General features: G+C 44.5%; 1 protein-coding gene across 1 annotated transcript; it reads right to left on the bottom strand.

Annotated features, from left to right (window-relative positions):
* Positions 1-1,520: 1,520 nt before the first annotated feature.
* Positions 1,521-32,377, bottom strand: LOC136835890 (zinc finger protein OZF-like). Its single transcript, XM_067099737.1, has 2 exons — positions 32,311-32,377; positions 1,521-6,129 (listed from the first exon to the last, which is right to left on the bottom strand). The coding sequence occupies exon 2, from the start codon at positions 5,485-5,487 to the stop codon at positions 4,126-4,128; it is 1,362 nt and encodes a 453-aa protein (XP_066955838.1). The 5' UTR covers positions 5,488-6,129; positions 32,311-32,377; the 3' UTR covers positions 1,521-4,125.
* Positions 32,378-60,948: the final 28,571 nt, after the last annotated feature.

Genomic DNA, 60,948 nt, shown 5'->3' with positions numbered 1-60,948 from the left:
AGTGTTATTGTCAATTATTAACTGTCTCTTTTATACATTTTTTCTTTCTGTTAACTTTCAGGTAAAATATTTAAACCTTTTCCGACACTGTTACATTATTCATTTTCAATTTCAAGAACAATAACATAAAAAATGCCCATATATGAATCGACCACATACTCCAGAATATGGTTTAAATAGCATATAGGGCTTTTACCCATTTTCGCTGCAGCTTCGGCTTTCATTTTCAAAGCTGAAAACGAATAATTAGTAAACCCTCGTTTCCCCTCCACCTGCCGATACCATTTTGCAATAGTTCTGGGATGTTGGGAACAAGTGTCAAAAAACTTCCTTACATAACGATACATGTTTGGCGAATGAAAGTCAAGCATTAGAGCAAAACTTCGCAGCGCTGGTGAATATTAGTTTTGTAGCGGATGTTCGATATGTTTTGCACCTTGTCTTTTCAAAACGTCTGCAACACCTGTAGCACAGTTCTCTAGAACAGCCAAACTTTCGTGCCTTACAAACGATTTCCGCTTCAGCTCACATATAACATTATTCAAATCACTTTTTCTTTATAAGATGACATTTGGTCTGTTGCAATAGTTTTACTTTCTTTCTTGAAACACACAACTTCTTTTCAGTACGTATGATTTCCTGCTCTAGAGTCTGAACTTCACTTTGCTAATTTTGTGCTGGGCATTCAGACGTGGAAACATCAGCTTCCTGGCATTGTTTTGGCGGTTTCCTTTTTTCTGTAGTTTTTGGCTGCAAATGTTCAGCAAAAGCTTCAGATACATTTGGTATGACTTCACTGTGCAAAACAAACTTTCAGTGCCGTCCAATACAAGCCCTCTTCTCTAAACGTGAAAACTTCGTTGGAGTAAAGTTTTTACGTTTTAAACCATAGACCCATTCATTTCTCATGGCCTCATCTTTCGGAAAACTGTGCTACTGCCTGATGAAATGTAATAGAGGGATTTGAAGTCTTGTTGAATTTTTGTGTACATCCATAAGCAGCTCAGGAAGGGACCAGCAATCACGAAAAGCAAAACAGTGGTGACCTTCTCTAAACAAACGTCTGATTAGAACTGACTCCCAATTCCAGTACAGTGGCGGAGATTAACCTGGGAATCGAGAACTGTCGTTTTGACTGGTAAGCGTGGGTTTTTTTCGGCTTCGCTTAATCTGGGTCAGGGCATCTCCATAAGCTATTATCCCTCCAAGGTACCGACTACTTCATCTCCATGTTGAACTTCATCTTCTCGATGAAGAAGTTCAGAGTGCTGACACTGAGGACGGGTATCCAACCCCCTGATGACTTGGGGACTACGAAAAGAAGGTTGTAAAAGCCTTTCATGGAGCAATCCTTTAACCTCCCTTATGGCTTTCTTCTGAAGGAGGGATGAAACTCCCTCTGAAAGGGTTGTATTAAGATCTCGCCCCTCGAGATCGACAGGTTCTTTACTGAAACAAGCAGTTGGGCTGAAATGACTGACGAGAGGTGACAAACAAAGACGGGAACTAATACAAAAAAGTTACCTTAAAATTTATTTATTTACAGTAAGTTATTTATAGTACATATTTACAGTGAGTCAGGTTCAGTTTAATTTAAAGTAAACAATTAAATGAACATTACTAAGAAATACAGTAACAATCAAAACCAAATAAAAATAAAATAGGAGTCAGTACATAAATGAACATGAAAAAAATTACCAACATAGGCATGGGCAGTTCAACTGCCATTAAAAATAACCAAGTAGCATAAATAATATGGTAGGGCAGCTTACAACATAATTAATAATCAAGTAACATTAACAACACTCAAGCAGTATAAATACTATAATACCAAGGCGGAATACCGAAAAGAGCAGCAAAAATAACAAGTAATAAATACAAAATCAAGCAGCACAAGGAAACGGTATTAGCAGACGAACTCAATAGAGCCGTCGAAGCAGCCCCAAGCTGCTTGACAGGAACACTGCAGGACAACTAAGACAGAGCCGACACGGCAACCGTCTCGTCCTTAAGAAACTCTCCGCTGCTCTGCTGCCAAAACCTGACTCGCAGGTACGGATACCTGCTGCTGCTGCCCCAGCTGACTCGCTGCTGCCCTCGACCATCGGTCGTTCTGCCCTCCAGAACCTGGCTCGTTGCTGCTACGAACCTGACTGACGAAGACTGACGCCATTCACCAGACGTCAGCTCGCCAGCAAGAAAAACAAACACAAAAAGGAGGCAACAACCCACTAAGGGAACAATCGGCAAACGATTGTTCCTAACAGGTTGCCTACCTCTGGAGCCTTTCAAGTAGGCCGTCAATGCGATTGGCATGGTTACTAGTGGAGGATACTCCTTGAATGGTATGGAGTATCCAAGGATCCACTCCTCTCACTCCACCTCTCCCTAAAAAGAATTCTGGCTCATACTGGTGCACGAAGGACTGATGTTTCATTTCTTAAACGAAGGTCTGGTAGAAGTCCTCTTGATTGACCTGGTTGAGAAATATACCTTGGAGTGGGGCTTGGGAGAAAGTTCTGTCTACTCCCACGAAAGGGCTGTTGCTGAAGCGGTGAAACTTGACTTGGCCCCAAACGATGAAGGGGCACCACAATTCTCTCTTCTTGAGAACCCCCAGAGAGAAAAGAGCCACAGGTTCTAGCAAGCCGTCTCTGATGGCTTTGTCCGCGTAGGACAGTACGCCAAGCCAGTCTGCATCGAAGTCTCCTGTCAATTCTGTACTGTCCTCAGTCTTCTTGGTGAGGGCTCCAACTGTCCAATCGAGAAAACTGAACACCTCAAAAACTAAAAATATTCTTAACAAGGTGATCCAATTCCGTCGACGCGTTCATCACTTTTGCCGATGAGAAGGCCGGGCGGCGTGCCAAGTCACTGAGGCCCGAGAAGCTTCCCTGGGAGGAGGCACCACCTCCCAAAGAAGGAGCTTCTCTGGTAACATACAACAGGTGTCTCCTGCATGTTGACCTCGAAGGGGAAAAGCGAAGGTGGTCTTACCCTGCTCTCTCTTTGCAGGGAGCTAATCACCAACCTCTTTAAGAGCTTTCCTCGAAGAGGAGGAGAGAACCATCTTGGGAAGCCAAGCACTGACAGCAGCTTGGTTTCTCATCAGGAAAGTCGAGGCAGGCAAGACTGGGGCAGCTGGCTCAAAGGACGAAGGAAGTCGCCAGGAAGTATCTCGGAAGAGATGTATAAGCTGAAGGGGCAGGCTCTTGAACTAAATCCTCTTCAATAGAAGAAACCAGGGAAAAGGACAAGTTCTTAGAGGACTTGGTCATAACAGGAGCTTTTTGGAGACCGAAAATGTCAGCCAACTGCTGCTTGATGGGTACAAAGGACGGGCGTCCTACCGCAGGCGCAAAACTTGAAGCTGGCAGAAAGTGGGCTGGGCGTTCGGCTGGTGTCAGGTGTTTGTCAACTGGTGCCGTATGCCTGAGAGCTGGCGGTGGGCACTCTGAAGCTGGAACAGGAGCTTGGGAGCTGAATGCAGGTGCTTTGCAACCGAACGCTTGGGCGAAAAATACTCCGGGCTGCGGCAAGCACTGCAGGACAGCCGAGGGCTGTGAGGTGGTTCCTTAAACCACTTACAATGCAGTGGCGAAGAGCTGACCATGTCGTCCGTACGTCTCTTCAAAGGTCGAGACTTGCCTAGAAAGCGCCATTGGCGCCTCTTGTCAGGACTAGAATTCTCTGAGTCAGAAGACAACTGACAAAAAACAGGTTATAAAAAACCTAAGCTAAAGCTAACAATTGAAGGCTACACAACTGCCAGAATACTTCACCAAATCCTGGAAGATTTAACCCAAAATACCAATGAAATAATAATAATAATAATAAAAAAGAGCTGCTGCAAACGTCCAATGTTAAGTCGAAGGCCAGCAGAAACGAACTGAGCTCTTCTGTTTTGTTGTTCCTATTGTTAGCCAATAGTGGGTGGGGCGAGTCACCAACACAAAAACAACTGAAGTGCCTCCGCGATTATTTTTTAAATTTAGGCTGCTGCGCGACTGGAAACTATAGCTATGTGATTACTTGGTACGTTACTTGTACGAAAGGCTACTTTCCAGTATGAATTCTCATATGAATTATAAGATGTTTCCTGGAATATGCTTTCCCACATTCTTTTCACATGAATGGCTTCTTTCCAGTATGAATTCTCATATGAACTGTAAGAGATCCTTTCTGGGAAAATGCTTTCCCACGTTCTTTGCACAAGATTGGCTTCTCTCCAGTATGGATTCTCATATGGTCCATAAGAATATATTTCCAGGAAAATGCTTTCCCACATTCCTTGCACATGAATGGTTTCTCTCCAGTGTGAATTCTCATATGAACTGTAAGATTTTGTTTCCTGGAAAATGCTTTCCCACATTCCTTGCACATGAATGGCTTCTCTCCAGTATGTGTTCTCATATGAACTGTAAGATCTGGTTTCTTGGAAAATGCTTTCCCACATTCTTTGCACAAGAATGGCTTCTCTCCAGTATGAATTTTCATGTGAACTGTAAGATATCCTTTATGGTAAAATGCTTTCCCACATTCCTTGCACATGAATGGCTTCTCTCCAGTATGAATTTTCATATGAACTGTAAGATATCCTTTCTGGGAAAATGCTTTCCCACATTCCTTGCACATGAATGGCTTCTCTCCAGTATGTGTTCTCATATGAACTGTAAGATCTGGTTTCTTGGAAAATGCTTTCCCACATTCCTTGCAAATGAACGGTTTCTCTCCAGTGTGAATTCTCATATGATATGTAAGGTGATGTTTCCTGGACAATGCTTTCCCACATTCCTTGCATACGAATGGCTTCTCTCTGGTAGGATTTGTGAAATGACTTGTAAGATTACTTTTCTTGTAAAGTGCTTTCTCACAGTCAGTGGATCTGAAAGGCTTCTCTCTATTCTGACTATTCCTTTTTTCTTGTTTTACTTCCTTTTTGCAAGTTGGTGGATCTTTTTCATTCACTACTGAATTCACTTCATATGAATATTCATCATCTTCATGAGACTCACAGAATTCCTCTGGCTCTATTTTGATGTCCATCAATGGATCCAGAGACAAAAAGTCACTGGTACTAGTTTCACTAAAGGCAGCCACGTTGCTGTTCTCTTGATTTATGGAAGGGTGTGATAATGCATCTTCAGTTTCACTTTTCAAAGGAAATTCTAAAGAATGTTTTGGATTAATTCGTGGCATGTGTCGTTCAACATTCAAAACATTTTTTTCCCAATATGCTACAGTTGGTGAATCTTTTTCAATCAGTATTGAATTCATTTTACATGAATATTCATCACTTACATTAGACTCAAAGAATACTTCTGGCTCTGCCTTGATATCCATCAATGGATCCAGAGACAAAAAGTTTCCGTCACTGGTTTCACCAAAGGCAGCCATGTTGCTGATTTCTTGATTTATGGAAGGGTGTGATAATGCACCTTCAGTTTCACTTTTCAAAGGTAATTCTAAAGAACGTTCTGGATTCATTTTAGCCTTTTGTCCTTCAATGTTCACATCATCTTTTCCCCAATATGCTACAGGTTGAAATCCAAGCTCATCACTTCATATCCTTGGACCTTGTGCAGGCTACTTGCTTTGCAAAGCACCAGCATCCACTTCCAGCTCAGGTGCCACAACGATTTTTGTCATTTCTTGGTGAGCAGCATTATTCAAGATTCTGCTTGTGAGTTTCAGAGAGGTTGTAATACCAAATGTGTCCTGTATCACTGTTTTAAACACTTCTTCATGCAGACAGAACCACTTGAAAATACATCAACTTTATATTTTCAGTGAATACATAATGACATGCAAGAATGATACATAACACTGTTCTGCAATGACAATGTGTTCAACTGACAACTCTTAACACAAAATTGTTTACAAATGATTATCCAGTAAATCTGTTATAAATTAAGTACAATATCTTGAAGGACTACAGCCAGAATTCATTGCTGATGTATGAATCCAATGTTCAGAACAGATTTTGTTACTGTTGTAAATTTTTAAGTAGGACTAATATAATTCACTGTTGGTAATGTTACATCTAGAACCATGAAACGCACATGCCTTCCCAGAACCTTGATGCAGCTCAAAACTGACGAAGGAAGGAAGGTTCTTCTGAGGGAGAACCTGAAATCAAAGAGAGCAACAGAGAGTTAGGAAACGTAATGCCAGAACTGAAGCAAAACAACAAATCAAATTTAATTCAGGTTCCTATAAAGGTCCCATGCCAATTAAGGAGGAGTGCATTTGACAGTGTACAAATATTAATACAATCTAACCAAATGTTGTCCACACACAGCATCAGAACATTCCTGAGGCAACAATAGATTTATCAGTTAATATTGCCTCTCGCCCTCGCACACCTGTAAACTTCTTAGCTTAACATTACGGTATTACTTATGAGCACATCCTTATTAACAAATCACAGGCCAAGAATAGAAAATGCAAGAGAGCAGTATAAGAATTTTGTGGGGTAACATAACATCATATTATCCACAGATGCAGTAGACAATAAGGAAAAATAGTACCGGTGAATTGAGTAACTGCAAGAGAGATGAAAGTTTCCAAATGAGTTTCACTGATTGTTACCGTAGACACAATACACGAGTAGCTATTAAGACCACCAACATTGATGACAGTCTTGGAAGGTAGGTGCTGCTACATTCCTCAAATATGACAAATTCTATTCAGAGCCATACGAACCAGAGCCTTTCGTGAGGGAGTATTTTTCGGTGCAAGTTGGAAAAGGGTTAACTGGTGGTTAAGAAGAGCGAGTAAGGGAATTCCCCTCAACTCACATGCCATCACCAAGCACTTCTTCTTTTGGCCTGATGAACAAAGAGGGCTGGTTGAGATGGGAGATATGATATATGTTTTGGTTTGTATACCTGAAAATTTCGTATTACAATATTTCGTCTGTTACTGTACAGTAAACTCCCCGTATTCATGGGGATGCGTACCGCACCCCCTCCGCCCCGTGAATACTTAAAACCCCTCTAAAAACACTTAGTACTGCCTATTTTGATAAACACAAAAAAAAAAAACTCTAAAAATGCTTATACTGGAGTATTTTAATAGTTTTATTACAAAAAGTGCGTTTAGTCATGAAAATGATATGAAAATATAGTAATCAGTGAATATTTCTCAGTGAAAAATACCGCGAATGGGCTAATTTTCCGCGAATAATGTGTACAGTATATACGTTCCGCAGAGAAGTCCATGAACAGTGAGACCGCGAATATGGGGCGTTTACTGTGCTTGTATCTGCATATGCATTCTTTGCGACTAGGCAGTATCCACATTTACCACACCAAAATCTACATAAATGTAGACACACACAAATAAAAATGAATAGTGTAAAAAGACTTTTGGTGTTCAGGCTTGTATATTAGGAAAAAATACAAATTACTTAAAAAATTTGTAGTTTGTTCCTACAAGTATACAAACCTTGGGCAGGGTTGCCAGATTGGCTTTTTTTAAGCCAAATCTCAGAAATTTGGCTTCTTTTCAAGGTGGTTGGCTTTGTAATATCAGTTTGGCTCTTTTGGCTTTTTCTTGGCTTTTTTTCAAGTTGATTGGCTTTGCTATATCTATCTGGCTTTTTTGGCTTTTATTTCACTTAGATTTAGTTTACAATATCATTTAGTTTACAAAATCATTTTCATAAATACACAATAAAACATGAATTGGAAGAAAATATAAGGTACAAAACAAATCCTCAACATTACTGTATTTAAAGGTACTGGTCTCAGTCTCCGCCCAGCTTATTGCTATAAATATTACACAGCATACGTGTATGACTTTTATACGTGTTCAAACCGAAGCCTGACCGTCTGGGGCGTGTAATCTCGCCGCACCACCAGAAAGTCCAGGATTCAAAGGTATATCAGTTAGTCATTTGCCGTTGTCCACACACCTTAGTTTCATGGTCGTTTAGTGCTATTAAGTGATATATATACATACTTCGTTTGTGTAAATTTGTGACACCTATTTGGAACTATGTCACCTAAGTGGAAGCCATCTTATGACAGTAGTCGTAAATATAACAGTAAATGGGAAGACACTTTTGTTTGGGTAAAAAAATCAGATGATGGATCAGACTCAGCCTACTGTAAGATTTGTCATTGCAATATTGCTCCAAGAATGAGCAACCTCGCAAATCATGAGAAATCAGAGAAGCATCGTAAGAAAATCCCATTTAAAGGCCAAACTCGCCTCAGTGTGGTACGTACCCCAATTCAAAGCAATGACAAAATCAAAACTGCAGAACTTCACATTGCTGTGAGTATGACTTGCCATTGTGCAATACGTACAATTGACCATTTAAGTGAGATAATGAGAGTGCATGGAAAAGGTAGTACATTGGAACACGTAAGGTTACAGAGGACTAAATGTTCTTGTATAATAAAGAATGTAGTTTCGCTACGCATTAAAAGCTGAGCTTATTGAAGATCTTCAAAACAAAAAGTATGCAATCATCATTGATGAATCTACTGACATTTCCACTCAGAAACACTTGTGCATTTTAGTTCGTTATTTGAGTGATCAGAGGCAGGAAATTTCTACTGGATTTCTGGGGTTACTTCCAGTGCATGAGGCAACTGGAGAGAATATTTTAATTTGATTGATGAAGAAATTAACAAATGTGGCCAAACTCTTTCAAACTGCATCGGATTTGCATCAGACGGTGCTGCAAACATGATTGGCTGTAATAATTCTGTATGGTCTAGGCTAAAACAAGTTTCTCCATTTTGTGTACAGCTCAGATGTATCTGTCATTCTTTGGCATTATGCATTCAAAATGCAGTTTCAAAGCTGCCATCAAATATAGGTTTTCTGCTATCTGAAATCCCTCAGTGGTTCAATCACAGTGAAATTAGAAGAGAGAGATATAAGGAGTTATTCAAAGTAATGAATACAGTTACAGAATTTGAACAAACACGAACTGCTCCTCTCCCCTTTGAGAAACTTTCTTCTACTCGTTGGCTTGTGCGTGGAAAGGTAATGTTCAATATACTAATGAATTGGGAGGAGCTTAAGGCTTATTTCACTGTCACGGAACTAGACAAATTAAAGCTGGATGTAAAATACAAAGCTAAAATGATTAGAGACATGCTGTCTGATCATGAGAATTACTTGTTTTTTTGAATTTGCAACACCATTAGTACAAGAATTTGCAAGACTGAACAGCTGTTTTTCAGAACCAAAGCCGATCCCCATGAACTACACCAGGAATTATTCTTGCATCACAAAAGCCTTCACAACAGACTGTATGATATTAATGGACAAAAAAAAAAAAAAAAAACATATTGATAAAGCTGATTTTGGCATAAAATTCTTAAGAGAATGTAGCAACTTCCAACAAAGGAAAAATACAAATGAAACTTTAAAAGAAATAAGGGATGTCAAAGAAAGATGTCTGGCTATGTTACAAGAAGCCCTTAGTCAAGTAAAGAGTAAGCTTCCCTCGACAAGTGATATTTTTAGAGATCTGGCAAAACTAAACCCCATGGTAGTTTTGAATCAAGCGTCAAGACCAGCATTTTCGGAATTATCATTCATACACATTGCTGAAAGCAATATCAATGTAATTGAAGATCAATATAGAAAATTGCCCTTTATTGATTGGAAAGAAGAGGCTGCATTTAAAAAGCATGGAATCCCTGCAGACTCTGAACAATTTTGGATTGGTGTACTTCAGCATCAAGCTTTTAAAGAACTAGCCACTATTGCCCTTACATGTTTAGTAACTCCAGTGAGTAACGCTATAGTCGAGAGAATATTCTCGCTTGTAACATCTGTAAAAACAAAAGCCAGAAACCGAATGCAGCTAAAACTTCTCGATGCTATTGTTAGAATAAGAGCAGAGCTACTGCTCACAAACAAATGTTGCAAAGACTTCGTGGTGTCTCCAAGAATGATAAAGGATTTTATCTCTGAGAAAGTTTATGCTAAGGATTCCACTTCTGATGTAAACGACACTTCCGCAGAGGATTTGAGCTTTCTTTGTAATGTAAGTATTTGGCTAGAATCATAATTATGTAAAAAAAATTTGGCTTTTTTTTGGCTTTTTTTCTATTGCTGTTTGGCTTCCTAGCTAGGTTCACATCTGGCAACCCTGACCTTGGGTCTTGACATATGGAAACTTACTTCTTGGTGGGAGGATTCTGAGTAAATCTCTGAACTGACTGGTTGGTCGACTCACCAGGGCCTCCTTCCTGGTCAAGTAAAGCAGAGGAAGGAGTCAGTTACTCACAATCTCGCTTTGCAGCAGAACACTTAGGCGAGATGCTACCTGTCCCTCCAAGGGAGCTGGAAGAGCTACACGACTTGTTTAATGGCCACCACAGGACACAAGGAAAAATTTTCAACGGACCCATGGGCAACGTTCTGAACGTAGGGCGTGAATGTGGTTTTTTGTGACCACACTCCCGCCCTCAATACCTGTGGAGCCGATACGTTCTTCCTGAATGCGAGGGGATGTCCCTAAGCTTGTGAGGTCTGCTTGGAACGTACTCCTGTCTACTTTGTCAGACGTAGAGTACGTTCGTTAAATTCTCTCAAGAAGCCAAAGAGGAATTGTTTTCTTGAACACTTCTTTCTTGGTTGGGCCAGTACTAACAAAGAGTCATCCCCGATCACTACCAACCTGGTCCTTTAGGGAGGGGGGCTGAAAGTGACTCGAATCTGGTATCAGGGACTGAAGGATTCTGAGACTGCTACGAATTTCGGGACAAATTTGAGCGTGATAGATCCCTACTCCACAAGTGCTAGCATCGAAGGCCATGTGGCTCGCCAACTCTCTTGTCAATGCCCTCTCTTCCTGGTCATTGAGAGCAAAGGAAGGAAGGAAGCAGGAACACAATCTTGAGGTCAGATCCCTGTCCAATGACTTGCAAGGGAGGTCAAGACTGTTTGAAGCTTCTCATCAGCATGTAGATCTCTCACGAGGAATGGAGATCGATGCCCTTCAAGAGAAGGACTTGGCGTCGGCAGTTGAACATATGAGATGTTCAACCATCTTCTATATCTATACAAGGCTGGGATAGAACGAAGCCTCTCTCAGCGAGGAGGGATGAGGAAGTCCGCTACCTGCTGCAGAATAGCTAGCAATCTGGATACCACTCGGCACGTGGCTGGCTTGGGAGCCACCAGGGTCATCCTGTGATTCTGGGTGATCATGACCCTTTTGATCACCCGATGAAGTAGACAAATTGGAATGCTACTACTGTGGTGATGAGGGTACTGTCATTCGTCAACACCAGAGTGCCCAGAGACGGAGTGGGTGGAACTGGAGGAGGGCTGGGAATGGGAGAAGTTAATTTAGCAGGAGAAAAAACAACAGGTTCATCAACATTACTAGGTGTCTGAATAGAACTCTGGCTAGCTAATGTTTTACTTCGGCTGTAGAAGACGCTTTCCTCTTACGGTCTCTCTCTAATTTAGACGAGTTGCTTAAGTTTCCCATTTTTTGTCGTCCCATCCCTTACACTCCTCGCTCGTCAAATCAGTTGAACACACCTGTCCCATATAAGCAGTGCACAAGGTATGCGAATCATATGAAGCTTTAGTTAGTCAAGTATTGCAGCAATACCTAAAACTAGTAAGTGCTAGACTCTGACATTTCATTGAAATTTTGCTGTTTTTCATTAAAAGAGAGAGAGAGAGAGAGAGAGAGAGAGAGAGAGAGAGAGAGAGAGAGAGAGAGTTTATACAATTGGTAAGCTGTTTCATGATTTTGTTGGATTTTAATTTAGCATTTTATACATTTTTTTGCTGTTTACATTAATATTAATATTTGAAAATTCGTAAACCATTTTTTTATCAGAGTGTATCAAGTCATGAAAATAAAAATTTTAGGCTAGAAAATGCTATTTTACCACAAAAACAAAAATAACAAATACTGACAAAATCCTGCAATATAGCGAAAAATCCGCGGTATAAATTTAGGTATATTAAAAAAAATCTGTGATAAAGTGAGACCGTGATGAGTGAACCGCGATATGGCGAGTGACGATGCTTACTGTAGTCTCTTCTTATTTTCATGACTACGTAAATACATTTTTTTGTGATAAAAAAATTACTTACTAATTTTCAAATATTAATATTAATGTAAACAGCAAAATATCAATAAAATGTTAAAGTAAAATCCCTCAGAATCACAAAACAGCTGTTTTCCCACTGTAACGTACCCCAGTTCACCTCTCTCTCTCCCTCTGTACATATCCTTTAGCCCTTAATGGACGGGAATCCTCATAAGAGTGTGTATAACAGGTTTTGGGTGATGGACGCACAATACTGTTTGAATGAATTTAGCGGGAAAGATGTTCATAGTACTTCAATGGTCCATAAATGACTTATGGTAACTATAATACCTCAGCACAGGAGAGACCTCGATCAGTGTGCCTTGAGAATTCGGAGGGGGATGTTCTGCCTCTTTGCAGCTCCAGGACACCTTTTTATATATTTGCTCATAAATGTACCCAGGGATTGCTGTTGGTTTCAGTCAGTTTATGACAGTATGTCAGCTGTAATTGTAATTTTGCAAAGAAGCAAAGAAATATTAGAAAGAGCATGTATGCCTCACGAAAAGTTACTGCATTTCTCCATCTCGGTAAATCTCGTAAATATTTCACAACAAATATACTCAGAATTTGTTACTGATTTTAGTTCTTATTTGTTATGATATTGTGTGAGCTGTAACTACAATTTTACAGAATGAAATAAAAGAAATACGGGTTTTAAATAGTCACTTTCAACTTCCTGTGGAAAGTAGGGAAAATTTGTCAGAATTTAGTTTCTTACATCATGTGCGTTTGCATATCTCCCTCTTTCCACTGATGTGTTTTATTCTTAAATTGGCCAACCTTAAAGTTTGCAAGGTTGGGGGGAGTGCTTGATATATATTTAGCCCGTCCCTTAAGGGCTAATGAAAAAATACAGCAAAATATCAATGAAAAGTTAATTCAGTTACAGAATCTATTTATACTGTATTATTATACTGATCTATTATCATCGTAATATGTATAAAAGAAACTGATCCTCTCTCTCTCTCTCTCTCTCTCTCTCTCTCTCTCTCTCTCTCTCTCTCTACCCCACCATGATGCCACGCTGTTGGCTGGAAGGGTTGGAAGTAGCTAATCGCGCAGCAGGATACCAGCTTTCCTAGTTACTGATTGGCTTGCAGCTCGGATCTTTGTGTACGTATTGTACTGTCACCAGTGTATTAAATGTGTTACGAACAAGACTACGTGCTACTTGGTGCAGAGGTCGTTTAGGGCAAAGAGCGAATAATTGAAAGCTTTCGAACTCAGCGCCGGGTGGGTGCAACCTAGCAGTCCTGGTGAAGGCTCAGCGATGTTAATCGGTTCAAAGGCCCATGGAAACAAATCATGTGTTGCGGCGAAATAAAATCAGCACAGAAGGTTCTAGAAAAAATATCCGGTTACAAGCCCAGATTTTGAGGAGTGTCTACGATAAGTCATATGTTCATTTGTGCTTGTGGGAGGGACAAGTGAGGCAAAGTCTGTGAGCTTTTGTGAGAGTGTGGGGCATTAAGGTGAGAGTAGCCTAGTGCGAGAGACACAGTTAGCGCAAGCTCTCTGTTTTCTGTTGGAGAGATGGATTGTGGATAAAGGCCACAATCATGGGAAACAGAGTGAAAGACTGTTCAGACATCTGTCTTAACTTAGATACAGACTACTGAGTTTAAGGTGGAATAATTAGTGACGGTGATGGGAAAGGGATTTTGGTTTTCCTTTTATTTTATTTGAAGTGGGGGTTTAATAACCCTTTTTTTGCTTATTCCCATTTAACTAGTATTATGTTGGGCTTGCAAAGTAAACTCAGAGAGAGAGAGAGAGAGAGAGAGAGAGAGAGAGAGAGAGAGAGAGAGAGAGAGAGAGATCTTCTCAACTGCTGACATTTAGGTGCCAACTGGCCCCTATACCCAGTTGGGGGTAACAAATATTTTTAATGTACAAATGTATTTTTTTTTTCTCTCTCTCTCTCTCCTAATGAAATATGAATCACTGTATCATATACATAAAAATATGAAACTAAAACTAAAACTCCCAGAAAATGGCTGTGCCTGAATATAGAGGTAACTTGAGTAGTTTTCACAAGTGGCTGTAAGCCGTATATTTTTAAGGGTAATGTAAGATGACTTTGAAATATTAAAGTGCTCCAGGATGATAGTGTAAGGTATATTTGGTGTCTGAACTATTAAAATAGGAAGTGAACTATTAAAATAGGCAGTTATAAGCATTTTAAGGTATACAGGGTATTTGGTGTTTGAACTATGTATTGAAATAGGCAGTTATAACAGGTCGTTGTGGTTCCTCTCCCCACGATTACTGTTGGGTGACTAATCACATTTGTGGGGGGGGGAAAGGGCTGGGATTACCCCACCTGCTTGGGAGCTTCTGTGACTGTTCTTAGCTCAAAGCAATAAATAATGTCACATAAAACATTTTTAAAAAGAACGTTACCTCTCCATTTTAGAGCTTTTACTTCCATGCCAGTGGTAGTTCGACAGATTGAATATAAAAATGAAACCACTCAGTTTCTTATGAATATCAATCTTCTATCCCTCTCCTTCCCCCCCACCAGGGGACTGATAGGTACAAACACTCCTAGTTGGTGAGTCTACTTCTGTTGCTGGTTTTGGTAGGAATTCCATAGACTATCCTTGGTTTTCTGTTGGTTTGTTCTTTTATTTTTTCATATTTATTCGGTAAGAATCTGTAAGGTAAGAGTTGCTGTAATAGGCATTATTCCAGTTTTATTGAACCTCATATGTTTTTGCTGAGGGAGAGGTTATACAGTAAACCCCCATATTCCCAGCGAATAGCTAAAATCCCGAATACTGAAAACCCTCCAAATACACTTAGAAATAACAATTTTTAAAGTAAATTGTATTTTCCTAACTATACAAACCCGAGGTCCTTTACATTAGGAGATACTTTCAGGCGTAGGCTGGAAAGCGGCCGTTAAACTCTTGAACAAGGTGGTTAGGCAGTAACTACCTCCAGGTAGGCGGGGATACCCGCCTGCCCGGATGTAAACATTCCAGTTTGCCTTTCGGCCCAGGTACAGATTGAGGGGTGGCATGAGGTGGGCATAATTGTAAAGGACCTCGGGTTTGTATAGTTAGGAAAAATACAATTTACTTTAAAAATTGTTATTTGTTCCGACACAATATACAAACCCTCGGTCCTTTACATTAGGAGACTCACTTATTGGAGGGAGGAATCTGAGAAAGTCTCTCTGAACTGACTGGAGTTCACCACCTTGTCTTCCCTTCCTGGTCGTGAGAGCGAGGAAGGGAAAAACTACCTCTGACAAAAGATCGGGTTGTAAGAAACGCAGGATCAGTTGTCAGACTTCTGGGTCCCTTTGCATGAAAGAGGAAACGTCAGTTCATGCAAAGTAGGCTGGGAAGAATTTGACGTCCGGATGACAATAAGGCAAATACAAGCATTGGGTTGTCTCATAGTCATGGTCTCCTTCCTCCCTTGCAAGAGGAAGGAGTGGGGTTGCTTCTATTAACCTGAACGGAAATAGAACGGGAGCTCCTGTTATGCGCTTATCTGCCTCGATCGCCCGGTCCAGCTTGTAACGGCATGTCCCGCTCCTGCCCGTGGGAAGAGAGCCAGGATGGGGAGAAAGAAGAGAGGCCAGTCACTCAACCTCCATTCTCCCCATCACAGCCGTACAACATAGGCGAGATGCAATCCTGTCCCGTTAAGGGAGCTGGATAAGCTACACAACTTGTTGAGCAGCCACCACAGGACCCAAGGAAAAAGTGTCCAGGACTTGTGTGCAACATCCCTGAGGTAGAAGGAGGTGAAGGTAGTCTGTTGGGACCACACACCCGCCTTCAGCTCCTGTGGTACTGACATATTCTTCGGAATGCGAGGATGGACCAAGCCATCGACTTTGTGAGCTCGGGTGAAAGGTACGGTATCGTTGTCATCAGCTGCCAAGTACCTCCTTGATCGCTTCACGAAGTCAGGAGGAAGATGTGTCCTTAGACACTTCTTCCTTGGGAGAGACAGTACTGGCGAAAACGTTGACGACATCCAGGTTAGGAATGTCAAACCTTTCGGAAAGTACCACAGCTCCCAATAGGACAGAGTAACGAATGATCTGGATCATCGATACAAAGTCCAGGAGGAGGGAACAAGAAGGACTCAAACCCGACAGTCGATGCCAATGGATTGGAGTCCACCTCGACATCCGAGAAGGATGATCCCCACCCTGTTCTTCCATCTTCTACGCCAAAGCCAGGGTAAGATGAGAGATGGACTTAAGAGGGCATATCTCTATCCGGCGACTCGTAGGGCGAGTGCAGAGCACGGACAGGAACCTAAGCGAGCCGCATGCCACCCAGGAAACATTCCCTGGGACAGCATGACTGAAGAAGCTTCTCGTCCGTAGCTAACTCTCGACTAAGGAGGCGAAGGCTACTTCAGATAGAAGACTAGGTCGCAAGGGCCTACATTCTTCAAAACTGAAAGGGAGAGAAGCAGCCCTCGGCGGAGAAGGCGAGAAGTCAGACTTGACGAGTGACTCTGACCTGGGAAGAAGTTCCGACAACGACACCACCAGCGAAGACGGATCCAGTCCTGGGACAGTGTTGCAGAGGACTTCAAGGGATATCCAGCTATATCCGTTGCCGCTCAGCGAGAAAGCCTGTGCTTGCAAGGAAAGCTGGAAAGTCTCCCAGTCCTGAACACACAGGGATGTACTGCCTCAGAACCGCTTCTTGTGTAGCTGCACAGGAGGATGGGTCAGCGGAATTCTTCTCGATGCCTCGGCAATCAGGTCGGGAAGAAGGGGAAGTCTTCAAGTATTTGTCTGTAACTCGGGGTGAGCAATGTTTGTGAACCCCTAGCGAAAACGGACAAATACGGAGGAAAAAACGTTGATATCGAGTTTTCACCAAAAGACAGCATGCCTCAACAGAGCGGCCCCTGGTCTGGTATGAGGAGCGAGAAAAACACTACTGACTTGTGTGCAGGAGGCAACAGAAGGACGGTAGGGATTTCTCAGTCCAGCAGTCTCTGTATGAGTCTTCGTGAAAAAAGAGTGAGCAGCATGTTCTGTCGATCACTCAAACCCGAGGCCAGGCTTGCCTACCAATACATCCCCACCAGGGATGCATCTGGTTAATTGAGCTGTCGAGTGTGCAATAGAACAACACTCGAGTACCTTCAAATGTCGAGATAAAACGGGGAAAAAACGATTGCCTCCTGTTTGTCGACAAAAGTCACTACTGTGGTTTTATTGTTCAATGAAACCAGTGAGTGCCATAAAACCCATCCTGGATTCTCGGACGGCCAAAAGGCTGCCCTGAGCCCAGGACGGTGACGGAAGGTACTAATCATCTCGGTCGCACAAATTCAAGACAAGGTCTTTACCAGTGTGCGCCTATTCCTCAACCTGTGAATCTGTGAGTAGACACAAGATTTGAGGAAATATGAAGGCATATTCGAAGGTTCTAATAATCAAGCATTAGCCTAACTCTTTCCTCATACCTCGAAGAGGAAAGAACGGGAAAAGGAAGCAGACTTCCATTTTCGACCATGGGAAGCTTCTGCAAGATGACAGGGAACCGAGACAATTAGCTCTAGCCGGCTGGCATTTCCCGAATCGGGAGCAGGTGGTGGGAGAGAGCGATGGAAAGAATTGCCGAGACCTAAGGGAAATAGATACTTCTCCTGAAGGAATCCATTCCCAGGTCTCGGCAATGTTGCTGCCAGCTCCAGAGACTCGATAAGCATCATTTGTCCAGGCATCAGCAGTTGCAATCTTCTTCTGAAGCCTAGGACTTCTTAGCTAAGGAGTTGAGGTGGGCTGGCTTGAACCCAAGGTCGAGTTGAAATGACTAAGACCCAAAATTCTTGGCCATTGTCCAAAGGACAAGGCAGTTCCCTGGTGGGAACCTTGATTACCAGGGTATCTGGCAAATCTCTGAAAGAAAGGCAGAACCAAGTAAAGGTTCGTTCCCAAAGGGTCGAGCCAACTCGGGACTTACGAAACTGGAGATCGGGTGGGACAAAGTCCTTCTTCTTAGCACCAGAATTGCCCAAAAGACTGTGGTCAGCAAGACCCTCCGAGGCAAGAAGAATTCATATTCTGCCGAGGCAGGGGTGGAAGTTTTGTGTTTCGACCTGAATTAACTCCATCGAAGAAAAGAATCCATCAGGTCGAGAACGTTTCTCGGGAAGACAGGACTGCGGCGGTCCCTGACATTCTCAGCCCCTCGGAAACTGCAAAGGGTTGCAAGTGATGAAGGTTATTCATTGGGGAGCAGCGGTCCTGTCCCAGGGATCCTCGCGCTGACGAATCAGCGCGAAGTTCCCGAGAACACGGGGCGATCGTGCTTGAAGAGGAAGACCCTCGCTGTTCCGATCGTGAAACCCCTGTACTTCTCCCCTTGGAGGAGACCTTGACAGATCCCATGAAACCCTTCTCAGCTACCTGGTTATAATACGAGAGAATCGGGGACCGACACCCAAAGCACGCCAGGCAGCCCGAACTCCGAAAGAAAATTTCGTCGGAGCTCTCTGTCCGTCTCGCTCCTCTCGGAACAACCGAAAGGAGAAGAGAACAGGTGAGGAGAAAAGAGTAGCCCTACCTGTCCTGCCAGAATGATAAGCAGGAGAGGCGGACCGTGAGCAATAATCAACCGAAGGAGATTACTGCCACGGGGAAAGAAGAGCACCTATGCCGTGGCAAAGTGCTTTCCTGGGAAGAGCAAAAAATTCACTTTCGAGCATACACGAGAACCGAATCGGAAAAAACCGAGTAGGGCGAGCGGCAGAGCTGATCACGAGAACGCAGCGATCCAGCTGGTCGGTATCGCGGCAGACTGGGAGGCAGGCGAGATGGGGCGAGGCTAAACGAGCCAAGCCAGTCTGGCAAGCGAGTCAAGTCGAGCCGAGCCAGTCTGGCAAGCCATGTCGAGTCGAGCCGAGCCAGTCTGGCAAGCCAAGTCGAGCCGAGCCAGAGCCAGACTCATAACTGGGCAGGCCAGACTCGTCTGCTGTGAACAATTGCTAGTTTCCCGAACTCTAAACTCCTTCGAGGCGAAACCAGGCCAAGGCCCTCGAGAAGAAGGCTCATAGGGGAATTCTGTGTCTGCTATCTTGCATGCTCGAACCCTAAAGTTCGAGACACAAAACGAAGCCCCGAGCAACCGAAGCAGCAGGCGGGCAGAATCGAGACACCTGGCGTCGCGGACACCGACACCTGGGTGTCCGGCGACCAGACACCTGGGTGTCCCGGCAACCAGACACCTGGGTGTCCCGGCAACCAGACACATGGGCGTCCCCGGCAACCAGACACCTGGGTGTCTGCTGGGCCCCGGCAACCAGACACCTGGGTGTCTCGGCAACCAGACACCTGGGTGTCTACCTGGGCGTCCGGCAACCAGACACCTGGGTGTCTCGGCAACCAGACACCTGGGTGTCTCGGCACTTTCTCTCGTCCTATGCCTCTCGAAGGAGAGCGCCGTGATTCATAGAATTCGAGCTACCCACGAGACTTCGAAAAACGGGAGCGGCTGCTTTGTTACCTAATAGATTAAAAGAGCCAAGCACAGAACCAGTCTTAGATGCAGACTTCCAAGACTGGCAACGAGGAATGGCCTCGAGAGGCCGTGCTCGCTGACCCGAAACGCAAGATCCCACAGGAAAATGCGAATCGCCAACTTGTCTTCGGAAGAGTGTCAGTCCCTTGGAAGTCCCGCAGGACTCCCAAAGTGAATCTCTTCCTTGCTTCTTCTGGTGTTCGAACCAAGAGGTTCGAGAGACACCAGGCTGGGAATCGACCGAGCACTGGCAAACACTCGGGAGCGCTTGCGGTGCTGGCAGGAAGAGGAACCGAGACACCTGGGTGCCTCGTCCCCCTTTCTCGCACTGCTCCCGAACTGGGCCCAGGAAAATCTCTCCAGACCAGATCGGGATACCGATATTCCATAGAATCTCGAGCACTCAGCGCGAGCGCCCGCAGATCGGCGGAACCTCTAAGACTCGAACGGGAACATAAACTGAGCAATCGGTTCCCCCATCGGGAAGAGAGGCGGAACCTCTAAGACTGGGAAGAAGCAGCATCCTTCCTTCGGCCGATGAAGGTCTGCCGATTCTCGGGACCTCCAGGACCTCGGGAGAGGAAGGGAAGACGCAGCAGAAGACGAAATCGAAGATAAGATGAAGAAGATGGGCGGCTACTTCCACAGGACAGCTTCCTTCATCTCCACTCCCACATCTTCTACAGGATGGTCGACACACGAAACATCGTAACCTCCAGGGTAGTCCGGCAGGAACACAACGGACACCAGGAGAAGCATGATCAGGACAGCCGATGCAGGAGCTACAGCAGCAGATCGGAGGGCAGGAGCTACTGCAACGGCCAGGAAAATCACCTCAACAGGACCACTTCCTAAATCTTCACGCCGACATCTTCTACAGGATGGCGGACATCGTAACCTCTGGGGCAGCTAGCAGGAACGCACGGAGGCGGACCGGGCACGACGACCGCCAGGAGCAGCAGGAATGATCAGGACAGCCGATGCAGGAGCCACGGCAAAGGTTCGGAGGAGCAGGAGCTATGCAACGGCCAGGAACGTCACTTCCACAAGGCGACTTCCTTCCCTTCACGCCCACGTCTTCTACAGGATGGCAGCAGGCAGGAACACAACGGGAAGTGGCCCCGGGCACGACCACTAGGAGAAGAAGCGGGCACGATCAGGACATTCGATGCAGGAGCTACGTTAGCTGTTCGGAAGGCAGGAGCTAATGCAACAGACAGAGTGTCATTGAAAGTCACCAGCATCGACAGGAGCGATCAGGGCGGCTGCGGCAGGAGACCAGGAGAGCAGCCCAGAGACTGTCGTAGAGTTGACACGAGCAAAACACAGGGAACAGTAGGAGCAGATAGACCACAGATACGCAGGAAGCATTGCAACAGCATACATGAAAACCAGCAATGACAGCGATCGAACTCCATCAGCGGGGAACAGAGTCAGAGCGATCCCGGCGTGGTAATATGTCATCTAATCAGGTATTGTGGTCGATCCGAAGCAACACTGAATGAAAGTCGGGACTGCTTCATGCAAGATATTCTTGATATATGATATCAGCCAACTACTGCTGTCTCTGCAATGCTCACTGTCAACCTGAAAGAAAAAAACAAATATGATTAGTAGAGGAGGCTCCTCCGCTACAAGGAACAGCCCTACGCAGCGTTAGGAGTTACTCTAGACGAGGTTGCTCGCTCCCCTCCCCGTGTCTTCACCCGGACGAGCGAGCGAAGAGGCGAAGGAGAGAGAAGGAAGAACCTACGGGAAGAGAAAAAGGACAGAGGGGAGGCCACCAAGGGCGCCGTGGAAGCGGAACTTATCGGACGACGCCCGTAACCTCCCACTCAGCCCGCAAATCTCTAAGCGCAGGCGGAGACAAACACTCAGCAAAAGAAGGAAGAAATTAGTGATGCCCTTACACACGGAGGGCGGAAGCCCAAGAAGGGACTAATCTTACGTCCCGATGGATGTAGGGGAAGAAGAAAAGCGTCCCAAACTAATCCCGAAGTACAGGGCGCCTCCAGTATTACGAAAAGGGCCGCTGGAGAGAAGCATTACCACTTGGCTACGCTACTCAGCTATGCCCTTGGCCGTCAAACCCCAGACACAGGCAGGGAACGACGGCTTACACAAGGTTATCACAAATCGTGGGTTTGTATTACCAAATATCAAACACACGCAATATATAAACAAAAATACAGAAAGATCCCACCGCAAGAGCTAACGACAGTCAGCAGAGAGAACAAAAATACGTCAGCAACAGACTGTGACTAAAAGCAAACTGTAATGTTTACATCCGGGCAGGGGTATCCCCGCCTACCTGGAGGTAGTTACTGCCTAACCACCTTGTTCAAGAGTTTAACGGCCGTTTCAGCCTCACGCCTGAAAGTATCTCCTAATGTAAAGGACCGAGGGTTTGTATATTGTGTCGGAACAACTGCCTATTTTGATAGTTTAAACACAAGACAAACCCTCTAAAAATGCTTATACGCGAGTATTTCAATAGTTTTATCACAAAAAGTGCATTTAGTCATGAAAATGATATGAAAATACAGTAATTAGTGAATATTTCTCAGTAAAAAATACCACGAATGGGCAAATTTTCTGCGAATAATGGGTAGACATGTTCCACAGAAATCCGTGAATACGCGAGTCTGCGAATCGTGAGAACGCAAATACGGGGGGTTTACTGCAATTGGACAACTATACGTATCGTAATTGAACAAAATGCGGTAATTAATCGCAAATGGAGAGAGCTTGTAAGGTTGTAGAAACAACTACAGAGGATATTACTTGTAAGACTTAGGTAAAGGGATGCCTGTCTTGTCTGCTTCCCCATTTAGTAACAGGTTAGGTCCTCTGTTGATTCTCTTCAATCTGTTACTCCAAATGAGTTTCACATCAATTCAGGGCATTAAATTTGATAGGATGGAGTCATTTTTTATGTTCACTTCGTGTAAGTTGTGCGGGACATTATTAATGTTATTGTCATTAGTGTTTTCTGCGGTACCCTCCCGAGAATCTCGGTAAGTTCGGTCTGTTTCCCGCATTGGAGGAAGGATCAATGCCCCAGCTTTTTCTTGCCTTGTCCTTGGAGTCCTGTCTTACTTCCTGGTGGCTTGGAGTGACAGGGATCCTGGACATGTCAGAAAGTGGTGCAGATCTGTGCCTGTTGTCCCCTTCCTATGTTCACTCTGGTAGGGCACCAGGTCCGGGATTCATGGTGCCAGTTCTAACGCCAGAATTGTTTCTCTGACAGGATCTCTTGGGTAAGAATAAGAGGTGTCTCCCGACATTTTTCCCTCTAATTTTACCGTATCGGATTGGCTTGGTAGCAGTGGTGTTCTGTCTTTCTGGTAGTATTTAAGCGAGTTTAAGCTGCCTTGTTGAGAAAGTTAACTTTTGCTTTGCACAGTTTCGCTTCAGTCCCCTGTAGCCAAGGACTGTTCGCGGTTTAAAGCTAGTATGAGTATTAGTTAGGTTCTAGTAAGAGGCCTAGACTGTCTTCAGCTTTCCCGTGTATTGTGGATTTTTTCGGCCAGGGTGATAATGCGCCTCGCAGCTTTGATGCACCAGTAGCATGTGTCTAGTGCAAATTTGCACATTTTGCTGCATTCTTTCTCACGCATGTCTGTCGCTTACCCGTACACCTGTTGCTTGCGTGCCTATGGCTGGTGCACCTATCATGTGTGCGTCTATGGTTTGTATGCCTCTCGCGTGCACGTCTATGGCTTGTGCACCTGCGGCTTTTGCCTACTGCATGCACACCCTTGGCTTGTATGCCTATCAAATGTGTCTATGGCTTGTATGGCTTTTGCTTGCGCAGCTATTTCTTGTGCACCTATGGCTTTTGCCTATTGCTTGAGGGCCTATGGCTTGTGCACCCCTTGCTTGTTTGCCTGTGGCTTGTACGCCTATTGCATGTGCTCGTATTGCCTTGCCCCTACTGCCTGTACACGTATCAGTTGCGTGCTTTTCGCTCGCACACCTATCAATTGCACTCTTACCATGTGCTCCTTTTGCCAGTGCACGTATCTCCTGCTCGACTACTGCCTGCCTACAGAGAAGCTCGTCATGCGCTATCATTTCGGCTTCCATTTAAGTAGGCAAGTGGTCGCCATTAGTAGTCTCAACATTCTTTTTAGGGGATTTCGAGACCTTTTCCAGTTGTGGAAGTTTCTATCGGTAAACAGTTGGTTATTGTTTCCTTTTTCCCGATTCCCCTGTGGTTTAGGAACATTCTCATTATCGTGAGATTTTCCCGATCAGAATTCAGAACATTTGGTTGAACTGACAGGGTTCCAACCAAATCACTGTCTTCCTTTTGAGCCAGAGCAAGTGGTTTTGTCAGCGGGCATTGAAGAGGAACTTTTAACCCTCAGTAGAAGCTTCTCAGGAGTTAGTTCAGTACAATCACTGCTGCTCTTCTACCATCGAGCACGGTAGTCTTTGCTCCAGTCTCTCTGGCGTATTTTTGGCAGCTAAGATTTATCCTGCCTTTTCTGTGGCAGGAGGACAACTGCTTGTGCTTTTGTTGATTGATGAATCAGGTGTCTGATGTACAACCAGCGTATAAGTGGTCACAATTTCTTTTTTGAAGAGGTTAATTGCCTCTGTAAGGAGAGGTTAACACATGATTTTGTGGAAATAGAACCTTCATTTGAGCTGTTCCATTAGGTTTGACTTGTGTATGTTCAAGGCTTTCAGGCAGTTCATGTAACAGGAGCCTCTCCTAGGATTTTTCTGTCTTAAGTTAAGAGTATATCTTAGTTTAACCAGACCACTGAGCTGATTAACAGCTCTCCTAGGGCTGGCTGAAGGATTAAATTTATTTTGCGTGGCTGAGAACCAACTGGTTACCTAGCAATACAAGAAATTAATTTCTATCACCAGAAATAAATTCCTCTAATTCATCATTGGCCGGTCGGAGAGTCGGACGCTGGGCCAACAGCGTGCTACCCAAGAGCCTTACCCAACCTCCAATGAAGAACTTTTCTGTCTTGCTACCATATGCTGGAGAAAGAGAACTACTTCGTAATCTAAGGTCTCTTGCCAAATAATGGGGGGGCAGGGGCTGATTGCCCCCCTCACCCACCACAAGGGAGACCATATAAGAGAAATAAGCTTATAAAATATTTCTCTGTCCATTTTCGACCACTTAAAAAAACCATCTGAAATCCACCCATAACTACAGGCAGTCCCCCGGTTCACGACAGGTCCGGCTTACGATGTTTCGAGGTTATTACGCTTTTCAAATATATTCATCACGAATTTTTCCCCGGTTAGACGCGATGTTCGGGGTTACGCACGCTGGTAGTTTTGCCGATCTGACTGAAGAAATATGGCTCCAAAATGGCAGAATAATCAAAATTTGGAGGCCTTTTTGATGAAAAACTCAATAAAAATGCAGTTTACATCGTTTTCAATACACCCAAAGCATTAAAAGTAAGGTTTTCTTAGGATTTTTGACGATTTTCAACGATTTCTCGGTTTACGACGCAGCGTAAAATTGGAACCCCCGTCGTAAACCAGGGACTGCCTGTATATGCATAATGCCACTAATAGACATACAGGCAGTTGGAAAGACAGCCAAAGACATATATATATATATATATAAAGGCAAAACATAACCACCTTGGTGGAGGTAATCCAGAAGTCATTTTAACAAAATATTCACTATTTCTTGAATAAAACAACTAAAATTAAGTGAGGAATTATTTTTGTCCCAAAAATAGCTATTTCGTCCCACTGTGCAGCGACAGCTTGTGGATAAGAACGCTGCCCCTAGTGTCACCCCTTCTTCTTACCCTTGCCCCCTTCCTCTGATTGGAAGGGGGCTTGAAAGGGGAGCAGCTGTGCACCCTTCCCACAGGGGCAGAAGAAGGCTGGGTGTTCCCATGAGAACCCTTCAAAGCCCGGGACTTCTTAGAGCCCGTAGAGGAAGTGCCACCCTAACTTGAAGGTCAGGCCGCAGTGGCACACAAAGACCCTTAAGTCTATGCCATTGCCTGGTGGACAAGACGGTCACTGTCTCGACTCGGTGCTTGTCCACCGCAGCATCTACTAACTCGCAAGGAAAGAGAGAGGCAGAACCCAGCAAAAGTCCACCCCTCAAAGCCAAAGCCAACTCTGGACCCACGAACTTGGATACCTGAGTCAGGACAGTGTCCATCCTCTTGAGTATAAAGTTTGCCCACAGGTTTGTCATCTAGTGGACCAGGTAGGCAATAGCCCTACCACCTCCAGACAGGCACAGACTCCTGAGGTGGACTCCTCCTCTGAGGTTATGGAACCCAAGGAGCCAGCGACCTTGGACATTGTGAGAGGCCACAGGTCCAACCATGAGACTGCCTGGAACGTTCCCGTGGCGGTTGATTCTAGGTTCGCTGCTTCCTGTTGCGCACTAAGCTCTTGCAGTGACAGACCCAGATCCAGAAGAATCAAGTCCAGGTCAACCTGTTTGGTAGGCAATGGCTTCTCTAAGGGCTGGTAGCAGCACTACTGTCAAGGTAGAGGAGAAGAAAGCATCTTAGCCGAGCGGCTAGAGTGAAGCAAATTCTCCTGCCCAGATACCAGAGAGTTCAACCGCACTAAGACCCCTTCAGTAAGACCAGACCACAGCAAGCCCAACAAAGCCCTGGGTTCCTTCTAGGTCCCCAGAAAACTTTGAGGCAAGTTGGTTGATCCACGGACGGGGCTGTAGCCTGTTTCCCAAGACCGTTGTGCTGACGAAGTAGCCTCACGATCTCTACGAAAGTCCTCTGTATCTTGGGAGTGTCCAGGTCCTGAGGGGAAGGACCCTCACCAGAACCACAACAGAACCCCCAGGCCCCTGCTTGACCACTTGGGCATACAACCGGGTTGTAAGCCTTTGTGGTAGGGCTGTGTTGGGACGGTGCATCCCAGTCACGAACCCTTCTGTCCACCTCACGGCTCCCTGTATAACCCAGGAAGTTGAGGGGACAGGTGAGAGGGACTGAGTACTCTTCACTGTCCTGTTGGAAGCTGAAGGCCCAGCAGAGGAGGAAAGCTGTGAACGATAGTCATGAGCGGTGACGATGGGAGATGAACTGGCTAGGTGCAAACGCGTACACGGAAGTTATCATCAGGTGAGCAGACTCATTCACGCAAACAAGGGCTGACCCAGGGAGAGCGATCGCACAATCTCAGGTGTGAACTCGGGCTGTCCTCCCAACATGCTCCAGTCTTCTGTGAGGCCGTGGCCTCTAGACGAGAAGAAGGCTGTGTGGGGCGACCTCCCCGATGCTTCTCCAAGTGTGCGGACTCGTGAGTTGGCTGCACCTATATGGGACCCTGGTCGCATGCTCAGGCAAGCACTGGCAGGGGGTGAAGCATCACTTGCATGCTTGTCGCTCACTAATTGCAGGGGTATGAGGCGATGTCTTATCAACCACAGCAGGTGATACTAAAGGAGGGGCATGCATCATTACCATGGTTGACGTAGAGGCTCTCGAGAAGGAAGACATTGTGACAGCCGACGTAGTCACTCAGAGAAGTGGCAGTCACTGGAGGCATTGTAAGATCAAGGGATGCCTTCAGATGACTCAGCAGGAACTGCAATGAAGGGAAGTCTGGGTTAATGGTGGCAGCCTCTCTTTGCTCCGAAGGGGATTGCTCCCACATGAACGAACAGAGATCATCCTGGTCCCCAGCCCCCCATCATGACTACCACCTGATAAAACAAGCAAATACGACGAGGGGGAGATCGCTCCTGTAGGAGTGACAGCCATGGCTGGAAGTTTTGCAGGGTGAAGGAAGGAATAAGAGGGATAGGCAACCAATGGAGACGTCATCGGGGGTGTTACTGCCAGACAAATCCTTGGGAACCGCCTTCTTGTACCTTTGCCCCTGTGAATACTTCACCCACTGCACGGGAGACCAGACATGACACTCATCACACACATTACCCTGGGTACAGTCATGGCCCCTGCAACTAGGACAGAGGGCATGGAGGTCAACATCAAAGGAGGAGCAATAGTGGTTGCACTGCTTAACCCAGTGGTTTTCAACCTGTGGGTCATAGGCAATTCTGAGGGGGGCCATGGCACGGACATCTTCAAAATAATATTTAAAAAATGAAAAATCATTTGCAGTAACTGCAGGCCAGTGCTTTCTTTCATAAATGAAATATAACCAATAAAGTGTTCTGAAAATGCTTTATAATAATTCTATTTTCATCATTATACAAATCTGAAGGGCAGTGGGCCATGAGTATTTAGGGATGCCAAAAATGGGCCATGGGCACAAAAAGGTTGAAAACCACTGGCTTAACCCTCAATGGACGTGCATCATCATATGATGATCTATAACAGGTTTTGAGTGGTGGACGGGCTAACTCATATGAGTAGAGTATTAATATTACGTGCCATACGATTTGGATGAGTTTAGAGGGAAAGATGTTCATATCACTTCAGGGGTTGATAAATGACTTTTGGTAACTGTACTAGCTCAGCACAGGACAGAGGGGGATCAGTATGTCTTGAGACTTGATGGGGGAATGTATTGCCTCTCTCTATCCCATGGCGTCTATTTATTTGCTCATAAATATACCCAAGGATTGCTGTTAGTTTCAGTTCTTATCTTTTATGATAGTCTGTCAGCTATCATTGTAATTTTACAAAGAAAAGTGCAAAGAAGTATTAGAGAAAAACATATGTATACCTCACAGAAAGGTACTGCATCTCCCCATTTCAGTAAATCTCAAATATTTTACAATAAATATACTCAGAATTTGTTAACTGATTTTAGTTCTTATCTGTTATGATATAGTGACAGTTGTAATTACTGTATAATGTTACAAAATAAAATAAATTATTAGAAAAGCACATATATATAAAACTTTGTAAAATTAGCATAATTTTACAAGTGCCTTTGAACAGAGACCCCGCAGAGGGTTGTATATAAATATTCACTATCAACTTCCAGTGGAAGGTACAGAAAATTTTTAAAGATTGTTTTTCTTACACCATGTGCATTTCCATATCTTCTTTCCATTGAAGTGTTTTTTTTTCTTAAATTGGCCAACCTTAAATTTTTGCCCGGTCTGGGGATGTTTGTAATATATATTTAGCCCATCTCTTAAGGGTTAAGGCTGGTCCTGGGACACACATGCTGGGAACCAGCTTTTCGCTCAGATGGCTTATTATCTGATTCATGGGTTTGCATTTCTCAAGCGCAAATATATTCAGATACAGAAAAACAGGGTGACAAAGAGATAGCCGGTCATCAAAAGGTGATACTGTATATTTATTGCCGATGTGTTTCGTAACAACTTAGTTACATCATCAAGGCTAAGAGAGAAAACAAACAAAATTTAAAAATGCACGGAATATAACTTTGACTTTAAGAGTCTCAACAAACTATACAAAACTTACATTAAAACAAAACAGTTTCAAAAGCACCTGCTAGACTAAAAGTTGAAGGCTGAATGATTCGGAAAGGAGGGAGAAGCAGTGAAGAAAACCGGCTCAAGCCAGATACAGTTGAACAGAGGTGGTGTGAGTGTTCAACTTGGGCACTAACTGTGTAATAAATAACGACTCTAAGATGAGCAGTTCATGTAAATGGCTTGTTTGGCCTAAGGCTGACGTCATTATGTGAGTCAGCTCTGGCCTTAAGCAATCGTTTAGTCACACCTACTCAAGTCCCCAAATTACATCTGGAGCAAGTATATTTATATACGACAGGATTACATTATTGAGCAGATTCTGTCTTTAAATTTAAAAAGTAACCCTATTGTAAGGGGATTTTTTGGAATTAAAATAACTTGCAACATATTAAAGTGTTTTTCAATTGCAGACTTGAGATTCCTTCTAAATTTGTCATCTTGGATGTATGGAATACAGTGAACCCCCCGTATTTGTGGGGATGCATCCCACACACCCGCGCGAATAGGTTAAATTCGCGAATGCTTAAAACCCCTCTAAAAACACTTAGAACTGCCCATTTTGATAGCTTAAATCAAGAAAACCCTGTAAAAATGCTTATACCAGAATATTTTAATAGTTTTATCACAAAAAGTGCATTTATTCATGAAAATTTTTTGAAAATACAGTAATTAGTGAAATTTCTCGGTGAAAAATATTGGGCGAATTTTCCGTGAAAAATGGCAGATTTGTTCCACAGAGAAACCTTCGTAAGTTTGTGAACCATGAGAATGTACGGGGTTTATACTGGCATATAGTTTCTTTCGTGGAACAGTGCTTATGGAAGGGGAGTCCGATAGTTTCTTATTTAGAAAATTCTTGCAATGTTTAAAGAAAGCATGTGAGGGAAACCAGTTATCGGTGAAATATTTATGCAAGAACAATATTTCTTTTTGACACGAATCCCAGGAAGAGGTTAAAGTGTAAGCCTGATGAAGCAAGGTAAAAATTGAACTGAGTTTAAAATGATAAAAACAAGCACTATAAAAGTTTGAACCCAGACCTGAGAAAGTCTTTTTTCTAAAAACGGAAGTGTTAAAGCTATCACCATGTCGAAACACCAAAACATCCAAAAATGGCAATCAATCATTTTCCTCTCTCAATTCAGTTATAAATCGGCCACTGGTATTGGCATCTTTCAAATGAATTTTAAAGTAGGCTACCGACAGATACCCTATAATATACATTGAATTCGTGATAACTGACGTAACAGTTCTCACAAGTAACAGGCAAAGTGCGTCGAGTTATAGGCTCAGAGGAGTGAAACGTTGAAGGCAAGGACTTCGCCATTGTACTAAAATGAAATATGCAGTTGGTGAAGATCCTCAATGCCCAGGGCTGCGACGGTGATTAGGCTCGTCATAGGTCGATGGTAGTGGAGGGGGATGACATCACGGACATGGAGTCAAAGAAGTTTCTAGAAGAATGTGCATGGGAAAGCAGCAAACTATCAACGGAATGGTAGAACCTTACCAACGACCCCTCCACCCTTTTAAAGAAAACCTAAAACAATCAAAAGGGAACAAGATAATGTAGATAAGTAGAAATTGGTATGATTGATGAACATGTTATGAAAGACTGCAATACAAATAGACGGATGTAGATACTAGAAAGACAAAGGTCTAACTTGTAAAGATCATATATGAATCCCCCCCCCTCCCCCACCATCCCTCAATCTGACATCACTGAGAGAATGTCAATTCCTCCTAAAACCCCCTTTTCCTCAAACGTCCTGTTGGGTGTGGTTGCATTCTTCGGAGGGCTATCCTTAATTGTAAGTCCATGTCATCTAGTGGGAATATGATTATTATGATTAAGGAACTAGAATTAAAAGCTTGCAGAAAGAAAAGAGGGTTATAAAATCTGAAAACAGAAACGAACATATGTAACTTGGTGTATGGATCCTCCAATTATTCACTCATTCCTAACTCTCATGTAATGTGATTGGTTGGATAAGTATTTATATGACTGCATCCCTCCCAGTCCCCCCCCCCAAACCTTTTTCCTCGCTAAGAAGTTGGTCTATGTGCCGAAAGCTCCCCCATAACAGTGCGCTTGTGCGATAACATTCGAAATACAGTAAAACCCCCGTATTCGCGTTCTCACGATTCACGGACTCACGCATTCGCGGACCTCTCTCTGGAAAGTATCTACCAATTATTCGCGTAAAATTCGCCCATTCATGGTATTTTTCACTGAGAAATATTCACCGATTACTGTATTTTCAGTGGCTAAATGCACTTTTTGTGATAAAACTATTAAAATACTCAAGTATAGCCTAAGCATTTTTAGAGGGCTTTTTTGTGTTTAAACTATCAAAATAGTTCTAGATATAAGCATTTTTAGAGGGTTTTTTTGTGTTTAAACTATCAAAATAGTTCTAAGTGTTTTTAGAGGGGATTTAAGTATTCATGGATTTTAGCTATTTCGTGGGGGGAGTGGCTTATGCATCCCCACGAATACGGGGGATTACTGTAGTATTATTAGTAGTGGGAGGGATTTGTCTTTGAAATGGCTGCCTTGCTCGTTTTAATCCTCCTTCGTTTGTGTTTTGAGTTTTTAGTCTCTGTAATGCCATATACAATAAGATCTCACCGCCTTCACCCTGCGGTCTACCCGACCCAGAACCGCGCTTTCCCAAGGGGTTCCCTATGTGGTTAATTACAGATTAATGACAATCGACCAACAAAAAATAAAGGTAAAATCTTAATAACCAACCGAAATACTACAGGAAAAGTCAATTTCAAAGGAAATACCTGACACGGAGCAAATGCAACCCTTATGCAACGACTTCAAAGCCGAAACACAATTTAAATAACGTAAATAACGGCTAAAATCAATTAAATAAGACTTACGTAAGGCCTGAAGAGACCCAACATGCAGCAGGACTTAATTTAACCATAGCTTATTTAACCTAAAAACTCAAATTTACCTCAATTTTTAACTGGTGAATTCAACCTTCATCATGGATTTAACCTTAAACGTTATTTACGTCAACGGAAATAACGGTTAATTAACAATGGCAGTCGTGCACTTGGGTGCCTAATTTAAGACTTTAAATTTAACACAATTTTAACACATTCAACTTCAATCGATTTAACCTTCGGCGTTATTTAAATTAAGGAAATAACAAAAATAACGGCATTAAATCGTCCATTTAAATAACGGTTAAATTTTCACTGGCAGTCGTAAGCCTTGAGAGACCAAAAATGCCTCGCTTAATTCAGCCATATTTAACTTGAAAACTCAACTTTAAGCGAATTTTTCACTCACCAACTCAACCTCGGTCATTGACGTGCCTCGGTCGACCTTCAATTCGGTCGTTCAGTCAGTATTTCGGCTAACAGCTAATTCGAGATCTACCACCCGCAGCTCTGCTCCATGTTTACTACCCGCGTGTAACTGTGTTTCATGGCGTCCCCTCTGCCCTATTTCTGGAAACGAACTGAAAGACCGTTGGAAAGATATTCGACAGACGGCTGAACGAAGGCTGCTTGGTGTAGTGCTTATAGGTAGAGGAGGCTGTGAATTCTGTGAGCCACATTCGAATGAGGAAGCTGCTTACTCACTAACGCTGAACAGACGATCGCTGCTCGACACTGCAATCGACGGCTGCGTCAGTATCGCGAGGCGCGGCTCATTCTCAGGATGACAAGGAATCCACGCCGACAGTTTAGCCACGGAAGGCTGATCTCATCGGCGGATATTGACACAAATGGGTCGAATGGTGGGCGGAAGTAACGCAGCTGAATTTGCAGCTTCAACTGATGTAACTTTACTCGCGATGATGGAAGAAAAAATGTTGACATGCAGCGAACTTCTAAATCAGAGGCTTGATTTGGAAGAACAGGCAGTCGATGAAAACGGCTAACAGCTATATCTGACGATCGGGTGGCCAGCTTTCACACGAACGGCATCGGCCGACCTGTCGAAGAACACAGGAGATTTTTAACCTAACGTGACAGGAAACTGCTTAGCAAAGAGGTGTCGTCTGGAAGTCAGGAATTTGCACGATTAGAGTCAGCGTGATTGCTGGCTCAAACGATCTTCGTCTGAGCTTCCCTGTCGGAATGATCATGAAGGAGTCACAGTCTTTAGAAGATAACTGAACTCACAAATGCGATCATTTCGTCGAAAAGCCTGACCTCAGTCACTCCTGGACACGAGTCCCCCACGTGTAAACAACAATGTTCTGCTGCTGAATTAAAGAGGTTTTGATTTCATCTACCTGCTGACTCAGTGCAAAGCATACACAGCTCGAAGTAACAGTTCAACTGTCTAAAATTTTAAATCTTAAATAAAATATAAATGCCCAGTGAATGAAAACATGGCATAGGAACTTGGTGACTGTTATGAAAGCTTTGGACGACTAAATGTTGGACACGGTGGCTGCATTCGTCAACATTTGTGAGAGAATGAAATAAGATGAATTCACTGATACGATGGAAATCGTATAACGAAAACTATTTCACGAACAAGCCGTTTCTGACTTTGCCTGCCGAAGCGTTAGTAATGGCAAGATAACATGCAACAAAGACTACAGAATGACAAAATTAGCGCCGCTAAAAGCAACGTGGCGCTCATAAAGCGACGAACGCGTCGAAAGACAATGTATCCGAGATTCTCTTGACATGACGGTCGTACCAACTGAGAAGGTTTTGGAATTACTATGATAACCGGCAGATAACATTGAGAACACAAATGGCAATTGAACGATATCAAAAAATCAGTTTTAAAGCTTTCAGACCCGCTCGGAATGCATGCCAACCGAAGCACGCAAAGAGGTTGGCTCTTGAAATGGAGCCGAAATGGACAGGCAAAGTCTGAACATTGAATGGAAGAAACCAAAACACATAAAAGCAAGGCGAAGCTGTGTAACAAGTTCAGGGTTGCCACAACGGGCTGGAGCGGTGATGCAAAGACACTAGCAATGGTCATTCTGTGGCTAAGGCTGCTGATTTTTTTTTAAAATGCACCGATAAGCACACAGAAAATGATCGACCACCGTGTGATAGAACTTATGGTGTTTACTAGATAAATCGGTTGAAGACTACAAATCGGAAGAAGATGAGCATTTTCTGCATGAGCTCCATTTCACTGCATTATTACTTGTATTGACATAACTGGTACATCGTATTCACTATCGGTGTCGGCTTACTATTTTGACTCTGTTTGTCGTTCGATTTTCAATAAAGGCTATGACTGAGCGAAATTGACCGAAAATGAGACAAATAGCGAAGCGTTTGATAAGTCGAAAAATTGAATTTTCTGTTTCGCTATACGAGCTCTTTCATTTATGTTCTCGGCAGAGTTACGGTAAATACTTAATGTACGGTTATAAGCAAACCACTGGCCTGCTGTCACTGAAGTACACTATTAGCTGCGATAATGTAAATGATATTCGTATATCGGCTGGTATTTTCAATTTGGCTATCAGAAAAACGTGTGCTATGTTATCTACGCAGAACGTGGCCCGAGCGAAGAATGTGCCCACTTTGGTGATTGGTGGCGGCTCGGCTGCCGACTGGCACTAGCTGCCCAGCTTGCAGATCGATGTTTGTTTTGCTTTGTTCGGCGCGCCTCTGATCAGTACAACCATTTCTCTTGGCTTTAACAATACTCTTTGTTCAGAAAGGCTCATGCTGAACTGAAAATTTAACACAAACACAGGAGTGATGAACAACTCTGTTTTACGGACTCTTTCCAGAAGAGGAAAAATAATGTCTGGCTGTAATATAACATACAAGGTATCATAAACTCAGTAACAATTGCTGGCTGAAATAGTGGACAGACAACAGTATGTCGTCATACGAACATTTCTCAGAGCAAAGGATGCTCGACTTCAAATGAGACTCGGGCGTAACAATTTATCTGTGAAACAAAATAAGCTACATGAAACAGTCTGCTACAAACAAAGATAAGTTTTTGTCCCAAAAATATTTTCGGTTTTTTCCACCAATCGATAGAAAAATTTTCAAAAATCAAAAAATTGCTAGCAAAAAAAATAATGAAAAAACGCTCTATCACTTGTTGTCTATATGCTGTCTGCAACGTGTTGCTCTTGTTTTTAAGGGAAATTTTTGAAGGTGAAGAGAAAACAACTGTTGCCCCTACTTCGCAATGTTAAAATTCAAATGGTAAAGGCCAACAACAAAGGCTGTTTTCAAACGCTATAATATTCCACTTTTGTATGCTAAGACTATGTCAATGATCAAACTGCTGCAACACTCAGGCTACTTTTAGCTGGCTCTGGAAAAATGGCGAGGCATGTATCTTCTCGATAAGTAACGAAAGAAAGAAGCGACCATCACACCTTAGCTCAATGAAAATGATGATGACCTTGAAAGAGATTATGCTAACGGCACGAGGACTACTCACCTCTTTTTCTCGGGAATTATTTAGGCTTCATCCCAAACCCTGTAACTCAACCATCGGCAAAATGTGTCACTGATGCAAATAACAAACCTATGTAAATGAAAGACAGCTGTAATTACTCAAGGATGAAGACAACACACCTTCATCTAGAAGGAGCTCTGAAAAACAATGTGCATACAGTAGCAACTTTGTTTGTAGGCCTGTGACATGATCAGACCAGCTTTTCAATTTTAAAGGACTTCATCTCCCAACACTGTCTACTCATTGCAAGAGTACTTTGTTTAACTGAACAGACTATTACAAACTCAAAGAATGACTAAGATTTGTTAATTTTGAAGAATATGACATCAGAAAAAAGTTGAAAGGAAATTTAGATCTGAGGATGAAATAATGTCAGGTAGAAAATGTGCAGTTGGCTGAGCCTCTTGCAAATGATATTCAAGTCAATCTACTTTGCCGGCTGCGCTGTCTTTCATTACATAGCTAAAGGCTTTGCTATGAGCCAGTAGACTGTGACCCGATAACTGTGATAGAATTTGCCTTGACTAACCTGCCTGCACTGTGGCTGTGGCCTGTGATCACTGTTATAAAGAACACATGCAGGAAAAGCTGAGAAAATTGCGCGAGTTTTCAGATGGTTACTGCTGAAGGTAAGCTATACTCATTGATCAAGAAATAAACTAAGAAGTCATTGCAATAATGTGACCAACAAATGCACTGTCAGCTTGTTTAACATAATGGCAACTAGACATAGACACTGATGTGTCTGCCATGACCTTATTATGAACAGTCATTTCAGACACTGAGCTGTTTCTACTAATTCAGACAGTCCCAAGAAATTTTAATTTTGAAAGGTGAGAAACAGACTGAAAAGACAGTTGAACAGCTGGCTGTGTAACACAGGTATTGACGAACAGTGGGCAGCTGTGCTAAGGGCATTTTCGCTCTGCAGTGTGCAGAAGCACTGCTGCTGAATGTGCTGCTGATGTGCTGCTAAAGTGGCTTCTCATCCCGGCCTTACCTGTTGCTGGCGCTTTTGATCTGCATGCCAGCAACAGCACTCTTACTAGGTATCTGGTGTCTGAATAGCTGACACAAGCGCGATAAAATAAGCTTTCTCAGGCATTCGGTGGCTGATCTCCAGCGTAGACAGCTTCGGGAGAGAGCTTTATGCGACCATCCTCCACCTGGGAGGCCCCAAAATAGCAAACTCAACCATTTTTGGTAATGCTCTGCTTCTGCAAACTATGAGTTTCCTATCCCGACTCTTTAAGATGGTCGGAGCTTCAGTGACTTGATGGCTATAAACAGCTCATTTCTCTCTATCAGTTTTTGTTCTTCGACCGACAAAGCTGTAGTGTGGCACTCTAGGAATAAGTCATTGAGTTGTTGCAAATATCTCTTCATCTAGACACTATAGATAAACGCTCCATGACTATTTTGCCGGCGAAAGCGAAGGCTTTGGCTCGCCTCTTTGATGCTGTGCCAACTCTCGTGGTCCTCTAAATCAAACGAGAGAATTTTCATGTTGGAATTCCCCAAGCGAGGAGCTGTGCTGGCTTGGTAATGCCATGAGCAACCTAGCTGCACACCGCAATTGCTCGGCAACCACAAGCTGGCATCGCAGATGTCGATCAGCTACACAAAATGTCAGAAGAGTGCTGCCGGTACTCACTGGCAGTGCTGAAGGCTACATTCAACAAAGTGCTGGCGAAAAAATAACTTTGGGGCATTTCGGCAACACAAGTTTGAAGCGACAACCGCATTTGGTCGAACACTGAAATAACGATAGCATGAACAGAGGTTCAAACAATCAGCCAAATGAAATATTGAGCTATATGGGTTTCCTGCTCATTGTCCTCGGTCAGAACGGAAATCTGAGTTCAGATCAATCAGTTCTCCTAATGTGTCCCAACTCTACCATACTATTTGTTTTCTTCGTTTGTGTGATATACTGCTGCCTTGTTCAAAAGAAAATAAATGGTATCGTAGATGATGTTCCTTTTCTTCTGTGCAATATTCATATGAAAAACTAACTAGCATCGAAAGAAAGACACGTAACTACGCCTGGTTATCAAATCATTTGATGATGATTTTAAAATCTGCAGTTTCAACATGCCGTATAATTCCAACTGGCTCTCATTCTCTGCAACATTGTTTGTCATTTAAGTTTTTCAAAAATAGTCAAGCAAGCCAGTACCTATAGATGCAAATTTTGAAAGTTCAAGCAATGGCAATCTTCCCAATAACATAAACACAAACATTGTCATTTTCATACTGTTGAACAACAGTATTGCTCCCTATATGTCGACAACAAATTTCGACATGGATCAGCTACAGTGGAGTGATGGAAGTGAGCTCTTGCATTCTCAGTGACATTGAATGTTCTTTTTAATTTTACCAACAAGTGATGCATTTGTTGTTGTTTGTGTTGTTTTACCAGCCGTAGGCCGAAGCCAGAAAGTCTCATTTGTCATATTTTGCTGTTCTGTAGCCGTTACATAAAGTTTATATACAGTAACGCAATTCAAATAAGCCCATGGTTGCTAGCTATTGTGAAATATTTCATATAAATCATGATAACTGCCAAGTCAACCTTCGGTCAGCGATGCGACGAAAATATTACAATTAGCAAACTTACATTCTAGTAATGTCCAATCATTACTGTAGTACCAACATCTCTAACTTTATATTTCGATTTATATTAATTTAAACTTTTTCACTATCGCGCTTGCTTCTTTAAAATCACGTTAATCTGCGCACCGACACAGGTTTTATATCTGAAGGTATTGATTTGTGAAATACAACACAAACAACTCATGATTGTAGCTGTCGAACGAAAATGACACTGCATATATCGATAACTGCCAAACTTCAAGCTTGTCAACTTTTAACTAGACATATTGCTATTATAAGCGGCTCTTACATTCTGTAGTATTCAATCTTCATTTGCAACAAACTGAAGTCTCCCAGCACAATGTTTCGATTTATGTTACGAAAAAAAACTTTTCATTCATCTGTAACATCAATAACTGGCGAAACATCTCGAGAAGAACTAACAGAATCGAGACCAACGTAATGTTTATGGGCCGACCAGTCGTATAAACATATGAAAATGCTGTTTCGCGCTGTAGAAACCCAACAAGCTGCTTTCATGGTCACCAACTTTTATCGAACGTATTTTCGCATAAATCACGATAACTGCCAAACTCGGCGCTACGTCCCGGCGCTGCTTTCATTTGAAATGAACGCTGCATTGTAATGACTAAATCATTTACAATTTTTGCAGCAAGTGGAAGTGCTAACTGTATTTCGGGCATAATTTTGAAAAGCCATTCCTGTCGCGTGTGCGTTATCTCGCTCTTCGTCGCGTTATGCTGTGACACGTTGCAACCGAGCCATGCGTGGCTTTGCTGCTGTGAAAAATGTGCGCAATTTCGCTCAGCAAACTACAACAGAAAGCCAACTTCGCTGGTAGCTATCGGACACGAAATATTTTCATATAGGCCTGACAACTAGAAAATTCGACTTTCGTCAACACAAACATGTCGAAAACTACAATTGCTAACTAAAGCTGCACCAATCTGTGTATTCAATCAGTGGCACTCGTCAACAAACGGAAGTCTCCAACTTTTAATATTTGGAACATGATGATTTAAAAAAACGTTTTCGTCGGCGCATTAATACATCATTTTGTGATAATATTTTCTGCGTTGCGCGATACACAATTTGTTATATACCAAAATCATAAGCGGTATTGCTGTACAATGAAAAGCTTAGATTAACTTTAACGTTCTTCACGGCGCGTTTATCATAAAGTATATGTAATTTTTGCGCTTTGTCTTATGTTTCAATATTGCTATATGATAATGATATATTTTCATTTCTGATAGTTACATACCGAGCAATAACGAAGGCAAACTGAACTCTTGACTAGCGTGCTGTTTTGAAAAATTTTTTCGCTTTAAACCTTTCCCAGTTTTGAAATGGAAGGCCGGCGTTAGATTGAAACGGACTATCACCATTTGCTCAGGTAATAACCGCTGTTTTTGCTGTACTTCGATGCTTGTTGCCTTCGGGTATCGAAAATAGCTGACGCGTTGCCTATCGCTAATAACGAAGGAAATATTTGGTATCGCCTGCGGAATAGATAGAAGGACATGAGCTTGGTGTTGGAGCGACCTCTGAATAGAGATAAACAAACAGCGCGATCGCAATGGTCTGGAAGTTGCATGCCTGAAAAAATCTTAGATTTTAAAGTAGGCTTAACTCCTAACTGAAGCCGGTCCTTACATTAAGTGACTTTCGTAACTGAAAGCGGCTGGATGATTACAGTGGAGTGTTAGGCACAAATTAACTTCCGTCCGGGACAATCACCCAGATAAGCCCATTCAATTGCTTTGGCCCCGGGTGTCGGAAATGACCAGTGAGCATAATGTGTAAGGACTGCGGGTTTTGTACGGTTGAAGCTTGCAAAAAACGATTTGTTGCTGCCATACTGGCCTACACTGTTGGAAGAGGAAGGGTATCTGAAGCGAGCTCGGAAGTTCGCCACTGCAATTCCTTCTACAGTGGGCAAGCGGCGAAGAAGCTGCACCTGAAAAATGATGATCGGGCCAGCGAAATCTTGAGATCAGTATCGAACTTTCTGAATCCTTTTGCATGGTGATGTCGATTCAACTGCTTTTATTTAAGGCAACCTTGAAAGTCGTGACAATGGTGGTTTATGTATTGTCATGATCGCTCGCTCCTTTGCTGAAGGAAGGAGGGTGTCTGTGTCTGAGCGAAGCAGAAGAACTCCGTAACACTGTCATTGTGATCAACGTATGGCTGCGTCCTTGCAGAGAAGAGCAGATGAAGAGAAGGAAGAAGACAATCACGTCACAACTGTATCTTGGGCAGTGCAACCTGTCTGATGAGCCGGATAACCCACAACTGACGGTAGCCACCGTGTCAGGCCTTGTGAGCAATATCAAAGATAAAGTGAGTGTTTATTTGAACCACGCAGCAGCTTTGTACGGGCTGTGAAAAGAGATATGGACAGCTCTTTGCGAGACTGTGAGGAAGCTCTTGAGAAGCTGCGGTCGTGGTCTTCTTCCAACGGCGCTGTGCGCTGCTCGCCATCGCGACCGAAATGGTGGCTCAACTAGACCAGCAATGGTTGTCAGCACTCGGGTCGGAAGATGATCAGTTCTTTCGAGATGGCGCGCCAGCATAGCAGGAACTCGGCTAACATCTCACCTGAACGTACACTGAGGATCAGGGAGGGGGACTCCAGGCCGGTGTCCTTTACGAAGTCGAATGCGGTGGGCAACATCAGGAAAATCTTTGTGGCGCAACTCTCTTTGCGCCAATGCCGAGACAGCTTTTGAAAACGTGGGGTCGATCTATCGACGACTCTCATAAAGCTCATGCGTGCACGAGTCGGGTAGAAGGAATCGCGATCCCGCGGGGGCCTGAATATGCTGGGTGGGCAAGACCTCTTGAAACTTCTCATCTCGAAGTGAGAATATCTCACCCTTTCGGCCGCAAGACCGACAGTGTAATAACATTGTGGTGCCTGCCGTGAAGATGGTGAAGTCGCGACACTGCGAACAATAGCTCCGACGAGATGCCGTCCGAGCACCGCCCACGAAGATGGACCACTTTCCTGTTATACTACTGCGGAAGACTGTCTGGTATCAGCCATCTCCCATTTGCTGCGGAAGATTTAAAGCCTCTTTGGTGATGGTCTTCCACTCATGAGAACACGAAATTCTGCCAAATGTTACTACTGTTTTAACGGAGATTATTTTGAGCAGCGACAGTAACGGCGTACGTGCAAGAGAGAAAGTGTCTCTCTCTCTCTCTCTCTTTTCTCTCTCTCTCTCTCTCTCTCTCTCTCTCTCTCTCTGTGCCTCAGAAGGCTAGCAAGTCGGAGGATACAAACAACCTGAAGCATTTTAGGAGCCACCAGAATCATCCTTAGATTAGGGGCAATCATCCTTGGCTGATCACCTGCGGAAATCAGACAGAATGGAGGAAGTGTAGATGTCAGGTTGGAGCAGCGTCCTCCACAGCCAGATGGCAAACAGATCGATGACTGGATGCCCCCACAGGCCGAACAACTCTTTCCGCGATGTCTGGATGAAGGGACCACTCTGTCCCAATCACCTGATTCTGGCAGCTGAGCTTGTCTGCCACTACATTCCTCTTGCCTGGAATGTACCTGGATGACAGCTCTACTGAGTGAGCCAGCACTCACTCGTGCACCTTCATTGTCCCAGCTGGTGAAGCGGGAGACACTGAAGCCCCCTGTACATTGACATATGCCACTACTGTGGTGTTGTCACTCATACCTGGGGTGTCCATCACTCAATCCTGGAACTCTTGGAAACCCAGGAAGGCTGCGTTGAGCTCCAGGATGTTGATGTGAAGGTGCTTGTTGTCTTGGTGCCACACCCCCGAAGTCAGCAACTCATCCAGGTGTGCAGCCCATCCCTCGGTCGATGTGTCTGAGAACAGCAGCATGTCCGGAGGGGAGTATGTGGGCATACTCCTATTGAAATTTCTCTCATCCAATCACCAGTCTAGGTCTCTCTCGCCTCCTCGGAAAGAGGGATAGGAAAGGACTGGGGGTCTCGGGACTGGGACCAGAACTCCTTCAGTCTCCAATGTAGAGACCAAAGGTGAAGATGCCCATAAGGGACCAGCTTCTCCAATGACGACAGGTGACTGATGATGACTTGCCACTGCCAAGCTGGCTGTTCCTGTTTGAGACAAACAGCTGTGCAGTATCCTGAACACTCCTGATCATTTGAGAGTCCAAGGGAAGACTACTGCTGTTACGTGTGTATCGAGATCCAACTTCTCAAGACACTATGATCCCAAGATCACAGCAAAACTTGAGGAGGCGATCTCTGTCCTGTAGCAACTGTGAGCAGGAGCTCGCCAGGACTAGCCAATCATCGAGATACCTCAACAGACGTATCCCGTACGAATGGGCCCAAGCTGACACCAGGGGCCGGTCCGAGAAACCCAAAACAAGTGTCCTGAATTGACTGTCTCCCGAAGATAAAGCAAAGTACTTTGCAAAGAGGATGGATGAAAGGAGTATTTAAAAATATGCCCTTCCAGTCCACCATGTAAGCATGAAGTATTCTCCTTGATGGGGCAAGCCACGAAATGCGCCGTCTCACGTGAACCCGAGTCCTGGCGAATTAAACGGTTCAGGGGAGAGAGGTTTATGGCCAGTCTCCAACCCCCCGAGGCTTTCTCTATGAGAAAGATCCAGCTGTAAAAGCCTGGGGACCGATCCAACACAACTTCTACAGCACCCTTGCTCAGCATGGCTTGCACTTCTTGCATCAGTGCGATTTCCTTCGAAGATCCAGGAACGTAGGTACAGGGTGAACCAAGTGGCGGTGAGGGTGGCCGAGACCAAGGGAGTAGATATCCCTCCCGAAGGGCATCCACTACCCAGGTCTCGGTTCCGTATCGCTGCCATGTTGCCCAATGGCTTGACAGGCACTCGCCGCCCTTTGGCAGCAGCTGGAGGGGAATGCCAACCCCAGCATTTCCCCTTCTTCTTCCCCTTGCCCCCTTTACCAGACTAGAAAGCAAGCTGAAAGGGGCGTGACTGCCCACCCTTTCCTGAAGAAGAAGAAGGATGGGTATTACCGCGGGATCCCTTCGAAGTCTGGGACTTCTTAGGGGCCGAGGGAGTGCTAGTCTGGCCCAAAGACCAGGCTGCAGTGGAACGCAAAGACCCAGAGGTCTTAGTCACTGCCTGGTGGACAAGATGGTCGCTGTCATCAGCCGGATATTTGTCCACCGCAGCATCTACCAACTCCCTAGGGAGGAGAGAGGCAGAACCCAGCAACGGTCCATTCCATAGGGTTATTGCCGACTTGGGTCCCACAGACATAGCGAAGTGAGAAAGAACAGCGTCTCTTCGCTTGAGAACCCAGACTGGCCCACAGGTTTGCCGTCTGGTGGGCAAGGTAGGAAATGGCACAGTCTCTCGAAAATGGAGCCTCCCGGGCCTGTCGCGCCCGAGAGGCAGCCACTGGATACTGTGGACGACCACAGATCAACCAAGAGGCTGCCTGGGAGCTGCCATGGCGGTGGCCTTCAGTCCAGACCTCTTAGACAACAATGCACCTTCCAAGAAGGCGTGTAGAATTGCTTCTGTCGAGGCAGAGGAGGGGAAGAGACTTGTCGGAGTGGTTCGCATGAAGCGAATTGTCTTGCCCAGGGACAAGACCATTCACCTGATCAAAAACCCCCTCGGCAAGTGTGGACCATGGCAGCCCCACCAAAACCTTGGGTTCCTTCTTCATACCCCAAAAAGATTCAAGGTATGAAGAACCATCTACAGATGAGACTGCGGCCCCTCCCCCGAGGTCGTTGTGCTGACGAATCAGCGCAATGACCTCTGCAAAAGTCCTCTGTATCTTGGAGGTGTGCATGTCCTGGGGCTTCAAGGCTCGGTCCTCCTGATTTACTCTCCCGGCAGGAGGAGGAACACCGTGAATCCCTGGGATCCTTCTTGCACTCTGTGGATGTATGATCTGGTTGATCGAGGACCAAACCAGGAGTGTAGCCTTTGTTGTCAGACTACAGAGACAACTCTTGAAGTTCCTCCTGTCTGACTCGCACCTCTAAGGAAGACCAGGAGGTTGAGACTGAGGCGAGGGAGGATTGGGCACCCCACCAGTCTTGCCCTGTGGAACCAGCAGGAGCAGCGGGCCAAGAGTAGTCACCAACCCGCGGTGATGACAGCATCTCCAGGTCAGGGAGAATGCTTTGCCTAAGCGAGTGTTGTCCCAAGGAGCAAGTGGTTCCGCGTGAGCTGAGCCAGGCTGGCCATGCAAACGTGACCAGGGACTGGGCAGAATTGAACGATGCAGCTGGCTGGCAAGAACTTGCGCTGTCCTCTTGACGGGCCCCAGTCTTCCTCGAGGTCGGGACCTCGCGAGAAGACTGAGAAGGGAACCTCTTCTCTGTCTGTAGTGTTCAGACTTGAGAGGCGGAAGCACCTGGGAACTGTAGCGGCATTGAGGAAAATTGCTAGCAGGAAGAGCAAGACATCTGCATGTCGGGCTCGCTCATCTGTGCCGAATCGGTACAGAGGTCTCTCGGTGCTGGTCGAGATTGCGAGTCTCCCTTAGAGACCCAGGTGCTCGGCACAGCTCCGCGACGAGCATCCGACACAGTGCCAGCCTTAGGCGAGCCTAGCAGGCACTGCAAAGGTGTGCAAACCCAGGTCTACGTCCTCGGCTCCCGAAACGCGACAGACCCGGGGTCCAGCGCGATTCCGGTTCCCTGGCCGAGGCCGGGAAGAGCCGGCGAGAGATCACTACCTCCTGTGGAGGGAAGGCAGTCCCTTAGAAGTCACAGGGGTAGGATTTCTGGGGGAACAACCTTTTTCTTCTTTTGACTGACGAGCCTTGGAAGAAGGGGATTAGCAGACGACAGCGATGAAGATGGCTGATGACACCTTCCGAGACCTCTTCTTCGACTTCTTCTTTGTCGTCTTCTTCAGGACGGCAGTCTAGTCCCCCATTCAGGAGGGAGCAGCAAATGTCACAGGAGTAGCCGGGGTGGCCAGGGTAGCGGGAGCGACCCGGGCAGCATAGACGTCAGCAGAGAGCCAAGAGGCAACCAGGAGTCAGTGCAACACAGGGCCAGGAGGCCGTCACGACATGAGCAACCCGACTCATGCAGGGCAGGTACAGGAGCCAGGCAGACCATGAGCCAGGACAGGTGGGGAACAGGAAGTTGGCAACAGCAGGAACCATGAGATGGGACGCGGTTGAATTCACCACACTGGAGGGACCTGGCTGGGATAATGGGGCCAGGAAGCCAGGAGGCAGCAGAACACCATGGTGGGAAGCAGACACGGCTGTTACCTGGGTACCCAGGTGAGAGGCGACAGTCACCGGCATCTTGGCAAAGGCATTCATGGTGATGGTACACGTAGTAGCTGTAGCCACAGCATGGGTCACCACTGGACCGCCAGACAGGTGAGACAGCAGACCCTCCAGAGACCCAGGTGGAGCCAGGTAGAAGCAAGGTCTGGAGCCTGCCCCTCAAGAGAAGCCTCTACCGCCATACCTGAAGACAAAGTCGGGTCAATGAAGGGAGACTCCTCTCACTCCGGGGAAAAAGTTTCCCCCCCCAAAGCGAGGTGAGGCCCCTGAGAGGATGTCCCTGATGTCCACTCCCCAAGACTTTCAACACCCGGCAAAACAGTGAAGAAGACAGAGTCCTCACCCAAAGGAAGGCAACAGAAGAGGAAGCTTGCCAGGAGGAGAAAGCGATCCCAAAGGGTCAGCCACCCGAGGAGCCATCGGGGGCATGTAACCCTTGGATGACACAATGGCAGGCTTCCTTTGATGCTGTCTCCTCCTCAAACTACCCATTGCTCTGCCCGGACCAAGGAACAGCCTCAGAACAAGGAGAAGTACGTGAACACACTCGCCCCCTGCAAGAAGAGCAAAGGTTCTGTGGGTCCATGTCAATACTAGAGCGAAAGCTATTACACTTCTTACTGCCCACCCAGGACACACATGCTGGGGGAAGCTGGACTTACGGGGTTTATCAAGGGCTTTCATCATAAAAGTACAAAGCAACAAGAAAAAGATCCCACCGGGAAAAGGCAGCTCAACGGAAGTCCGGGCAGAGAGCGAAGAGAACACGTCTACCCCCAATGACGGTCGAAAGCAAATTGCAATATTTACATCCAGGCAGGCAGGACTCCTGCCTCCCAGACAGTATTCGTTTCAGCTTCACTGAGTAATTCCTAATCGCCAAGGACCGACAGTTTATGGTGTGTCAGAACAAAAATAATTTAACCAATACACTATATTACATTTGCTGGTTTTGGATTCATCACTTTTCTCCCCTGATTGTATGAAGATAATCTGCAGTGAAGGTATGGGATAGTGACAATAATGAAAAATAGGCCCACGAGCCATTACCAGGCCATGGTTTCTGGATGCTCATGTTTGTTATGGAACCGATTAACACAATTTTGTTCTCTAATTTTGTTCTCCTATGTCTTTCATTATATACCCTGATCTTACATTATTTAATTAATATTTTATTCACTTTTCACTTATTACTTTTACAATTCAAATATAAGCATCATAACTACATTAATAGTTAACCAATCCAATAAAGCATGCACCCCTGTCCTTATGGAGGTTTTCAAACATCTTTCATCTTCTTTCTCTGATTTACATCCCTGTCATACAAAAGGCCAGCAATAAACTCACCTCACGCATATCCGAGAGTGTAAACACGATGTTGATCCTCAGTGCTGGGCAGATCTTCGTATCAGAAAAATTTTCCCAGAGCAGGAATGCCTTCCTTGTTCCTCATGCTGCAAGCACATTTTACCTAGTGCTACAATAGCAACAGCCTGAAATAAGCAGTGAACAGTTAGTCTGAAGAAAGAGGCCCTTTTAATAATAATTCAATAGCGCAGCTCTGAAAACTTTGTAATGTGCGCATTCATATACTTGATTAAACTAATTTTTTTCAGTTTCCTTTTCCTATAACAGACAAATTTCATCTATTAACCAAAGGTAGCATTCTGCAATTACTATATTTGGCATATAAGACACATAAAAAACCCAGAAAATCCACAGCACATCTTATAAGATGAAAGTGAAAGTACCTTAAGTAGAGTTGCTTCAAAGTAAACTGTAGACTTCTTCAAGCATTACTAATATCCCTTTGTTGCCTAACACAACAATTATAACAAAACTTACTTTGCAGGTTATTCCTTCAGCAACTTAAGACTGATACCCTGTATATGTTTATTGTTTATAGTGTTCTTTACAGCACACTGTACATAGTACCAAGGTTTTCCAGCTTTCAGCTGGCCTCAGTTGCCTGCTGCCTGTGCTTGTGCCTGCCTAGTCACTGCCTGCTGCCTTAGCTCTGCTTTGTTATCTCACAATCCAATACTTTACTGCCTTATTGTAAGTCTGGCTGGCTATGCACCATGCACGAGAGATGTATCCTTGTATGTTGTCTACCACCAGAGATCTGTTGGCGTTTGCCCACCGTGGCAGAGCACTGATGTTTTTGTGTGAAATTGAATTAAGTGTAAGTCAGCAGTCTTTGCAGATCTTGCGTTGGCATGAGATAGGTGGCTGTGAACTCTGAGTCTGAGAAGTTGGGATTACGAGAGGCCTCGGCTCTTTCCCAGCTTGTTGAAAAATAATACTCTGAATCAACAAGAACATTCTCTTGTTGACCTTACGAGGACATAACATTGACGCCTCTCCCAAGGTGAAGATACGGCTGTGAAATGACAAAGAATAAATCAAATTGTAAACATACTCAAACTTTGCTTCAATAAATTTTAGAATGCTTCCATTAGCTTTTAAGCTATTGTTTTGTTAGCAATTTTTCTTAATTTTAACATCTTTAATTTTTAAAAATATTTTTAGGTACAGTACTGTAATTCAAAGTACTGGCTACGCATCTACAATGAACAATGTCCAAATCATCAAGAGTTCTGATTCTCTACAAGTCTTGGGCTGCCACAAGTTAAGTAGGATAGGAATACAGACCACTAGCTCAGAGATCAAGATGGCTGGACACATGACATGGAACAAAGCGCAATCCTTTTGGGACAAAGATTAGTGACAGGGCCTAGGAGTCGAGGAGAAAGGGCATAGATGAACACCTGAACTACAATGAGATTATGACAAAGGAACTCACTTGATATCTGACTCAATATAAAGGAAAACACACAATATTATATGAAGATGATAAAAATTCACTCGATAATAAATCACTTGGTAAAACATACCGAAATAGTTTCTCTTCTCCTTCAGCATCAAGCCTGGACAGTGACTGATGAAAGAGGACACTTGCCAAATGGTCATCACAAGACTTCAGGATAGGGGCGACCCATTTCTCCAACGCTGCCAGACCTGGGTAAGTATGAAGTTGACAGTAAGTCGCTGATTCATGTTTAAGAACCTATGAGGTCATTCAGCCCTGAAAGGGGGAACTGACAGCAAGAAGCACTGCAAGGCGTAACAGGAGGAAAACCTTGCAGTTGCATTAGAAAAATTTTTTTGAGGGTGGAAAGTCAGATGACAGTAAAAGACTATGAACGGAGATACAGTAAAAGAAACGAGAGAAGTTGTAGCTAGGGGCCGAAGGGACGCTGCAAAGACTCTTAATTAATGCATACAGTGCACCACATGAGGTGCACTGATGGCACCACCCCCCTACCGGGGATTCTATTGAACCCCTTAATAAATCGCCATACTCAATCTTTAATGCTTTTTAATGGTTCCAGAAATACAAATTAACTCAAGTTTTTAATATTCAATCTTGGGCACGAACCAGTATTTACTACAACAGAGAGCACTGGCCCATTGAGTATTTGGCTTTACTAGCCAGTGTTCCCAGTCTGCAGTTTAACAGTACTCAGGCTAAATGTCAGACTATACAATTACTTCTTGCTATAAAGTATATGTTTTATTGGATTTACAATAAAGGCAGTTGCCCATTCATGTGGAGGGCTCTGTTCCCAATAGCGCCGTAACCAACAATCAACTGATAACTGAAAATCGGCAATAGTAACTGGTAAACCACTTAACGGTGCCGTAACCGGATATAGTACCAATAATCGGTTATCAGTGCTGATAACCCGTTACTGGTGACCATAACCAGTTAACAGCACCTATAAACCACTTACCGGTGCCGATAAACTGCTTACCGGCGCCAAAAATCCAGTTAACAATGTCGCTAGCCTAGAGCCATAACACGAATGTCATTAAATGATGCATGCGTAAGCAGGACTGCTATTCTTAATTTAGAAATGCAATCTGGCCACTTGTGGAGGCTTAACTTAGCATTTGAGAGATGCTTATTATTATTACAGGCTAGATACAGTAAGTCTATATGCTTTAAAGTGTAAAACTTGATCATCCTGTCTAGCATTAGTCTTGCTAGTTTTGAGTTTGTACCTGCAGACTTTGAAGTAAACTGGCAACACTTAAAAAGAATTATTTTCAACTTCAGCCCATATTAGACACTTGTTCATTACAACCCATTAGTCATAAGAAGCCTCCTTTTATGCAGAATGATCCCACTTGCATCAACACGATTCAACTAAACAGAATGCTCCAACTATGTATGGTGGTACAGTACATTCATCCTCATTCCTCTGTGCCAGTCTACAGTGAACATCTCATTTCTCAAGTAACTACCGTCCAAAAAAGATAGGTAGCACAAACAAGGCAGAGATTGGTTCAACCAGAAAGGAAGACGGAAGTAGCTGCAGGCTTGTGGGCCTTCTCTCCTAGATATAATTAAAGCAGCAACTATTTGACAAATAACTCTAGCAACAAAGGAAGCAAAAGGTTGGCTATATGCACCATTAGAGATAAGTCACATAAAACTTCCACTGCTCAATAGCAGAGCTGTGTGAGGACTAAACCTTATCCTGATCCTGAAAAGTGCTCTTTACAAAGGAATATAACATAGTTCTTTCTTTTATTTCCTACCTTCCTCATTTCCATGCATACTGTACGTGAGCAAGGTTAATGTGTCCATCATCGGGGATATCAATGCGCCAACATTGAAATGGGTTATGGGACGAAGGCAGCTCATGACCTCCCTCAGTTGTTGGGGATGTTCTTGATGCTGTTACTCAAACTTTCAATACCTGTTGAAGGTGTATGATCCACCTGCAAAAAATATCGCAGGGGATTGTACAGAAAGCCATGAAAAAACTAAATTCTTCTAAGACAACTTCTCATTAGAGAAAAGGTCATTCAATCATGCTATAAATTTAATATTACAAGATTTAAATATCTAAACTTTCCTAATAATATAAAAAGGTACTCTTTGTCAGATATGACAGTGGTGACAGAAACACTGTGTCATATATAAGGATGCTTTATATAACTTCTAGATAACACGAGAAAATTAGCACTTCAGAAGTTTACAATAAATATAAGTGGATAGAAACAACTGGAAACTATCACAGCCACGTACAAATCTCCAAACCACACAAAGCCATCAATTATATCTTACAGACCTATGTCAACAAATTACTTTATCATGAAAAAAAACCTGGTAATCTTCTGACATACCAGGACATTGCTGCAGTTTTCAGACAGATCCTGTCTAACAATCACAATAACAACTGCATTACTATCAACATTTTGATAGGAAGCAAGTCTGTTTATGGCATAGGTTTGTTAGTTTGAATTTATTTGCATCTACATAAACAAATGTCTAAGATATTAGGAATGATAAATATTTCTATTAGACGTCAAGCACTAAATACCTTCACTTCCAAAGTGTTTAATCACTGTCAGATCTACCTTGAAAATAAGTTAAAGAAAAACACATCTATGTGCAAGATGTCTCTTACCTTTGAACCTTCCTGGCACTGTTCTTAAAATAATTCCACAACAAGCAGCATCAGTAACAGGTCAAATAATTTGGGATAGTGATGCTAAGAGTGTCCACATCTCGTTATACCCCTGCCCATATGAGTGCATTACTACTTTTTGCAATCTGGGGCCTGAAGTAAGAGGACAAGTGTTTACAGTACAATTTTATCTGTCAAAGGGAGTAAATGATAATGTGGCTGACAAAGAGAGTGCAATATCTAGTTATGAAAAATATATTAACAAGACAACCAAGCCAGGATTATTTGGCAGTTATTCTCTTAAAATGAATCAACTGCATTCTCTGAACAATTACAGCTTCGTAAACCTCAGTAACTGGGTACAGTAAAATGCTGAAGTCAGACAAATCTTTTCAGGTTTGTGTCCAACACTAGTGATTTGCTCTTGATTGCTTTTTGACTTACAGCTTCTGAACCACTTATAAACATCATTTCTTGTTTCCCATAGTTGGGGTGTGACTACCTACTCCTGTGGATTTTAAATGTTATTTTGTTGTCTTTGTTGCACATTCACAACTACTGCAAACTATTACAACTTTTGTTTTTAGATGTTGCAGACTTTCTCCTTTCTCTGCATTCTTCATTTTCCTTTCATGCACACAGGTAGGGATCAGCATAGCGATTTATAACAGTGCAGTATTTGATCTGCTGTTCAGGAGATTTCTTTGAACAGTAGTTTTCAATACTTCATGGTATTCCTAACACTGCCCGAGAAGAATAAATTTACGATATAAAAATGATATTTTAATGATAAAATAAGGTTTGTTCATACTTACCTGGCAGATATATATATAGCTGTATTCTCGAAGTCCGACAGAATTCAAAACTTACGACCTGCGCTTGGTGGGGTCAGGTGAATTAATGCCCATTCCGCGCTGGGAAGCGGATATCAGAACCATTCCCATTTTCTTCAGATTTTCATAGTGCCGTTGTCTCCTGAGGAGGAGGGAGTGGGCACTACGAATATATATCTGGAGTAGTATGAACAAACCTTATTTTATCATTAAAATATCATTTTGTTCATGAAACTTACCTGTCAGATATATATGGCTGAATCGCACCATTGGAGTGGGCAGAGACAGCATAGGATTGAAAACAAAACAATGTAGATGATTACACAATGGTTCATACCTTTTAGCATAGCTGACCGTGATTACTGTACCCCAAGTCACTGCGTCTGCTTTACTGGAGTTTCCAACGAGGTGAGACCTATATGGTTGGAGAGTTCCAGATGATCTGCCAACGGACAGTTGACCACTATGTGACCCAGATATAGCCCTCAAGAAGAAACAAAGAGACAAAAATAACCACCTGGCCCTGCAAACATAAGTGACTAGTTAAAAACTAAGGAAAGGAAGACTGCCCCACAACCACACAACCAAAAATTTTTTAAAAACTATTCCTAACCATACATTACAGGATAGGATGGGTACTGCCTCCTTCCCCCAAGATCGTACCAGCCGAAACGTAAGGTCCCAATGAACAGCAAGACTCATACACTGTTCTTCGTCCTTTGGAAGTAATGAGAGGCGAACCACAGAATGACTTCTCCAATAGGTGGCATTCATAATATGGATTCAGAGCCATGTTCTTTGAAAGGCTACTGACGTTTTAACAGCCGAACCTCATGTATTAACTTTCCAAAGTTCGAAGTCACTCTCCTGACAACTTTTATGCGCTTCTTGAATGGTGGGCCTCAAGAAGAAAATGGCTGACATGGGGCGTCAAGGTCTTCTCACAAGCACCATAACCTATCCATAGAACCTCTTGACTCTTTTCGTCTTGTCAGAAGTAGTTTTTAGAGCCCGAACAGGGCATAGCAATCTTTCTGGTTCCTGACCCAGAATACCCTTAAACCTTTCATTTCAAAGGACTTGGGCCAGGGGTGAGACGGGTTCTCATTCTTGGCAAGAAACGACGGTTGAAGAGAGCACACCGCATCGTATCCTTTAAAACCAATTAACTTGGATATTGCATGAATCTCACTGATTCTCTTTGCAGTAGCGAAACGCTAAAATAACGTCTTCTTTATTTACGTCCCTCAAGAAGCAGCATGGAAAGGTTCAAGGGCTTTGCATGGGAACTTAAGAACTACGTCCAAATTCAAAGCCGGAACCAATACTGATGCACCTTAGTCGTCTCGAGCGACCCTGTGAGTCATGCAGGTCCGTATTGTTGGCGATATCTATTCCTCGTGCGAAAGACGCTGACAACATGCTCTTGTATCCCTTAATAGTGGGGCTGCCAGCTTCGGAACTTCCTAAGAAAAGGAAGTCTGCAATCTGGCTCACAGTGGTGAGAAGAGGAAATCCTCTGCGTTTACACCACTGTCGAAATACGGCCGCCGACTGGTAAACGCGATCGAATGTTCTCCTGGCTCGTCGCTCTTACCTGCTTGAAAACCTCTGCGCTCTCGCCAGCATTTACGATAGTCGAGCGCCCAGTCAGACTGAGGCCGAGAGAAGGTTTTGATGTTATCGTTAGTGGAATGTCTGAGTAGATCTGAATGAAGATAGCACCCTGGAAAGTCTACCAGTGGCGACATTACCTCGGGAACCACTCCTTGTAAGGCCATCTGGGCGATCAGAGTCATCCTTGTGTCTTGCTGACGGCGCTAACTTCCTGACCACTTCTCCCAGGATCTTGAAGGGAGGGAGCGTATGAAGTCCAGACGAGACCAGTCCCAAGAAGAGGCGTCTAATGATACACTCCTGGATCCAGGACAGGAGGGCAATATGAAGCGGAAGCCTGTTGTTCTTCGATGTTGCAAACAGGTCTACTGAAATTAATTATAAACCCCACAGTTTTTGACACACCTCCTGGTTCAGAGTCCACTCTGTCGGGAGCAGTTGATAGCGGCGACTTAGCAGGTCGCTCACGTTCTGAGCGCCTGCTACAAACCTCGTCAGGATAAATAACGTTCTCGGAATAAGCCACAACAGGATCTCTTTTCGCAGGGCGAACGAGAGCGAGAATGAGTGCCTCCCTGCTTTTCAGGTAAGCTAGAGCTGTGGTATTGTCCGCGTTTACCTGGACTGTGCGGCGGACCGCTGATCTTCGAAGAATCGAGAAGGGCTGAAGGAATAAGCCTGCTTTTTCATATTGATATGCCAGGTCACCTGTTCCTCTCCAGGTGCAGCGCTTCTCTCTTCTGTGCTCCCACCCGACATTGGCGGCGATAGAACAACATTAGGTCGGGGTTCGAGGCTGAGGTTGCCTTCTGAAAGCTTCGAGGGATCCAACCACCACCTGAGATGCTCCTTCACCTCGAGGGAAAGTTTGAGAGACAACTCGAGATTTTCCTTGTCTTCCCAGTTGTCTTGCAGAAACAAACTTTTCCAGTGAGGAAATGGTCCCCAGCAGACTCATCCACTCCCTCACCGAACATGTTTCTTTCCCTAGGAAGGCTAGGACTTTTCCGTAGCACAGCTGTTGACGTTCCGGGGACGGAAAAGCCCGAAAAGCCACTGAGTCCATCTGAATCCCCAGATACACGATGGACTGTGTTGGGGTCAGGTGTGACTTTTCGAGGTTGACCAGCAGGCCGAGTTCTTTCGTCAGGTTCAAAGTTGCTTGTAGATCCTCAGACACCTCTCCTCAGATGTGCTTTCGAATCAGCCAGTCGTCCATTAAGGGCGACACCGCATGCGCCTGTCAGATGCAGCCACCTTGCTGCATTCCTCATGATGATTATCACATGGGAGCTGTGGACAGGCCAAGCGAAGCTCTGAATTGATACACCTTTCCCTTCAAGGCGAACCTCAGAACCTTGACTGAGGATGTATCGGTCACGTGGAAGTCACGCGTCCTGAAGGAGTCGAGGATACCATCAATCCTGGTCTTAAGGCTCCTAGAACAGACTGAGCCGTCTCCATCTTGAAGTTTCTTTCCTGGCGAAGCCAGTTCAGGCTGCTGACATCCAGCACAGGTCTCCAACTTCCCAACTGTTTGGGTTCAGGAACAGCCTGTTGTAGAAAGCCCGGGAATCCAGGTCTACTGAACCTGTTCTACTGCTCTCTTGGCGAGCATTTTGCATGGTCGTACAGGATCTCTTGTTTCTCTGGACCGTACAGCGGAGAGGTCCAAGGGCGAATAAGGGAGGGGAGAAGGAAAGGGATCTTGTATCCTTTCTCTAAAACCCGAAAGGACCAACTGTCTGCCCCTCTCGGTTTCCAGACCTCGGCAAGCACTTAAAGAAGCCTGGCACCCACGTATCTGGAGGAGAATCCATCACTTCTTGCCCCTACCTCTAGCAAGGGCTTTTCCTCTCGAGAGGTTCTTTCCTGGAGGAAGAAGGCTTCTGAAATGATCCGGCTTGAAGGGCTTCTTCATCTTGGGTGGCTGCTGTGGGTTGGCGTCGTCGAGTCGCAGAGGAGCGGCAGAGGCGCCGATGACTGTGCCAACAGGTCCTATGTGGTCTTCTCTTGCAAGCACCGTGATGTCCTTACTGTCAAACCGGGGAAAGATGACTAGAGGGGCAAACAACAGTTCTCCTTTCTGTGCCAAGGCGGACTTCGTGGCGAAACCGCAGAAGAGTGACCTCTTCTTGAGCACTCCAGTGCATAAAGTCTGAGCCAATTAAGTCAGAACCATCTCGGACTGCCTGTCATGCAGAGACAAGATCTTTCGAAAGGTCCGACAAGGAGATCGGAGTCCTGACTCGACAAGGTCAAAGCTCCAAGGCACCAGTCAAGGAAGTTGAAGCTTCTAGCGTCTTGAGCCTTCAGATGGTCCATCTCCGTAGAGTCAGGAACCTTGGCGTCGGCAGATGAGACCTCTACTTTCGAATCAACGAGGAGAAGCGAAGTCTCGCAGATGAGGAAGAGAAGCGTAAGCCTAAGTCTTCTCCGATCTCTCATACCACATGGCAGCTTTACCCGAGAGCCTTGAAGGGAAGAGAGCGAAACTCGCCCAGGCTTTGTGGGAGTCCATCCACAAAATGGACTTTCTTGAAGGCCAGCAGTGGAAGAAAGCGATTTAGTCATCTTCCTCCGGGGCTTTCCTAGACTTAGTCGAAGTCAGTTGAAGGAAGAGAGGTACTGCCGGCGAAAGCATGGAAACAAATTCTTCAAAAGCAGCGAGAATCTGGTGAATCGACGGCGAGGACTGATCATAATCTCTTCTTCAGACTCCAGTCATGAGTCTGTATCTCCAACATCGGGCGAGGAAGTGCAGAGAGAGTTGGAGAGGAAACACGCCGCAGGGACCTCTGCTTGGAAGGAACGGCGTGCAAAGCAACAGAACCAGGAACCCTACGGCGACAGCAGCGGCAGGTGGGCGTCTTGAAGAGTCATGAGCGTCTGTCGAGCGTCCGCGTCTGGCAGCATGACGAGCTTCTTGAGCGTCCAATCGAAGCGTCGTCTGGCAGCATGGCCGAGCGTCAGGATCGTCCCTTAGGCGTCGTCTGGCAGCATGACGAGCAGGATCGTCCCCTTAGGCGTCATTATGGGAGCCTGGCGAGCGTCATCAAAAGGTGAACGTGACGTCTAGAACGGAGAGGCGTCCTGGGGTGGCGTCAAGGCGGTCCTCCTCCAGCACCCTCCGAGGGCGAGTCGAGTTCCTTCCACGGCGAGCGGGCGAAGCAGGCGAGGTGACGAGGAGCAGGAGGGGAGAGCGCCTAGATCTCTTCACTGGAAGTCAACATCCTTCCGGCCGAGTCACGGGACCTGGACTCTCTCTCTGCAATGAATGAGGAGAGTTGCTGCTGCATGGAGGCAATAAGGGTCCTCGTTGGTGACGCCTCTCTCTGGAAATTTACGTAACCTGGAGGAAGAGGGACGAGGGGACGTCCTAATCCTCTTCTCTTGAGGAGAAGGCTCTGTCTCTGGAGCGACGGGCGCTCAAACCCCGTCTTCTTCGGATGACGTCCGCAGCCCAGTAACTTTGCGGGGAGCGCATCCTGAAGCTCTGGCGAGGAGCACAGAGTAGGAGAGAGAGGGCGTGGCGTCCTCCTCCTAAAGCTTCTCTTAAGAGCCGAGTCTACCTGGCCCAGTTCCAACCCCTGCGTGGGAGGGCGTGTCAGAAGGCGAGAAGCAGTTCTTCAGGACACGAGAACACGAGCTACGCGCCTGGGCAGCCTGGAAACGTCTTCCAGGACCTGCGAAGGGACGCCAGACCAGTGGGGTTCCCCCGTCACCCTCCTTGACTTTCGACATGCTCTCCTGAGTCTGGGAGTCAGCAGAGGTCAGGCCTGAGGCATGATGGGGCCGGTCTGACGCCCCCTCCACTACACTGGGGCACTAGTCACTTCACAACACTTTTCTTGGAGAGCTGACACCTTAGATTCAATACGAATCGATTCCATCACGGCGGAAATAATGATGCTCCACTGGCACGATCTCAGGGCTGGAACAAAACCTGAGGTTAGGTTCTAAAGGTACAGGGGAGTTAGGGCCGACATCAACACTTCCGCAAAGAAGCACTCCTGGAGGAAGACCTCCTCAGTCGATCACGCTCAACTTCCTCACATATTTATCATACGCTCTCCATTCATTTTCCAGACAAAGAAGCATTCATCACACCTATCATTCAACATGCATATGCTTCCTACAGTTAGAACATACAGTGTGAGGTCAACGCGGCTTTCGGAAACCTCACACACACTCAGGCATCACACACACGGTAACTAGCAGAGCTGGGCCAGACACAATGATAGATAATTCAAAACCAAGAAAGTCAAAAAAAAAGCGTATGCCGATCTACCGATCCAAAGTCAAAATGCAAAGACAATCAGATATGCAGCAAAAGCAAATCCTATGACGGAGAGTGCAGACAACAGGTGTTGACAACACCGACGACAGAAAAATCTGAATAGAAAATGGGAATGGTTCCTGATATCCGCTGGCGGGGAGATGAGTACTAACCACCTGGACTCCCTGTGTGTCGTAAGTTTATCTGTCGGACCAGATACAGCTATATATATATCTGACAGGTAGTTTCATGAACAAACATATTTTACAGCAACTCATCAAAGCAGTTGCAATGTCCTCAGACATTCCAAAGGCTTATGGAAGTAACAGGAAAATTACTTTTATTTTGATGTCATAGAACTAACATTTTCATTCCACTGCATGGAACTGTTCTGTATACACAAATTTGAGCAGAGAGAGAGAGAGAGAGAGAGAGAGAGAGAGAGAGAGAGAGAGAGAGAGAGAGAAGTCATACACATAAATGAAAACCTTCCACGTTTGTGCCCACATCACACACACACACTGCTTAGACTGGTACAGTGCAGTGATTCAGGCACTTGGTCACAGGAGTATTTATGAATATGTATAATTCCATTACTTGAGCAATAGGTACAAAAATGACATTTTTATAATAAAATAACATTTTATATATACTTACCAAGTAATTACACAGCTATTCGTTCACTTACACAGCCCTTGAATTCAAATTTCATAGGTAACACTTCAAATGTCTGTGTAGGTGACAATTCCCTGCCCCTAACCGGGAATATCAGTAACGACTTTAAGCAGATAACATCAATCTGTTCATGCCTCACATCCATCAGCAGGGAGGAGGTGGGCTCCGATCACGTAATTACTTGGTAAGTATATATAAAACTTTATTTTATTATAAAAATGTCATTTTTATATAAGTATCTTACCAAGATATTACTGTATAGCTACAGTTCCACACCTGATAAGAGGTTTGATACGTGGACATATTCTACTTCAAAAACATTATGTAATGAATTTGAAAATAGAAAAAACTGCTAGCATTGAAAACCAACTTGTCGTTACTTATCACCTACAAGAGCTACTAGGATACTGCCTCCGGTAGGTGTTCATCTTAACTTGTAGTGGGGTGGCGGTATAACCATGGGTCACCTCCTACTTAGTGGGAACTTTGCAGCGAAGTACTCCTATGGCTAGCAAAGCATGATGGGTGTTCGTCCTTGCCCTGGGTGTAGCACCAAAATAAAAACAACCAGACAACATTGTCACCTACACTAGGATAAAACCACAACCCATCCACTGAGAGTGGTGGGTGCTTCAGGTGCTTACAAGGTGAAGAGACGGTAGGAAAAAACAATCCTATGCTTCCTTCGTGATACCATACCAGTCACTAGAAATGGTCTCAAGGCACTGAAAGATTCAACACTGTTACCTTCCATTAAAAATAGTGAGAAATGAAGAATGATTACACTCCCAGTTCGAAGGCAGAATGGACATACAAGGCATAAAATGTGCAAAATAAAATTAAAGAGCTACTATGGCATCCTTAGCTTTACTTGGAAGAAGGAAAACTGCTCTCCTGATTCTGAGTGTGTCCCAAGTTAGAAGTCCATGAGGGCAATACGTTCTAGTCAGTGAATGAAACGGATCTTGCCATATCACCATATGCAGAGGATGGTCCTTTGAAATACTCCAAAAGACAGAGACCTCCCTATTCTCCCACAGAGCTGGAGAAGGCTTGAATGCTTGGAGAATGACCTGGTGTCAGGCTGTAGCTGGCGCCAGTTGAGCTAAGAGCTCGGGACTGGCAGTCACTTGTGAAAGCTAGCGAGCACCGATTTTTCTTTCTTGCTTCGCTTGATTTACTGAACTGTATTTCATTACAAGTTTAGTTGACTCTTAAGTATGATTGTCACATACATATCGTAACAGTACACAAGTGAATATTTTATCACTGTCGATATTTCATCTCTGATTAAAAATATTTGAAATGCAAATTTCATATAGGTACCTTACCAAGTAATTATATAGCTATACTTTCCACTCGCGCGGCAGTTAAGAATTTGAAGTTCGCTGTAGTGATTCGTTTGTTTATAGTGTGGGTAACTATCCTGCCCTCTATTGGGGAACAATAGGTACTGTACAACGTAACAGCGATCGTCACTACTTTTCTGCCAGCTTTACTGTCAACATTGAATGGTTTGGGGGTTGAATTTGAGGTTTTTTCTTCGCTTTTCCCGAGGATTTGGTGAAGTACCCATTGTTTTGGTAGCGTTTCAGCTTAGTCTATTATTTTTTACAGTGTATTTAGGATGTCTGATTCCAGTTCATCAAGTATTAGGTATTGTAGGGAGGATTGCAAGACCCGAATGACCAAAGTAACCTACGACAGTCATATGATCTGGGCAAAATGTAGAGGACAAGAGTGTTCAGTAGAGCTCACTTGTGATGAATGTGTTAGGTGGGATGAGAAGAAATGGAAGGTTCTCAGGTCTCATTTTGATAAGTTAGGTAGAGATAGGAAAAGGAAGACAGTGTAGAGAGTAGAGCTCAGACTATAGAGCTTGTCACTACATTCAACTCATTGACTGTAACATTCCTTCTTCTCCTGCCCTTGCTTTTTCCCCCGTCCTTAGTCCTCCCCACCATCAACTCCTATTCCTGGATCCCATGATCCCAGTACCGTAGCCAGCCTTGAGAGTAAGTTTGATTGTAAATTCAATCTTGCACTTAATACTGTGTCTAAGTTGGGCAAATCACCTAAAAGTCCTTATGAACGAAGTGCAGAGTACTAAACAAGTGTCAGTGTCAGTGGAGGAGGTGGCTGTCCATCCCGCTGACACTCCCAGATGAAGGTCACTGTCACACTCCCCTGAACCTGGGTGCAGACATACCGGAGGTCCAGAGGAGGTTAGCGGGATTTGCCCATGGGCAGTCACCCCTCATCCGACTCTGCTTTGTAGTTCTGACAGTCGTTGGAAAGGCATCACAGTGAACACCCACCAGTTAACCTCTTACTCCAATAGTGACTATACTGTAGTGCTAATGAGTCATTTTTGGCCTTTCCCAGGTGAATCTCGTCCCTTGAAAAGACGTCATTATAGAGATGCCTCTCCTTTTTCTCCGAAGCGTGCCAGAGACCGTTCCGCTCGTCCGCAACCAGGTTGCAGTGTGTGGTGCAGCCCCATTAGCCCTTCTGCCAAGGATTCACATGCTGAACTTCATCACTCGGCTCATAAGCACTCTTCTAAGAAACGCTGTTCTTCTTCCAGGCACCCATATGAGCGTCCAGAGTGTTCGCCAGACCGCCTCCCAGTCGTCGAGCGCCCGTCTCGGACCCCAGAGCTCCCGCCTCTACCCTGAGCGCCACCTCGAGCCAGCTTGGCTTCCACAAAGCGCTTGGTGCCAACTGAGTGCCCA

The sequence above is a fragment of the Macrobrachium rosenbergii genome, chromosome 55 (assembly GCF_040412425.1).
Source record: "Macrobrachium rosenbergii isolate ZJJX-2024 chromosome 55, ASM4041242v1, whole genome shotgun sequence".
Classification (NCBI taxonomy): domain Eukaryota; kingdom Metazoa; phylum Arthropoda; class Malacostraca; order Decapoda; family Palaemonidae; genus Macrobrachium; species Macrobrachium rosenbergii.
The sequence above is the reverse complement of the archived record's forward strand: the minus strand, read 5'-3'. Positions and strand labels throughout refer to the sequence as shown.

Coding starts and splice junctions, on each gene's coding strand:
- LOC136835890 (XM_067099737.1), bottom strand. CDS start 5,487: ATGAATCCAGAACGTTCTTTAGAATTACCTTTGAAAAGTGAAACTGAA.